Genomic DNA, 70206 nt, shown 5'->3' with positions numbered 1-70206 from the left:
GGGAACTTGGGGTTTCTTTTTATGATATTGTAAAGTCTTGAGCTTCCTCTGGGAAGTGGCCTCAGATGACTTCAGTTGTAAATTGGTGCTATGGAAACAAAACTGAGCTGAGTTGAGGTGAATTATTAGTCGCACTGTTCTGAGCCTCTAGTAATGGAAAATGTTTATTAGCCCACCACTCTGCACTTGAACTGATCTTGAATGGATATTGCCATGAAATTTGAGTTTGAAACCCACATACGATAATCATTTGACATTTCCTCTAGTGCCACCATTAGACTGATGCTTTCAATGAAATTTCTGGATAACTATTAGATGGTTGGGTATGTACATTAATGTCCCAAGAGCTGACTGAACACCAAAATTCCAGTTTATGACTGAATGCCTGCAATTGACACTATCACATTCCCATCAGCTACACTTTGTGTTTTGTGCTAATTCGCAAATGTTTGCACACAAGCTCGTTAAACTAGGAGGGTGAACACAGTAAACACTATACCTGCGACCATGTTAGCGTGCTTTTCGTCTTGGTTACACCTGAGTGCACAAACCAGCCATCACATGGTGGTGGAGAGGTGATACGTGAGCGACCCTGCTGCTCCCATCATTCTATCACACACAGATAATCATCATGGTTGCATTTGTACAGACCACAAAAAAAGCAATAAAAAATCCTGCACAGCTTTTGCCTGATTCTAGCACTAAGCCTTTCACCTTCGTGCCATTGCGGGTAAAAATCTAACTGAAATATCCCCTTTGTTGCGACAACCCCTCGCTCTGTGGCCTCTCGGGAAACGCACACCCACAGACAGACACCGTCTTATCACATACTGCTATCGTCTAATCTCCCAGGCTCCAGTAAGCAAACAGGCTAATCTTCTCTCTCCCTCATTAAGGACACACTGCGTGCCATTCAACATGAACCTGAGGCCTGCCCAAACTGCAGAGTCCCTCCCTGTCTCCTCTCAACTAAGACCTTGTGAAGGACGCGCTTCAGCGAATCTGCAGGCTGTACGCAAGATCTGAGTTAAGTCTCTGGTGAGACAATGTCAAACATTCATACAGTCAGATTTGGTGAAATCAGAAGAGATGCCAGTTGTAATTTATGCCACGGCTCCTTCCCAGTCCCACGACCACTTGCCTTTGTTTTGGGTATTTTGGACTAGCAGGCCTCCATGACTCCGCCCTCGCCTTCCTATATTTCTGCATGTATGTGTGTGCATCACGCTTTTTCTAAGCCCTTTACGAGTTTGTGTCTTTCACTCCCATAGAACACACAGATGTGGGCGTTGCAGTTAAATGGCCCAATAAACTGAGTGAAAAGATCCCTTCAGAAAGCAGTTACAGCCCCAAATGTCCCAGCAGCCAGAGCTCTCCCAGTCTGACAACTCTGCCCTTTCCTGTTCTTCCACTCTGAAAGCACTTTCAGTACAACATAATGCTGTATAGAAACGTCTACAATAAATATCTAGAGCTGAATGTACATCATATGTCTTGCACATGATCTTCCAGCAGATAGCTGGCAGAACTTTGCCTTTTCTTTCCCACTTAACAACACATCAGTAAGCAATAAAATGTAAAGACTGAGCAGCTGATGATTTTACAGCCTTACTGTTGGATTTCTAAGTATAAAACCAGCCTTTCTGGCCAAACTTTCAGCATAAAGTAAATATTTAATCTGACCCATTGATGGTCCAGCATCTCAGAGTGCAGGTGTTTAAATATTAAGTGAGGCACTGAGGTGGGAGGAAAAGAGTAAGATTTGGACTGTGTCCTCTTTGCAATCAGTGCTTGAGTGAATGTGTTTTTTGGCTGATTAACATGGCAATTTAGGCTTATTGTCAGGACTTTGACTAAGACAAAAAAAAAAAAAATCAAAACGCCATGACTGAAGAAGATTCATGAGCTTAAACCACCTCAGAGCAGTGAAGAGAAACACATGCCGGGTTTGTGTTGACTCACATCACCATAGAAACCTTTACTGTGGCAGCGACCTGTCACATGCAATACAAAGCCAAAGAAAAAGAAGAAACAGCAACAGAAGTGTATTATGGGTATCTACAATCCAGCTGTAGCCTTGAGACTCACTTTGCCAAACCAGGCCTTTGACATTTAATGTATGTTGGCAAGAATGCACAAACAGGCTGTGACTAAGCTTTTTAAATTGACATTCATGAAGATCAAAACGTCTACGCTTGCATAGCTGTTCACCACAGATCTCAGTTGCAAATCCTCGCAGCTGTAATGCGATTAAATAATGTTTTTACCATCTGATTCACAGTAAGGGCAATTTGAAAAGCGATCCAGCTCATGTAAAAGACTCGGCGCTGAACTAGTGCGGCAAAACCCTGTTATCATGTTCTGAAATGGGAAACACACCTGAGCAGGTGTTTAGCAGAGGACCAGGAAGCAGGTGAAGGTGGACAGGACTGCATTCTCTCACATAAAACCCAAAGCTTCTTCACACTTAATGGATCACATCCCAACATGTCTGTTTTGTGTCTGCCGTTTTTCACCTTTCTTTTTCTTCTTTGGCCATGCACATTTTTAACATTTCCGAATCATACCAGCCATTCCATGTGATACGTTTAAGGATAAAACTGAACATGTCATCCAGGGATCTGTGTTGCACTTCCATAGAAATACGGAAACTAGAGGATTGAAAAATTAATGGGTCTTTTTTTCCAGAGGCACCTACAGGGGTATTTTTCTAGACTTTGGAACGCTCATACACGGCCACAGAAAATATTACATTTTCAGGCGTTTTTTACAAAAACACAGCCAATAGGTGATTTGTTATTTTTTTAATAGGAGGGATGGCATTCCCCCTCATCTCCCCTCAAATCCCCTACTGAACATAGCTATAAATATTACTGTTGTGAAAATGACAGGACCCACAGCGGAGGTTACTAATGCCAAGTGTTAATCCAGCTGAACTTCCCATTCCAAAACTAACTAAATACTTGTAAGTGATCTTTATTAACCACTGCAGGGTGTCGTAGCAGAAGTGTACCGGTCTGAATTTAGGCTAAGAAAAAGAGACAAGATGGTTAAGATTAAAGACGTAGTTCAGATCTGTTTTATTGAGGACAAGATAAAGAGTGAGATCTTTGGTTAGATGATCTTCTGACCCATCTGACTGGTTTACCCTCAAATCAAAAATGCAAACTACAACTGCTGCTCGACAAAAATTAATTCTGTAAGGTAGTCATAAAATTAGGAAACAAAATGGCAGTTTCACACCATATGATAAATAATATTTCTACATCAGCCCTAAAAGACAAGGATGGCTTCTTATGTTCTAGCAGGAAATCCTGTCATATTCCTGAAAGACGTCCTGTCGGTAACCACCAGCCCTACTCTGAAATATCTTGTCAAAATTCTACAATGGCATGGACTGTAAGTGATCAACTCAATGTTTTTCTCTCCATGTGTTCTCTGTTTACTTCTAACAAGTCTGGCATTGGATCAAGACAAACATCTCAGTAACTAACTTATAATATAGTGCTGTGGTGGACAAAAAAAACAACACAACGCTGCTCTGTCTGCTGATCCTTTACCAATTGATTCAGTTACTGATTAACTGATGCTGTCCAGACTTTTCTGGCTCTTATCCAGCTACATGGCTGACTCCTATTAGTGTGAAAGATGTCCTGTACTCAGTATTTTTCATGTAAAACAAAAGGTGTCCCACAAGGTTCAACCTGAGGCCCCATCTTGTTCACTATTTAAACCCTTAGTAGACAACGTCACATTACATTTTTGTGCACTTTGAGTGATGATGAAACTAAACCATGTCTGGGCATTTCATTCTTATATTAAGGACTGAGCTCAGAAATAGGCAGTGGCCTTTACTTTCCCCAGTTCTCTTCTAAGAGATCCAGACATTTTTATCTTCCTCCTCAGACACTCCACCACCAAAACATATATACGCACAATCTAAGAGGGTTTCCAGCAAATCCATATCCATTAATCAAGTCTGATAGCAGTCATTGGTTACAGATGAAACACATTTCCTCCTGCTTAACTGGGCTTAAGGTGCAGCCGATTCCTGTGTTTATTATCCCAATATTTAGAATAGTGCTCCCGTCCAGTATCTGCCATATGATCTATCGCTTTTTAATGCTCTACAACTGGTCAGCGCACAGCTCCGCCGAAGTGCTCGAAAGTATCTTTCACTCTTGAAACAGAATAACACAGACCTCTGCTATCACAGAACCAATGTTAGCATACCTTTGCATTTATCAATGCTAAATGAAGCAAAGAAAACATCCTGTCAGGAAACTGAAGAGTAATAGTAATACCTAATTTAATGCAATATAGTCCGATTTCTGTGTCAACCCATTTGTCTGACCAGAGAGTGAATAAAGATAAGTCCCATGAGGGAAACCCAAGCAGCCGCTGACAGGGTGTATAAGCTGAGGGATAAAGAGGAAACTCCTCAGATGTTATTGTTGGCACCGGCCCACTCCGCCGCTATGGGTGAGCTTAGTGTTTGGGTCGATACAGAGGCCGATACGCCTGATTCACAACAGGGGTGAGCTTCCTGCTCAATGGGAAAGGATGTGGCTAACAAATGATTTGCTGAGAGACTTGCACGCACAGTTTCTTACACATGTGGAGGGTCACATCAGAGAATAAAGGTCAAGGTTTCATCATATCTCAACCGTAAGCGAAGTCTTCTTTTTTTTTTTTTTTTTACAAGTGCAGGGAAAAGGAAGAAGGACATTCTAGATAAATACAGGAATGTAACCTTGGCACTGGCACAGTAAAAGATAATAAGACACTTGTAAAAGACTCCAGACTAATTATCTTACACCAACTACGCAATTTGAAAAGCAATTTAAACCTTCAGCAAGCGGCGCATAAATCACAAAGGCTCCTTTTCTTTCCATCACATTAAGTCAAAATGTTATAATTGAATAAATCTCCACTCAACTTGCCCAAATGTATACGTATAAATAAAATAAGGTGCTCTTTCATCTACCAAAGCAACAAGAACCTTAACAGTGCTGGTGAAAAGCAGATTGGTGTATGGTTTCCTTTAAATACATTACACTTGTATTTCTGTGACAAAACAACCACTGTCCCCATATGGAGCTTGGGAAACAGCAGCATATGTTTTTTTGTAGCGGCTACATGTCATACAATTGGTGTCATGGGAGCTGGAGTGTCATTATTTTTAACCCGTGTTGTTTGGGGGCAGCTCAGATGATAGTTGAAACTGACTGGAGCAAATCTCACACAAATGTGCTTCTATGAGGGCTTCCCTTCATCTTTCTGACTTTAACCAGAAAAAAATTACAGACAAATACTCAGACAATTCATGAGGGTTCTGTCCTCAGCAAAGACATATGTGTGCGGCAAGAGGCTCCAGCAGTCGCCAAAGGGTGTGTGGGAAGCTCAGCAACTCAACACAAAACAGAAATTGCGACTTGATTGAAATATACTGAACTAAGGAGAAAAATAAGCAGCTTGTGATGTTGATTTTTACTAAGAAAATGTGTGAAACAGTAAGCTGATCCATGACAACTGTTCACAGGTCATGGTAGCTAAAAATATTGGAATGGCATGTTATGGAAATGGATGGGAACAGCTGAAATAGTTTAATGAATAAAAACTAAAAATAGTGAGCTAAAAGTAATGAAACAGTTCACCAAAAGTAAACAGTCCAAACTGCAAAATGTATTTTCTTTACAAAAATAGTAGTAACAGTGGTAAGGATGTAAACCGGCCAACGAATCCTGAACACAAACAATTCAGTACACTATAAAAACTACTGCAAGGGACCAAGATTGCAAGATTAAAAGCAAATGTAATTTACTGATTTAGATGGATAATTTAGTTTGTAAACACGATTTGATTGGTTGGGTGGACATAATAATGTTGGTAATTGTATTAACTTAATATTTAGTGTAATTTAAACTCAAATTTCTGCAAAAGTTGATTTAAAACTAAATTTAGGTTGAAGCAACTTCATGAAATTGGCTTGATAACTTGTTTTTTCTTAACTTTGAGTTAAGATTTCAAGTCACCAATTAAACTGTTAACTAAAAATACCTTTGATTAAAGTAGGAAAGTTAATTCAAACTCAGTGAAGTATGTTGGTTGAACATAATTTCATCACAAGTTGTCATCACTTGAAAAGACTAATGCAAGCGTTAATTTTTCTTCATTGAGTCCAAACATTATTTTTAGGATGCAGTGTGTCAACAATATTGAGCTGCAATTAATGTTTTTTTTTTTTTTCAGCAATTCATCTGTTGGTTAGTTTTTCAGTTCATCAGTTGGTTGTTTGGTCTACAACATGTCAGAAAATAGTGAAAAATATTGATAAGTAACTATGATGACCTTAAATGTCTTGTTTCCTCCGCAACACAAAGAGGTTTAGTTAGCTGTCACTGAGAAGTAAAGAAACTGGAAGATATTTCAGTTTAAGTAGCTAGAATCAGAGGATTTAGATTTCCTTTCTTAAAACAGTACCCAAACCAATAAGTTGATTATCAAAAGTATTGTTGAAGTACTAGTGTGCTTTCATCTGGTTTACGATCCTTTCCAAAGAGCATATTTGGAATACGGTGGATGAACACAAGCAGAAGTGCCCAGTGAGCACAGAACACCTGGATACTGTATTGATGTATGTTGCTCTGTTTAGCCCAAAGAAAAAAACCCTCTGAAGCTAAATGACCTCAAGGTGGTTTGTTAGCAAGAAGGCTGTAACCTTTGACCTGTGCTGCTTAGTTAGGACAGGGTGGGCCATTTAAAGCCGGTAGGGCCCTGCGAGGGGGTGTCATGGTTAATAAGCTAACATCTGGAAGAGTTATGACCATTAGTGGAGCGCTTTGAGACTCTGACAAAATACCCTCATGAAAGGAGACACCCCTTGTGTGAAAATACGACACTTTCAAGTGAAAAGTAAAGAGCAGAAATGAGGCTCGCTGGGCCGCTCGCTCAGGAAATGATCTCAAGAGTAAATGAAGCATTTCAGGAATGCCTCACCACCTCATGGTATGGCGAGCTAAATGAAACATACCATTTAAAAAGGAAACTTGGCTTAAAAAGCACAGCGCGGCCGTGCCCTAGTGCTCCAAAAACACACCGAGGGGAGGCGTACAGTGTGTCCTACAATGACCAAAGTAGTGTTTTCCACGGCGAAAGTGAGAAGACTCATTCATGTCCATGTTCAAAGAGGACCGGGGCGGTTTACGGAGGCTGGTTGTAAGAAGGACACAGGACACCTCATTACACCAGTGGCTGACTCCATATAAATGTTTCAACTGGTGGATTCGTGCTCATCCTGCTGCAGAGACAATTGTGACACTAAATAATGCAGAACCAGCTAACAGTCATTATAAGGCCTCTGGTTTCAGGAGAGTCTCCAAAAGGAATTTAAGCCTTTTTTGGGGGATTGTGAGGCTTTTTTTTTTTTAAAGACTGCAGACAAGAAGCAGTTGAAATCAGATTAAAGGAATAGTTTGGGAAATCTGCTTATTAACCTTCTTGCTGAGAGTTAGATGAGAATAATTGTCGACAGAGCAACAGTTGGGTGGAACTAGCCTGTTCTTGCCCAAGTAAAAAAAAAAAAATGCCTACAAGCACCAACAAATTTCACTCATTAATGTGTTTGTTTAATCGGAGTTTCTTCTCCTACTTCAAGTCTGTAAGTGAACTGAAAATACTCCACCTCTAGCTCCATAGTTAACACAGAGGTAGAAAAGCAGCATAAATCTCATCACCTAACTCTCTGCAATCAAGCAAACAAGAGCAATACCCAAAGTGTGCAACTATTTGTTTCAGGCAATACACCGATTTTTGCACATCTCCGGTCCGATCGAACTGGATTACCCATCAATTACAGCGTGCAGCCTGGTTTCTGTATATGCAGGAAAAAGAGCAGGAAATGAGCCGGATATAAAGTAACGAGTGGTGGAAAATTTAATTTAGGAGCATTTATTAGAGCAAAATCTACAAAAAGAGAACAACGCTCTTGAATTTCTGTCCTCATGTTGTGCGTTTCCTGTAAGATGCTGCGCGTTGATTATGTAAACCTGATCTACATGTGATTATTCACAGTGCAAAGAATGCTGCCAGCACGAATCACGTCGATTTTACGCACGCTGGTCACTACTGTAATGATTTTGCAGTGGCTGGATGAATTTCAGGGCAAAAGCAGAAGAATCATGAACACCCTGCAGATGTTCAGGAGTTGAAGCCGAGAGGTCGACCCCAGTACCAGCGGGGGCCGTTCCCACCAAGATAGTAGCAAAGCCTGTTCATCCTAACTCCTCACCCTCTCTGTTTACCTCAGCCTAACCTCACCACCATCCCCTTCCTCCATCGACCCTCCTCACCGCCTGCACACCTCCTGTCCTCCATATCTCCCTTCAGAGGAGGCGGCTGATGAGCCCACAGAAGAATCTGTCTACAGCTCTATCAGCTCTGATAACCAGACAGGAGGACCAATGAGGAGTTACCACTAAATATCTTGAGTGATTCTGTGCCGTCAACATCTCTTCTCAGTTACTCAACAGTGTTAACTAACTTTTATCCACATCTGGTTAGTGTCAGCTAAACATCCCCTAAATTAGCCCCTTAACTCTCCTTTAAAAAACCTCCTCGCAGCAATAAAGTCACGTCTCAACCTTGCTCTGACCTGAGAAAGGAAATAGGGCCGTTTGAAATTCACTGTAGCCCATAACTCATAACATTTCTGTTTTCTGGCTGACATATTTATATCGGGACAATGTCAAGGCCTTAAGTCCATGCCTGATATCAATCTAAGAGTCTGACTTCCACAGTCCCTCACTGGCCATGAAACGAACGCACATTAATCCTGGGTAACAGAAAAGCGGCTGTGGTCGGCCGCCAGTCGCTCGGTGATTCACTGCTGACCAATTCTCAGTGAGAAGGCAGTAAACCAGGCTCTGAACGCCTGCCAGTGCTGATTTCCATACAAATTGCTGCAGTCTGAGGTGACGGATTTGTTAAGGAGGAGACGGAGGTGACATGTCCACACATAAGCGTGTTTGCTTACAGGTTTGTGGTGCGAAGCTCCAACGTGAGGAGTCTGCTGAAATATAGATGCCTGCTTCACATCCGACTGTGTGCTCATGCATGTCTGTGTACACCTCTGGGCCAACGCAGCGAATAATAATAAGCTCAGCATCACCTTTGGCCCATATGGTGTCTGTTTGTGTGCTGACTCGGAGCTTAAGACCAGAAACTGTCTCACAGCGGGACGGCATGTCAGCCTCCACTTCCCCCCATCCTCCTCCTCCTCCGTCACTCCACGCCCTCCCGGGGTCTCCCTCTGTGTGGTCTCTTCCTCCCCTTCACATTCCTCCATTTACTTGTCTGTGCACCGCTCAATCGTGCGGAGCTGACGGACTGATACAAAGTCCACAGGTAGACTGCGGCGAGGCACACATCCAGACAAAACACACCATTGGACAGCAGCAAAAAGGCAACTTAGAGCACAAAGTGTGTGTTGCCGGGATACTGTTGGAAGAACTAACAAAAACCTGCCACTCCATGATCTGGAAAACACACCTCTTACTCTCTTGCATCCTGCTGTTTTTGAATTTTATGGATAATTGTGTACTTTTTGAGTAGAAGGTGGTGCTTTGTGGCATCAAAAAATCAGTTCCCACACGTGTATTTGCAGCAAACCACAGGTTTTAAAGTCAGAAAAAAATGCGAATAACCTGTTGTATCTGTTAAAAATACTGTCATTAGGTGTAAAACCCACACAAGGTTGTCATTTCCTGGAGCAGTTGGTGCTGTCAGACATTTACAGCCCATGAGATCATGCTATAGGAGGCTGCATAAAGGTTTCCATTTCCATTGTTTCTGTGCGGCTATGGACATAAAACACAGTCAGGGAAGGGGAGCAGTTACAAGTGCAAGGAGCTTTGTTAACAAGCATCGGTAAACATATCACTGTGTCGACAACAAAGAGAGACTGACTGCTGAAGCCAGACAACATTTGGAGAAGCAGGATCGTCAGGAACATCAGGCAGTAACTTTGGTGAAGCTGAAAACATTTCACTGCTTATGGAAACAAAATCTGGTCATTTTACAAATTACACAAGTAAGATTCTGCTAACCATTTAGGCATATGAAAAGATGTGGCCTATCACACCTCTGCACTTCACACATCCAAGAAATTAGGCTTTTCCCATGTTTTCCCAAACCTGCTGTTAGGGGGAAACGCCACATTGGAAATAAATGACTTCATATTCCACTTTTACTACAGATTTTGGTTAAAGATTAATGCCATAAGATTTAACTAAAGTCCAATGAAAATCCTCAAGAGAAGGAAAAGAGGTGCCAGTTCTGTGTTAGTCAGTTTATGGCTTTCACACATTTCTCTCAGTGTGGTAAACAAATGTTGTGTGACTCCACCACAGTGTCTCCTAAAAGAAAAAGACCAACACACCTTGTGCCCTCACATGACTGCAAACTGAACACTGAAAGCTGCTCTGCTCTTCATGTGTGGATTTCATTTGGAAAGTTGCATCACCACCATTAAATGCCTCATAATAATACTTTTTAAAGTCACAGGTGACTGAGGTTACATACCGACAGCTTTAATGATAAATCCTTTTGGAGACCTCAGAGCTCTGCGCATCCACGCTTCTCTCAGCACCTCCAAGTTGTTCGCGTTCCCTTGAATGAAAAGCACCGAGTTTTCCATCCATCCCTGGAAGTACACCTCAGCGATGGCCTTAACGAGTCTCTTATTCCAAAAACTGCGCGAGTTTTGCGCTTTGAAGTCCGCAAAAATCTCCTGACCGCTCGTAGTATTGGCGTTGAGTTTCCCTCCGCCGGCGCGTAAACTCTCCTCGTCCGGCCCGAAGACCACGGCAAGGGACGCCGCGGAGAGTTGGACGAGCCGCTGCTGCTGAGACATTTTCTTTACGCCTTTTACCGGCTCCAGGAGGGAACGATCATGCTCGATATGGGAATGCACGCGTTAAAGGACGGGTACTCCAAATAAACGATGGGTTTTGCCACGCATTCCTCCAGTGCGCGTCTGAATCCTGGGAGCGAGTGAGACGCAGAAGGACGTCCGACTGGTTTCTCTCCGCGTCCAGGGAAACAGTGACGGTGGCAGAGAGGAGGAGTCCTCATCAGGCTGCTGCTGCTGCTGCTGCTGCTGGGACACACAGGTGGACCTCCCACTGATTCCTCACAGGTGTGTGTGTTTCCTGGCAAGTGAAGTTTCTTTTTCAGCCTCTGAAAGGGAATCACAATAATATGACAGGATGCTCTGAAGGAGGAATGTATGTGCCATCCTGCAGAGAGATCAAAGCTCAGGATCTGCTACTGAACAGGATTTATGAGGGTGGCAGTGAGCCAGTGCTTTGCTCAAGGGCACTTCAGCAATGCCCTACTTGCATTAGATGCTCAACAGGCCTTCCAAATGGCCTTTGGCAAACAAGAAGGAGGTTTTGTTTTAATTATTAGGGGGTTTTTTCAGCAAACAATTTCTGAGGTTGCTAAAAGGATGATTTAATGATAAAATTAATTCAATAACACCAGAAAAGTGGCCATCAAGTTGCAACACAAGCACAAATCTTCTCCGGCAACACGGAGGCTTCATAAAAACACTTCCTGCAAAGAAAGTTATGTCTACACGAATGCCATTAAATGAGACTGATGTCAACAAACACGACAGCTCGAAAGTAGCTTTTATTGAGTGATTTAGAATTTGTTCATAAAACCTTGGTTTATTTCCACCCCTGTGCCACACATAAATCACTTAGGATGCCGGAGAGCGGCCTGGTTTCTGTGGCAAATGCCGATCTCATGAGAAAAATAAAATCTCCTGTGGATTTTTATTCACGTAACGCAAACTTGAGTTATTGCATTTCACAACAATGACTTTGCAAGAAGAATGCCGGTTCAATAAAAGTGCATGAGCCTCAGCCACAGGGAACACATTTGCCACTAAAATGAGAACCATACCCTCCTGTGCTCTCAGAAGAGGGACCCCATTAGGCCCGGCTTTTACTGACGCTCTAACAGGCAGAGTCCAGGGCACAGACAGACAGACACCTCATATATTACACTCTCAGAAGGCCTGTGGCTTTAGTTTCAGGAGCACTCAGGCCCCTGATAGGCCGGGGGCCAGTCTGCCTCAGTGTGGTATTAGGGCTCATGCGGGAACAGGATATTATGCTTCCTCTGTACATGAAAAGAACACATCACTTCAGCCTGCACAGGGTGAATTATGTGCCCTCTTGCAGGAAGGCAGTTTGAAGGTAGATGAGAAAACTTGCAGAGATTGTTTGTCAGATTAAAGTCTTTTATGAAGAAATAAATTGAAGGGACTGCATTGAAACTTTTGTTAATATTATGAAACATTACCAGGTCAGACCAACCTTCACAGACAATGCATGCTCTGCAGCCAACTTTGTTCAAGCCTGCAGGACATTATACAAATACCAGAGAAACAATCTACAAATACAAAATACATCAGGCTGAATTTTGGGAAAATTAGAATAAAAAGTTAGAAATTATGTCCATGTAATGGAAAGATTAAGACATGCAACTGATCAGCCACTGAATTCACTTTGACATGTACCACCAACCTAAACATTGCAGTCCAAATCCAACGCCCCATGGCAATGGTACTCCCTGCAGCCATGAAAAAGCATCCTGCTACACAACGAAATAAAGCCAGAAGTGGCTTGAGGAACTCGACCAAGAGACCAAGCTGTAGACCTGGCCTTTACACTCACAAGATTCCAGTTTCAGACACCACAGGACACCCCTAGAGGTCTTGCGTCTATGCCCAGGATAGGTCAAAAATGTCTTAGGAGCATGAGTAATACCTGCACAATAACAGAGAGATGGTTTCAATGTTGTTGCTGATTGGTGTAAAATCTTTGGTTTAGATATTCCGCTCAGTAAAAACACGATTCAATTAAAAATAGAAAAAGCGTATACAACATATATTCCAACCCTCTGGAGCTAAAAAAATAAATAAAGAAATGTTACATTTGCGTCTTTAATTTAAGATCTGTCCTTTCAGTGGCTTCAAACTGTTGCACAGGTGGTAACATATCAAGAAATGTAGCTCTTCGTGTACAAAAACAGGCTACAGGAAGATTGCTAGCAAGTAACGTTTCCCTTCAAAATCTTTTTCAGTTCACCACTAAATGGAACAAGCTGTGGTACAAATCTTGCAAAGTTAGGGGGCAAAGTCAAATGTTTAGTAAAGCGGCTGATTGAAAGTGAAACGGCTTTTAAAAGTTCATGCTCTCACGTGTTAGTCTCACACTGAGAAGGTTCAGAATTTGAGCAGGCCTATTGTGTGTGACAGTTTTAGGAGATACAATTATATGTTTTGGGGACTTTTTTTGCAGAGAGTTATATTGATACCACTGTCACATGTGTGCAGAAAATATACATGATAAAAATAGACCCAAACATCCATAAAACTGCAACATGGCATCTTTTATGCTTTGTTTTTTTGTAGAAAATAACTAAAAACGATATAATGTAGTTGGTAATATTCAATGAAGTGCTTTGTTTTCAGTCTTTGTGCTGAACTACCAGCTGCTGGTTGCAGCTTTACGTTTCCCTGATAGATGTAAGATATCAATGTTTTCATCAACTTTTGATAAATCTGATTTGGATGAGTGAATAAGCATTTTTTCCCCCCTAAATACTGAATAATTCTATTATTCCTTTCTGTTTTCATTAGCCTTGAAAGGCTTTTGTACTCTTCTACTAAAAATAAAGTAACCGGTCAGTACTCCCACAGCACTGAGCATGTATGATACTACACACATGTGAAAACACACAAAAACAGTCGTAGCACTGTTTGCATTACATGGAAGTCTGCAGAAATGTTATCATTGTTTGATACCGTTTACTTCCTCCAGATAAAAACTCTGGCACACACTTTGTTTAATCAGTGCGTAGACAATGGGACCTGACCCGACCAAGTCGGACCAGCATTTAAAATCTGAGGGTTCTTTCTTCCAAATGTTTAGTCTGCTGGTGGGACTGATTATCAAGAAGCAAAGTTAACCAAGTTACCATAATGACGCGAAATTCTGCTCTCCGACCTCTGATTTCCAATTAGCATACATATGCGTCCCTCTCGCTGTGCACCAAAGCAATTTCAAAGTAGTATCAGGTGTCTCTGAAGGGCCAACAACCTTGACGTGATCACAGTGTATATTTTCTATATGATAATTTCAATGAACCACAATCCTGAACCTGAAGTTTGTGTCTCTACATACAAACTGAAACATCTGGTCCTGCTGAAAGAGCTTGGCTCTCGGGACACTTTTTAACTAAAACAACCCCAGAAGGCTTCCCCTTTACCTCCGTGCCAAGAATAAATATAATCCAAATCGTCCTTAAACCTCAGCACAATCCCTGCACATGTGCCAATATGTATGCAGCATAACTCCGTCATCAATAAAACCTTCACTTCTGCAAATCTGACATGAGTTTCAGAGGGTGTGTCACCTCTTTGTTAGGGTTAGGATGGCAATGAGGCATTTAGTCGTAACAGAGTGAAAACAGAAAGGGTCACTCCTGCATCACATGGTGAAGGTCAAAGGTCAGGTGGAAACGATTTCTTTAGTTACCTGTCAGAATGGTATTTCAGAAAGGATATCAGGATTTAAGCAGTGAAGCGTAAGAAGGCTGCAGCTGGACGTGCTGCTTGTCATCAACACACTAGTTGGACTCACTGGATGTAGACTGAGGGCATAAGCCACAGTTTTTCCAGTGATAATGAGGTGCAGTCAGACTATTCAACATAAAGCTCTGTCAGTGTAGAGAACCGTCTGCCTATGTGAGACTATCAACACACAGTCTCTTAACTACCCTCCAGAGAATTTTTAAAAGAACTGATTCGCATTGTGGGAAATACGTGCGGTGTTGCTGAGAGTTAAAATATTGATGTCATTCTCAAATTTCTGGTGAATTTCAGGCAGCAGCACCTTAGCTCAGCATAATCCCTGGAAATAGTTGGAAACTAGTCTGGCTCAGTTCACAATCCACCTACATCACCAGTGAAACTGTAGATAAACCAGCTGTTTCACCCTGTATTTATGCTAACCTAAGCAAACTAGTAGCTTGCTGTACACATGGGGTACAGTTAACATTCTGTGAATGCTGAAAATAGGCTCAAACAGTTCATCTCTTTCCAGATAAAGCTACCAAGAAACATCCATCCATCCATTTTCTATACACCGCTTAATCCTCATTAGGGTCGTGGGGGGGGCTGGAGCCTATCCCAGCCGACTTAGGGCGAAGGCAGGGGTCTATCACAGGGCTACACTTAGAGACAGACAACCAACACAATACCAACACCTACGGACAATTTAGAATCACCAATTAACCTCAACATGTTTTTGGACTTTGTGGGAGGAAGCCGGAGAACCCGGAGAGAACCCACGCTGCACGGGGAGAACATGCAAACTCCACGCAGAAAGATTCCGGTGCCCCCACCGGGACGCGAACTGGCAACCTTCTTGCTGCGAGGCAACAGTGCTAACCAACTGCTCCACCCTGCAGTAACAATGCTTTAGTTAAATTTAAAGGTGCTGATAGGCAGACAAAGCTATTCCACTGCTTCCAGTCTTTATGCTAAGCTAAGCTAACCAACTCCTAGCTCTAGGTAAGACATGAGCGTTGTCTCGTTTCGGGGGCTGCATCTTTCCAAGGACGTAAAGGGTGAACCGATTGTTGGTAAATGAGACGGTTCAGCCTATGGAGAACTTCCAACTTGCATCACCAGCTGCTGCCCTGCATCACAACAGCCAACTCTTGTTGCCTAGCAACCTTGACAGCAGCAGGGGCATATTTTATACATGTGTTTATCGTTAGTTATTCAGCAGAGTTGAAACCCAGTACTTACTTTTAGATGCGTACTCGTGAACCGCTGCTTCATGTGCAAAATCAGCCAAATCCAGTCGTCACTGGTGCATAAGGAATCTTGTGACAGGGCAGTGAGAAATCCAACAGGTGGAAAGAAGGCTGCATTTCTTGGCCTTATTTAAAGAAGCCTTTGAAATAGAACAGCCTTATGGCATCGCTCTGATGGTCTTCAGATGAAGCCTTCCTAGGATGTCGCCCCTGAATCAAGCCACTGCTAAAGCATCAATCCTCTTATTAATTCTCTGCAAGAAATAAAATAACAATATTTTCCAAAAATGTCAAACAATTGTTCAAACAACATCCAGATGAAGCTCAAATAAGGAAGTTTGTATACATTCACAAACTTTTGGGATAAAAAAAATGTAATTCCTTCATCAATCCTGCTTGTTAAGATCTTTTTTTTTATTTTTTTTTTTTTTTTAAACTGTGTCTTTTAATCTTTACGCCTGAGTGAACATGTCCCGGCATCAGTCAGGGTACTCTGTTATTACAATTTCATTATTTCAGCACTCTGCCATCGCAGCAGAGATCAAAGGCAGACCAGGCTGGTTTGTGTTCAGTCTCAGCAGCCTGTATTGACATTTAAGACAGTAATGTATGGATGCTTCCATATGCTCGAGTGCTTCGAAGCACAAATCAGCTCACATCTTAAGTGAAACCTGCAGGATCAGCTCACTTCACAGACTCAGTAGGCACCCAGACAAACATAATGATAGTGGTTTTGCCATAAAACATGATTACTTAAGTCGAGACTATAATTGAGTCATGTTGTTTTAATAAGTCTACGACAGAAAGGGAATCCAGCAAAGCACTTAGTCTACAGAGGCCTTTGCAATGTTTTTAGAAGGTATTTTGCCAAAGGAGGGGGGAAAAAAAGGGAAAAGACAGATTTAAAGTTACTTTGAGTGCTGTGTGGTGTGTTAGAAGGTGGTGAGTGACGGTTTACACCCACATCCTTATGAACAACACTCACACAAAAACCCTGTGGACATGCTGGAGATCACAGCCATATGAGAGATGTCTACAGCTGCACTTTGAGGTTGTGTGCGAGCAAAGGAGGCTCTGTTGGTTTAGTCTCGTCTTTCTTCTGCAGTTTGTGAACTGAAGCAGCGCCATCCATGTACACACTGCTGAGTTCACAGGTGCAACGGACTCCCACCAAACACTGACCTCCATAAAGCCATAATGGTCCTTTTTTTTTTTTTTTTTAGTTACAAACTAGGTCTCTGTGTTCCCGTGTGACGGATTTCTAACATCTTAAAATGGTGGTGAGGAGACAAAATAGAACAGAGACAGAAGTGGGTTTATTCCTATCAATGAAACAACTGTTGTTTGGAAAATAACACGAAGACAACGAGTTATGCAATGGTTCACCACAGGCTTAAGATTAATGATCTGGCCATCATTATGGTCTGTGCAAAAACTTCATGGTAATACATCAAATACTCGGATGAGACATTTAATTTTGCACCAAAGTTGTGGACAAACAAACCAATACAATCATACTAAAATGCACTAAAATCCAAAACATTTACTGGTTTTAGCCTCTAAAATGCAAGAATTTGAAAATTTGCTCTCTTCTATGTCACTGACTGTTAGACTCTAGCACTTCTCTAGATTGTTTTCTCCTGACTAGATCCTTGCTTGTGTTGTTTCTGCTCTCAGATGTATGTTGCTTTGGATAAAGGCGTCTGATAAATGAAATTGTAGAATTGTAGACTCACAAAACTTGCAATCTGAAGACATTTCCTTGGAAATTCTGAAATGCATTTTCTGTCATTTTTCGACTGCATTGATTGATAAATCAATTTTTTTTAAATGCTAAACTTACAGCAAATGTAATCCTGTTGTGAGAATGAGACTATGCTATCAATGTGTGAGGGATCTTGTTCGTAGAATAGTTTATTGAAGCCATGTCTGTGTTGTCCACGTTGAACAATTCTGAACAACTAACTGGATCTTATGATGAGAGTTTGTGATTGTTTTTGCATCAAAATTGGCTTTCAATTTCATCACTATTGATTCAGTAACTTCACCAACTTCCCCAGGGTGACTTATTTTCATGAGGAATACCAGTACGACATATTTGGCTTGCTCATGGATTCATTTCATTTTTGTGTCTAATAAAAACGGCAGGTGTACCCATCATCAGTTTACATCCCCCCTTGACTGATGCTGCTTCAGCCTGTGAACTCATCCATAGTTCAGCTGCAAACATCCCACCCTCAGTCTCTGATCGTTATCTCAGGAGACTTTAATCACACATCGCTCTCTACCACTTTCCCCACATTCAGCCAGCATGCGGACTACCCAACGGGAGAAGGTGGGACCTTGGACCTGCTGTGTGAGGACACCGGTGATGTATATTACTTAATTATTGTTATTTTCTTGTACTTTCTTTCTGTGTTTTTGGATGCTGCTGTGGTGTGTACATTTCCCCCAATGGGGGATCAATAATAAAGTATTCTATTCTATTCTATTCTATTCTATTCTATCAAAGCATGGACTCCACAAAACCTGTGAAGGTGTCCTGTGGTATCAGGAACCAAGAAGTTAACAGCAGATCCTTCAAGTCCTGTAAGTTACAAGTTGGAACCTTATAACTGCAAGGTTAGAGTAGCAAGGCCCTTATTCTCTTAGTCCATTCTGCTGCCATCTCTTCCCCAGGTAAACCACACACACACACACACACACACACCTGGTTGTCCACATAACATTGAAGAAAATGATGTGATTCATCCAACCAGGCCACGATCTTCATTTCTGAACAGTCTAGCTCTGTAGGCTTTTTCGGCAGTGGACAGGGATCAGCATGAACACTGAGACTAGTCTGCAGATTTATGCAGCCCCATACGCAGCAAGGTGGGACGCATTGTGTCTTCTGACACCTTTTTATCATAGCAGCATTAAGGTTTTCAGCACTTTTTGCTATGAAGCTCTTCTGTTGGATCAGACCACATGGGCCAGCTTTTACTCATGCATCAGTAAGCCTTGGCTGATCTTGAACCTGTCACCATTTCACTGGTTGTCCTTCCTTTGACCTTTTTCTGCACAACTAACCACTGCTTTGTGGGAACACCCCACAAGATCTGACATTTTTGAGATGCCCAGACCCAGTCGTCTAGCCATCACAATTTAGCACTTATAGTCTTACACTGTCCATTTTCCTGCTTTCAACACATCAGTTTCAAGAACCAGCTGTTCACTTGCTGCTTAATCTATCCTACCACTTGACAGGTGCCACTGTAACAAGAAAATGAATATTATTCCCTCCACTTCTTCAGCGGTTTTAATGTTGTGGCTGCCTGTGTATAGCTTCTTGGCTTTAGACCTGCTCTTTAGATGTAGCTAAAATCAGGCGCCATCAGCAGATTGGTAGACTTCACCAACATCAAGGCTCATTCCGGCCTGTGATGTGTCACCTGTCACCAAATTAACATCCAGGCAGCCACAAAATGTATTAAACCAGGATCTTATTGACCGACGCTTTGAACTGAAGAAGCAGAGCCTGAAAGTCTCCATGGTAATGTGACATCAAAGACGTGTGCTGCATATGAGCTTCATTAGAGGAAGAAAATACCTACTGGTACTGAGCCAGAGGAGGATACATGAACCAACACATGCTCCTGTCATAACACGGTACATGCAAGAACTCACAGGGGACACTGTCGTTAGGAGGAGCGTGTTTCCACTGTTCCCAGCGACCCCTGCTTCAAGGTGATGTAAAATATGCAGGAAATGCCTTGTGGTGGCTTCCTGTCCTGTTTTAGAGCTCTGAGAGAGGAAGACGGGCCGGAAGGAGAGCTGAAGGATGTGCAAGGCTGAGAGGAGGTTCCTCAGAGGCAGTCACCTTGGCTGCAGTATTTAGGGTGTATAGATCTATAATCAATCATTTTATCTTGGTAATGAATCGCATTAGGGCTAACATCAATATTATAACTGATTTAGAGGTTTTTTATTCATGTCGCATTCACTAGTTCAGCCTCCCATTATGCATTTGCCAAAACAAATCATGGCTGATAGTTTGTGTAAGCCTTGGTTTGTTTCAGGCAAGTTAAGGCAACTCCAGAGCATTGAGGGCTGACTGCTCCTGTGAAAGAATGAATTTATCAAACACACCTCTTGAGTTAAAGTAGGTCAGTTACAAAGATATAAATCATAATTGCTACATTTAATTGCTCAGCCCTGGATCAGATTCTTACTTGAATGAGGAATGTGTTGCTCATGATGACAACTTCAAACTCGTCCACTTGTCTGACTCTGTCTAATTCCTGGCTGATCCAAAAAGAATAAAGACAATGAGGAGCTGAGATGGTCCATACAAACATCTCTTGCCTACGGACTGTCCTATGACACTGTCACTCGCAGCTACCATTGATTTTAACGATGCACAATTTTAAGACTTTATACAATTTACACGAGTGAGTTATATTACACACTGTACAGTTTTCAGCAATGGTAAAATTAACTGTAGAGACCAAAAACTAACTTTGTACCACGGTGTAAAAATGCTTATTTGTGCTGTAAATGTGGACATTTTAACATTGGTGTCTATGGGGACTGACTGACTTTTGGGGTCAGCCTCAAGTGGCCACTGGAGGAACTGCAGCTTTTGGCACGACCAGGTTGGTTTATTTGTCAGGCCCTGAAGGTGCCACTTGAAGTCTGCCAGTGTAAAGGTGTGGCTCACTGATTTGTTTTTGAACAAGTTTTTTATTTATTTACTTTTACATTAATGGAGCCCTGTGGCCAAGTTTTTGTTGGATTTGATGAAAAAAGAGTACTAAATATCACCACAATGATCCAGTACACAGCTGGAAATATCCCAATTCTATCATTTTGAGCACATATTGTAAATGTAGATGTCTGCATGCTCACCAGGCAAAGTTGTCTGATGTAGTGATAATTTTAAAAAAAAATTTAAAGTTATTTTTTGGGCCTTTTTGCCGTTATTAGATAGGACAGTCGAGAGAAAGAGAGACAGGAAAGTGGGGTAGAAGAATGGGGGAAGGACTTGCAGGAAAGGGCCATGAGCGAGACTCGAACCCATGGCCGCTGTGTTGGGGACTATAGCCTGTAAATGGGTCGCCAGCTCAACCAGTTGAGCTATCGCGGCGCCTGGTAGTGATAATTTTGATGCCATTGACCATGTCATCTCAGGGGCCTGCAGAGTAAATGGAATAAACTGGAACATGGACTTTAATTGGATTAGAAGATGTTGTCATGAGATAAAGTAACACTGATGCAAGACAAGGGAAAAAAGAATAGAAACACAAATTAAGTATGGACTCATATCTCTGCTGACCCTGCAGACCTGCAGCTTTTGAGTAGTTAATGTATCAGCTGATCTAATGGAACACACACACGCACACGTTGTTGCTCTGAGGATGTTTGAACAATCGTTTGCATTTGCCATCTCTAAGCCAACTATGCAATTTTACAATGGAAATGTTTGATTTTGCAGATTGCAAGCTGGTACTGGCAATCTTGGGTTCCCACTGTATGATTATCTTATTGAGTGACATACTTTCCTTCAGGGCACCATGCAGTGGCAATTAGAGAATATCTGCTTTTCCCCCCAAAGTGTAGATGCTGAGCGCGGATGAATGCTGCGCTTTGTGTAGCTATTGTTAACGGGTGAAACGTGAAACCTGCTTCAAATTGATGTGAAGTGGTGTACAGTTGCATTAAAGGGCCACCTGATTTTTTTACAGCCCTGTCATTCACGTCCCTGTCGTTCATACCGCCCGCTCTGCACTTGAGGGGGGGACACTGTGGGCTGTTGGACGCTCTGCTGGTCCTAATGGTGTTGTGACGGACATCCACGCAGCTCAGAGGTGGAGGTGTTCATGTGTTCCCGCCCGGAGACGCCCTCGAGACACGCTGTCAAAAACAACCGTGGAACTTTCTCACACTGTAACCCAGTATTCCCAGAGAAAGGCCTTTGAGAGGGGGATCGTTTCCTCAACAACTACACCACTTTGCTGGGCCGCTCCCGAGGAAGCCGGGTTCCTGCAGCTCCAGCTGAACAGGGGCCCCTCTCTCTCTCTTTCTGAGCTCCAGCCGAGGGCCCCTGCAGGCTGCCGGGGAGACAAGCAGAGCTGCTCAATGGAGCCTCTCATGTATCAATTACCTGAAATATCAAACAGCACGTAAGAGGGCGGTTGACTTGTTTGTTTGACTTTGGTGGTCAGAAAGATTTCTCAGAGATGTGAAAAGAGTGAGCGAAAGTTTATTTATCCCCGAGGATGTGTGAGGGAAGCTGGGTCATTTGTCGTCTGAAAGATTTATCTGTATCGCCCAGGAAATTCAATTCTCCGCCTCACAATGCCACTAGACAATAAGGGGCAAAGAATAAATCTTGTACAGTTTTTGAGGTGAAAGAAAGTTCAGCAAAAAACAGAGACAAGGTCAGGGTTTGGTTACTTAACATTCATTTGAATTCTGAAGTTAAAATGAGCCCTTTTTGGCAGAACAGACAATATTGTTTTACTGCTTTTGGGATGTTTTTTTTGTCTAATCAGCCTCCATCATAGGTGGGATTGTCCAGGAACAATACACAGAGCTAACAAACAGCGACTCCTGACAGGTTTTGAAAAGCCGACCCATTTCGACTATGCAGGCTGTGTGTGAGGCAGGGGAAGCTGCTTTTGTCATGGTAACTACGACTCTGAACTTTTGACATGCACATAGGATGGAGGGTGTTAATGGCAAAGAGGGATTTGCCAGAGTGCTCATGTGGATGTAGAGGGAATTTAAATAAATCTACAAGCGTATGGACAAGCAAGATTTAGTTCAACAAACAATGAGATCAGTGTAATGTCATACTACATCTGCACATGCTCCACAGCCGCACCCACGGACTTCAGAGGTCTGATTTACATGAAAAGCGAGGATCAGCGGAGGGGGTGAAAACAGCAACATGATCAGTTACTAAACCAAACTCCCTTTTTACCAATCCTGTCTGCCCCCCACCCCTGGAAACTCCGACCCTGCATTGAAACGGCCTGATTGTCAGCAGAGCGGCCTGCGAGTTCAGCAGCTCTTTGAAACCAGTGGGGGTTAAAGAGTAGGGGCGGGGAAGTGGCCACAAAAGCCTTCTGTTGCAGCCTCGGAGTGGGGTTACCTGCCCTGCTCTCTGCGGTGGGGTCTAATTTCACACATCACATGTGCATGCATACGCATAAGTATGCACATGCAAGTGCAAACCTCCCTGTCATACACACACACACACACACACAGCTGTGAGTGTGTGTGGTTCCTCGGGGGACAAATGCGGTTTGTTTGTCAAGCATTCAGAGCGCGACACCAGGACAAAAGCAGCCACGTATCCGAAGTACTGGGTGACAGATAGTTATTGTTCTCTAGGAAATGACATAGACATGCTGCTGGAAACAGACAGAGATGTTTCCTGCTATGTGAAGTTTTTTTTTATGTGAACTAGATCTCATTCTTGGTGGGAACAAATTTAGCTGTCAGGTTCACAGCTGCAGCTCCTCTCTGAAGCACTGTGGGACACTAGAGCGAAGGGATTAAATGGAAATGTGGGGTAAAAGCTCAATCACCAACACTGGCAATTAAATCCAAAATCTCTAAACGTGACACTGTGATTTAATGTGTAACAGATTAAATAAGACATCTAGATGGTGTGTGTATAACTGTTTTACCAGAACAGAAATCTATTAAATACAGAATTATTGTTGAATGAGTAATTACTGATAGCATGCCAATTAAAGACAGGAAAAAGTGTAACTGAAAGTGTGTGAAAAGGAGTGGTGGGAGAGGAAACAAGGCCAGCATTACACTGACAGGAGGCCAGAAAAGTCCAACGGCTCCAAGACACAAAAGACACATCTGAGGAAACAAAAGCTTCAAAGGTAAATGATCTACAAGAGGCTGAGCAGCAGGAACCACCCCTGCTCCTCAGACAAACGCAAAGACAATACGTCACATAATTAATGTTCCTCATCTGAAGTGTGTCTGGTCACACCCATGGCCTTCTCTCTTTCTCCAACTGCAGGGATACGATTCCTGATAAATGGTGTGAAGTAACCCTCTCGTAATGGGTTCATTGTGTTCCCCCACATGTTAGTGTGTAGATCTCTGCCTGCAGAAAACCTGGACGTGCTTCTCTGTACGCTTCCTTGATTTCTAGCCTCATCTGCTTATCAGAAAGCAAAAAGGTTTAGAGCGCCGTTCTCCGCCCAGATCCTACGTCTGACGGTGGAGCCACAGAAACAAGAAACTTAAAGTCACAAGAGATTCAAAAGAAAGTTGCTTCCTATGAAAACAATGTTTAAACAATGGGTTGTAGGAATAAATGCTGTTTCAGTGTCTTCAATTTAAATATACTCAGGATGTTCTTGCACAGAGGAATTTTTGGCACCACCAAAGAGGTTTAAGGCACGCCCCAGAGAGGTTTTGGCCAGTAGCAAAGGATAAATCACCAACACAAAAATGATAAGAACTGAGAATAAATTATCTATATCTTTTGAACCAGTTTTGTTACTTTAGTCAAGCACAACAGACATTTTTTTGCTGCTGTCACATTTTGAGTGTAATGTAAAAAGTGACGCTCATAGCAAGAACAATCCTCATAAACAGGCACAACGATTAAAAGGAAAGTCCTTGTATAGAAGTCTTGTCATTTGGCAGCCACCCTGGTAACCCTCTGGTATAGAATCATCAGTAAAATGTGACAGAAGAGCCTAAAACATTTTGTGATTTTACTGTTTTTCTCACAGCTTGAACTTTTACTACACACGACTGGACAGTTTAACTGAAGAAGGCTCTAGAATGAATGAAACATCCTCAAGAACCCAAAAGAGAGAAGTCCAGTTGCCTTCTACGACAGCTCTTTAGATCCGTCTATCACTGTTTATCTGTTCTGTTTACCTACCATCCTGCTCTTTCTCCCCGTTTCCCTCACCCCAACCGGTTGAGGCAGGTGGCGACACTCCCTGAGTCTGGTTCTGGTTTCTTCCTGTTAAGGCACAGTTTTATTCTTCCTGCTGTCACCAACAAGTTTGCTGAAAGGGAATCTCTGGATTTGTTGGGTTTCTTGGAACCATTTTGTAAGCTTACCATGAGAAGTACATTGGTGGTACAAAAAATAAAACTGAATTGTATGAGTGTCCATAGATAACCCTCCAACAAGGGCATTTAGGTAAGTTAGCAAAAGATTTGTTAATATTTGCCTAAACTAGCTGAGAAAAATGGCAGCTGTCTCGTGGCTGCATTAAGAACTCCACCTATACAAAGTAAAAATGTCTTCCCTTAGTTATTAAGTAGTATAAGCAGCAGTTGTTTTAGTCAACTCACTCAGAAAAAAGAAAATGCGAAAAGGAAAAGCACTTTGAATCAGTGAATCTTATACTGAGGAAGATGGTTCCTGCTTTTAAATACATAGTAGTTTACTACAGTCCTATGTTCAGCAGCTGTAGACTCTGCTGCCACCTGCTGGTGAGCAGTGCAGCTCTGCAAACAAAGTACCATCTGGATACTAACTCTGCTCCATTAAATAATTTAGCTTGATTCGCTTACGACAAACCTATTCTTAAGAAAATTTTTAATTTGTCTGTCTAAACAGTAAATGTTAAAATGAAAGTGAATATTGGCTGAACTCCAATTCGCTGCATCAGTTTCAGGGTCCTACTACAACCACAGTGTTCCTACAAGTCACAATGCCCACTGTGAAACAGACACACTGTTGTGTTAAAATGGACCACTTTAATCTTGCACAAGACATCAATAGAGTACATTTTGAATAGAAAAATAAAATTGCCTGCTTTGGAGCACATTTACAGGTAATTGTGCCTCTGTTTTTTGTTTTTTTTTCTTCTTCTTGAGAACAACCCAAACCAACGCACACCGTTCAGAGATGGATCTTGAAATGTTCATTCCTTCAGCAGAACACACATTCATTGAGCTTAACTTTTGGTTCATGTGTAGTTTCCTTTTTGGAAAACAAGACAAACGCTCGTCACAGTAAAACATGAAACACTGTAACTGGCAGCGCAGCAGTCGGTGGATACAGTCAGGAGGTGCAGACAGAAAAAAAGGTCAGAGAGAGGCAGGAACCATGCATAGCCATGTGTTCGAAAAAAGACAAAAACAAAACCTCAGAAACCTGTCAAACCAGCCAAATAGAAGAACTACAAACTGAATGTTGTGGTGATGATTTACGGAGACATTCTGTCTGAACCATATGAAAACCCTCCCATCTTTTTTCCATCCAAAATTAGTTTCTTTTAAATATAGTTTATGAATTCTCTCGCACATAAATAGCATCATTATTGCTCATTAGAAAAACAAAATCAACTCAAGTAAACCCTTAAACGTACTGGCATTAAAATCTACAATGTGGCACTTTATTGGCCATAACAAAGCTAAAGCGATGGCAAAAAAAAAATGTTAGCAACTGAAATTAATTTACTTTGAAAAAAAAGCACTTCAAAGCTTTGTCACTGTTAAAATTACTCTAGGTAAGAAAAATCACTCCTCATAAACAAAAAGGAGGTCAAATTAACACAAGAGGACTAATTCATGAATTAAATTATACATGTAGTTGGGAGACAACAGGTTCAAATAAAACATGTCAAATTACACTTGTTTAGTGAGTATTTACATTTTAAGATAATCAGTTTTACAGATTAGCTTCATCGATTTGAAAGGTGTCATTCATCAGCGCCGTTCGTCTGAGATGTCTGAATGTGATCACCTGTGACTTCATCACCAGACTCGTCTACTTCTTGATCCTAAAGAAGACAAACAGTAAAATTGAGCTCTGCCAAAAAGTAAAAATGAAATGGCTTGACTAGTTGTAAACATGGCGTACCTTCTTCAGCACTGCCAGTAGCCCTTTGACGGTCGACATCAACGAGGTGGCCGACCTGCTCATCTGCTCGTGATAGATGGTCTTCTGCTCCTCCGCAGCCTTCAGAGTCTGCTCTGTTTGGCTCAGAGTGCTTTTCACATCCTCCAGCTCCCTGGACAAGGCTTTGTTGGCTTGTTCCAGCTGTCCTTTAACCTTTGCATCTTCATCTGAAATGAGACGCAACACAAAGTCAGATGGAGGATCACGTTGAAGGTAGATTAACAATTAGACACACTGGGTGTCAAAAAGAAAATACAGGTCAAATTCCAATAACTTTCTTACAACGCAAATGAAAATATTAATCGCAACTGAGAACACTGGTTTGAACTCTTGCAGATTTCTGTATCTACTTGAAGTCTGTTGAAATCAGAAAAACATACTACATCTAAACTTGCGTATTGCTGGAAATTCTGATCTTATGAAGCAAAGGTTATGCCTTTTTGGAAAGTTATTACACATACTAATAATTTAGCTAGTTTAGCAGGAAAGCTAAACATTGGCTGTAGTATTTCCCTCATTTTATAAACAGTTTGCTTAAGCTGACAGTGAAAGCATCTGGGAACATGCAACAATCACACTGAATTGTAGCGTGTGACAGAATTCCTTGTAAAGACAACAAAAAGTTTTGGACTCTCTCAGTCTAACAGAGCGTCTTGCCTTCAACCTCTTAACCCGTTACGGTATAACTACAGCAAACAAACTGACTAGGGTGGTCAAAACAGCAGTGAAAATTGGAGATCACCACCTAAGATCACTGTGTGACACTGCTGTACTAAGGTAAGCACCATCTATAATTAACAGCATTCAACATCCCCTCTACTCTGAATTTGAGATGAGGCCTAGTTATGCAAATGCATCATTCCCTGCATGCCGGAATTTGCAAAGCAGCTTGGTCTCCTAATTTAAATTTCCTGAGAATGATGAGATGAAAAGACTGACTTGGTTAACAGCCACACTGACTGAGAGCTGAGGATCACCATCAACACTGCAGTGACCATTTTTGCACCATGTAGTTTTACAAATTCTCATCAGAGACAACTGGGATTCACGGATAATCCTCTACTGGTGAATGAGGCTGAACCGATTATCTCCCTCCCCGAGTTTCATCCTCCCATCCTGTTGACATCTGGTGCCACCGTTGGGGGTGTATGCCCACCAATGAGTGTAAGTTGTCCTTTGTGCTTATTTTAATATAGTCGGTAACTTAGCCCACAGGGCTGAGTGACAGAAATATTCACATCTGCAGTGCACGTTTGTGATTTCACAACCTGCTTGGTTTAGCTGCCTTCAGCACACACACCTCCAGCGTTTTAAAGCAGACAATGGTATTTATTTTTTTACAGTTTTGTAACCTAATCTTAGATATTTTACAATTTCATAAATAATTCAAATTCACCATAGCGGTCAATAGCATTGTTTTCTGTGCTAAAACAAACTCAGAACATGTTTTCTAACTGCTTTACACAGAGTTCAAGTCTGTCACTGCAGCCTTTTAGCTAGTTTCTACTCTGGGTGTACACAGTGATAAACAATATTGCTGAGCCCCATCTTACACTCTATGTGCCAGTCCATATTTCACCAGAAATCACTGAACCAAGACTCCTGAATGAAGTGAGACTGAGCATCTCTGTAGCAAAGCTCAAATTGAGCCAGATCATCGTCCTGAAGGACTACTGACACAGAGTGTAGCTTGCAGCATATGAGATCATTCCAGAGGGCAACGTGACAAGTAGAATACAATCCAAGTCGTACCCATTTTGGCATCCTGCAGCATGAGCTTCTGTTCTATCTCCTCTCTCGCTTTCTCGCTCTTCTCCAGTTTCTGCATCATGCTGCCGATGTCGACCATGGCTCCGTTATACACGATCAGATTACCACACTCACTGGCTTCAGACTGAGCCCGAGCTTTCGGAGCAGGAAGTAGTCCTCGGTTACCTGACAGAAAACCAGAAAGGAATTTCATGAAAGAACATTTGCTACCGCAGCTATCTGCCATGTGGTATCTGTAGATTATTTTATAATGTCATCATACAGTAGATTCAAACACTGCTTAAAAGATATTGTTAGCTCACCTATGAGGTTTTCTATCAGGGCTTCGTTAAAGGAAGGAAGGGGCTCATCCTTCCCTCTGTCTGTCAGTTTTCGGTAGTAACAAGACTCTCTGACAACCGGTTTGTTCAAAAGCTTCTTTATCTGAAACCAGATAAAATTCAACATGACAGTTTTACTGAGCTGCGGGCTGATGTACATGTCCTCAGGAAAAGTGACCTCCGTCAGTCGACAGGCAGCGAGTGAGTAAGCAAAGTGAATAAGACAGTGTGACAATGTAAGATGCAGAGAGGCACAGACCCAGAAACACACCATGAATACTATAAGGTGTGTGTGTGTGTGTGTGTGTGTGTGTTCACCTGAGCACGAGAAAGATGCAGTCCCAGTGTGTACAAGATCTCCTCCAGGTCTCTCTCCAGCAAATAGCCACAGTGACTCTGGTCAAAGTAGACAAATGCCATCAGCAGCTCCTTGTTGTGCGTGACCATCTGCTTCTTCTCCTGGTGTAACAACAGCAAATATATTTATACCAAGAATCACATTTAAACTACCATCACTACCTCAATATTATGTCTACAGCAATAAACATCTAACCTTGTCTTTAGAGGATCTCTCCTTTGATGACTTGCGGTCATCCTTGCGGTCTTTTCTGTCTCGATCATTGGAGTCTTCGTCATCTTTGTCTTAGAAAAAGCAGCACAAATATTAAGTTGGACGATGAGTATATATCTTCAATCGGTGTGCATACAGGAAATATTTCAATATCCCAAAAAGAAACATGTTTTTTTTTCCACTTAAGGTCTCAGAAACTGTGGAAATGTTATCCATCACTAGTTCAGCGTGGTGCATGGTTTCTCGTCATTGACCAAATTACACTGCGGGAAACTCAAGAGGTAATGATGTGGGCTGCATTTAAAGAGAAAGAGAGTGTGCACTACCATCATCCTCGTCATCATCTGCATCTTCAGCCTCCATGGGGTCATATTCTTCATTGTTGGTCATGCTGCTATCATCTTCATTCTCCTCCTCATCTCGAGACTCTTCTTTTTTCACGACTTTTTCATCGTACTGGGTAAAAACAAAAGTCACACAATCACATATGAAAACACACATCAGGTGTTGAACAAAGAACAGACTGAGAAACCAAAGGAAAGGTTTGAGAGGCTTGCCTTCTTCTTCTCCTCATCGTCCTCTTTGGTCTTCTTTGCTGCTGGCTCTTCATTCTCTTCTTCTTTTTCCTTCTTAATTTCACGCTTCTCCACCTCTTTCTTTTCTGCCTCTTTTTTGGCCTTTTTCTCCTTCTTCTCTTCCTTGGTAGGAAGAGCAGCGAGGGCTTTATATATGCGGTAGCCAAAATCTCTCTGTAGCATCTCATTAAAAAGCTCAGCAAACAGGGAAACCTGTACAGAAAGAAAACAGCATATGTCAGTATCAAACTGTGTAGACCAAAATGTCACACTTCACTGTAGGAGATGTGCGCTGTAGATGTTGTCTATATATATAATAATAATAATAATATGGCGTGAAACAAATACTGTGACTGTACATTCTCACCTCGAAAGAGTGCTCCTTGTTGTCTTCCAGTCTGTAATCCAGCAGCACACTCAGGGACATGACACTGCAGTCAAATTTGCCATTCTTGGCTGCCCAGTTGGGATGCACGAGGATGGTGGGCTCATCAGGGAGGACGTAGCGTCTTTCTCTCCGCTGGCGCTCAAGCTCCTCCTGCCTCTTCCGTTCCTCTTCCTAACAGAGAAGAACAATTCACGTGAGAATTAGGATAAACCACATTTTGAAAATACTGAAAAGACAACTAAAACTAACAACTTTCACTTTCAGCAACAACCGGATAGTTATTTTCCACATCCACATTTGTGCTGCAATTATAACATCGACACAATTACTTCTACTAAAACTCTAAAACTTTTTTTTTAATGTAATAATATTCTTCTGTACCTCTCTGTCATCTTCAGGGCGAGTTGGTTCCTCTTCCTCTGCAATTTTGCACTCTGGTTTCTCAGGCTCCTTGGACTCTTCCACCTGCTCCTCCACCTTCAGCTGCTTGGTGAGACGTGCTATTAGCTGGGATTTTAAACCCTTTGAGCTGAGAGAGCGACAATCAAGCTCCTTGCGCAGGTCATTTACCTGAAAAGGGAGAAAACTGCTTAGGAAAGGCTTTAGTTGTGACAGAAGCAGCACACACACACACACAGCAGCTGCACCCAATATCCAGGCTAAGACTTTCTGTATGTAACTGACTTTAACATTTCTCTACACAAAAAATACTCGGATTAAAATTATGCCCTTGCCTAGTTTCCTAACTCCACTGAGCCTGTTTTCTTGAACCTTACCTTCATTGATTTCGGGTCAAGTTTAGTCCAGTGAGTGGGAGTACTAACGTCCTTTGATTCATCGTCATCCTTTTCCTCTTCCTCCTTGACAGAAAATCATTAAAGACAGAGACAGGCAGAGGGAGAGAAAGAGGTGGGAAAGCAAACAGTCAGCACACCACTCATAGCCTTAGTGAGCTTCAAAGTTGATCCGTGCAAGAAGCAAGGTCTCATCTGTCTTTCATTGTCTTGTCCTAGTGAGCTCTCGACTGTGTTTAAGTCCACTGCTACTGAAGCGTACACAGGGAAGCTCTCTAGCTCTTATAAAAACCAACAGAAATGCCCCCCAGCTGCCAATCAATCAATCTGTGGAACACAAAAAAGGTAAAAATCAATGAGAGGTGTGTCCAAAAGGTGTGTAGGTACGTCAGGTGAACTGAAGCTGGTCTCCAAACGGAGTGAGGATAGGGTGGCCCTACCATGCTCTATGACTGGAGTATTGTCATTTATGGGTTTTATACACCTACATCAGATAGGAGCCATCTGTCCTTCTGTCCAACCAACTGCCCTGGAAAAACCAAATTCTACATATAGTCCAAATGAGAATGTAGAATCCAACAACAAGAACAGACAAGAAGCAGGACTTGGGGGAGGTTCTCTTTTCGAAGTCAGGCGATATCAAATTGATGTGAAAAATCATATAAAAATGCACATTTCTACAACAAAGACATTATTTTCACGCAACTGACTCCACAGATTCCAGCATGTTTACAAATGATGTGTTCCAGTGTTTAAAAAATGACCACTGGTTGAAATTGAGGTAACACTTTGCAAGCACCAAAATTAAAATCAGGTTAAGCCCGTGTTGTTTAAGATCATTCACAACAGAAGAAAAATTACACCAGATTAGCACCCAATTATGAGGTGTTTGAGAAACTGGAAGCTGTTTTGTCATTTGCAACTGGGGCCTACACAACACAACCTAGTCTCACTGCTTCCACTGTATGTGTCTGCTGGATGTGAGGGAAGGTGGGAGTGCTGATGGAGGAATGGAGGAGTTGGAGCAGAGGAGAAGGGGACAGGTGGAGTAAACAGAGGAAGCCTAGGTGAGGTTTGGTGGAACAATAATATGCCTGTGTTGGTATCTGTGTGCGTGAAGGGTGAAGTGTGCGTTGTGTCTGATGTGTATCTGGGGTTTGTTTTTTTTTGTAATTCCTGTGCCTTCCTGTGAGAAGCGGAAATGAGAAGAGAGGGATTAGCGGTTCAGTGCCTGTTCTCCATCTGCCTCCTTTCGCTCGGCCGACAGCTTCTCAGCCAGCTGCTCCCGGAGTCGCCGTGACAGCACCTCCCACTCTGAGCGGGTAGGAAGACAATGCCAAACATCCGGAAGAAACAAAACCACTGTCTCCACATGAGCAGGGACTGTCCGCCCCTTGTGTGTCTCCTCCGGCCGATGATAGCGAATCTCTGCAAAACGATACCTGTCGCAAAGGAAGAAGGTGCATTGGAAAGAAACATTCTGGTCAGGGCACAGTATAAAAGGCAAGCCTTGCTAGGGCGAGCCTTCTACAGCTACTCCCTCCCATTAGGTCACTGAATGAGCGTACACGTCATTGCAGTGACCCTTCTCCCGCACAACACACAGAATAGACAAATGGACCCAGTCTGCAGCTCTCCAACTGTTGGCACAGGTTACGGCAGCCATTTTGAGAAAGTTGACAGACAATCACAAAAAAAATGAATCACATCCCCAAATTCATCCCCATTATAGCTTCAGCCAATTATGGATGAGCGTTCTGCGTTTAACCTTGGATACACTTAGCGCACTACATTAGGGTTGTGCGAAGAGAGACAGAGTCAACAGGACAGTGAAAGCCAGTTAAATATGTAAGATATTTAACAGAGAGAATAGAAAAAAAATCAACAAAAAAACAAACAAAGTAATGGCAGTGTCTTCTGGTCCAGGCTACTGCTTCCAGCCACAAAGTCCATGCGTTTGGTTTTTCATCACAATGAAATGTGTGTGTATATGAATAGAGTGTGACAGAAAGAGAGAGCCAAGACTACAACACACAAAAGGCCAAAAAGAACATTGCACAACATAAGAAATAATAATAGTAAATAATAGATTGCAAATTAACAACACAATAATCATTAATATAAAAGGGGAAAACAAAAAATATCACCCAACATGTCCAGAAGAGATTTAGTATCGAGGTAGTATAAAAATGCAATATATCATAGATATTCAATTTGGGATTTTAGTAACAGAGTTAAAAGCATTTAAACAGAAATACAATCAGTAAGACAAATAACTATTGATGAGATTAGCAGCGCTTACCACTGAGTGCACAGACTAAGGTCTATGCCTGTGAGTGCCTTGCAACAGCGTATGGCTGTCTTAATAAGGACTGAGGGATCCTTCTCTGGGTCAGCTCCATCCAGAGAGGGAGACCAGTGGCCACCAATGGCCATGGCCTCATCTTTACCTCTCATGCCCACCAAAAACTGAAGGAGAAAGACAGACAGGTACAAGGGAGAGCCACAGAGTATAGGTTAGATGGAAATAGGGAGTGGCAGTGTGGACAGAGGAGTATGGGAGGGTGAAAAGAGTGAAAAATAAATAAAATAGAGACAAAAAAAGACAGAGAAGGATCAGCAGCATGTCCAAATAATCATAACTCAGAGGATCCACAACCAAAAGATTAAACAGCAAGTGTATCTACACAGAGCCAACATCAGTTTGGATTCTTCAACATTGTGATTATTCAGCAATGGAATAGGTTTATTACATCATTGTCGGCTCCTGTGCATCATATAAGCATGGAAAGGGTCTGACGTACCTTAATGAGTCTAGCAGGATGCTGGAAGGAGTCTCTCAGTTCCTGGGAGTCCTCTGCCAGAGCACAGGACTTGTGATAGAGCTCCTCTATGCTGGGATTAGCCAGCAGCATCACCTGAAACAACATGTGATTACTACAAGGTTATAATGCTTAAAATAAGAAGAAAATCAAACCCTATTTTTAACAACATTTTCTCACCAATAAGTACAGTTTTTACATTCAGCAATCATCTCTCTTCATAACAGTTTGGTGTTATTGCTGTAGATTCAGATTACCAAAATAAGAACAAGAACTAAAACACATGCATGTACTGTAGTTTAATTTTACCTCCTTGATGACAGCCTCACGGTTTACTGTTTACACTTTCACATGTATCAGAGGTGTACTAAGCTCTTGCTAATGCAAACTGAATATTTCCTACTGCAGCTGCTAACGTGGCTACAACACAAGACATGAATGTTTTTCGGCATTTGTCATCAGTAGTTTAGCTGCTACAGTGAGCTGTTAGATGTTGAGTTGTAGGAAACACGCTAAAGACCTCTAATTATTCCACAGAAAAACAAATTTTACTGTAATTTTGAGCTTTGTCCTCACAACATGGGCAGACTGAAATCAGATCACACTTGCTGGAGGATTTGTTGAATAAAACAAAATTAATTTGGCTGTAAATTTGGTTCTTCTGTTATATTTCTGGCTCATTTAACAGAGATTCTCAACAAATATATACTGTTACATAAAAGTACACTGATGCTACCATGGCAACTATAAATGTCTCCAAATCAAGCAGGACTGGCATCTTGGGGATTAGAACTTTAAGCTTAGTAACGCAAAGTAAGCTTTGTAGTAACAATAACTCAGATAAGTTCTAGTATGTACCACAAAGTTACACTACTTGTGGTTATCCATACTCTGTTGGAACATTTTCTGATTGACTTGAATTTTGGTGATTGCTGTTTAACTGCAGACTGAAATCTGATTACCACATCACCTCACCAACTCTAAAGATCATGTGGTACATAATTATTTAGATGGGGTCTATATAAACTACTGGTTTTGTCCCATTTTTGGATGAACACCATGAGTAGATTTAGTTTGAAATCTTCCTCCTACTTTAACTGTGAGAAATAAAAATTATTGTACTGTATCTTACTGAATGTGAAATTGTACAACGTATTTATCACTGACAGAAATACCTTAGCACTGTAGGTGTGGTTGGCATCAGGAGGGTCCAGAACAGCTGTGTTCTTGACTAGAGGATCCACCTCTTTGTGCAAGATGTGGAAGTTACAGGCGTTACTAAACTGAAATGGGCGTGTAAGAGGAAAGGCATCCACCCAAGTGAAGACAGCATCAAAGAAGTCGCTGGGAATGTAGAGGCTCTGATAGCGCCTTCTCAGCTCCATCATGTCACAGCTGGAGCTGGAGAACACAAAGAGAACAGCTACTACCTCAGCAACACATGCTTAACATACTGTTGGGTATTACACTTGAGTCTAGACATATCTCTCTACTATGATTTACTTCCAACTTTAAAGCATGAAACAATGAAAAGATTATATGTACCCGTCTAGGCTGAACTTAGAAAACTGGACAGTGTAGCGAGGAACCACCCTGCGAGGCCGTCTCGGAGAGCGATCTCGCCTCGGTGAGCGGTCTCTGGAGCGTTTGCGCGTGGGCGAGCGTTCTCTTGATCGCCTGCGCTCACGGTCCCTGTCTCTGCTAAGGAATGAAATAAGAAAATTACTTCCAACAAACAAGGGGATGAAATTTTTGGGAAAGGGACACAGACAGCAGCTAAATGCATATAGGAGTAGTAACTATGAAATTCTCACACATGATCAGCATCTCACCTGCGTTCTTCTTTAGACCTGAGAATGAGCTCTGGGCCTCGATCATTGCGAGTGGGGAAACGAGGTGGAGGTTCAATTCGCCGGACAGGCTGTGGCTGTGGCATCATTCTTACTGGGGGCTGAAGCAGACCACCGGGAAACACATCTAGAAACAAGGGAAATAACACCTAACTATTTAACATGCCACACAGCCAGCATTTTTTGCATGAAATGTGTCAAAACAGCTGCCAAAACAGTGGTAATCACCCTATACCAGACAAATGCACTCCTACTGGCAAGATCTTTACCTTTGGGTGGAGGCTGTGGCAGCAGGGGCTGAGGAGGGTTTTGGAGAAGGGGAGCCAAAGAAGCAGCAGACAACTGGGCCTGCAGGAGGGAAGGAGGTGGAGCCTGGGCAGGAACACTGAAAGTGGTTGGGGGAGGTAGCGACTGCAGCATGGTGGGGGCTGCCTTCATCATGTTCGGAGCTTGAGGCTGATTCTAGAGAAAAAGGTAAAATAAAAAAAATTAAAAAAAAGGAAAGATTTGTAAATGTTCAAAGGTTGATCTGAAACAACCGCTCAAATGCCAATAATTGCACAACAATAAAGTTAATTCGGATAGTGGCTGCTTGAAAGAAAGTAGATGGAAGAGGGTCTGAAGATCTGTTTGAACTGAAAGAAACTACGGAAATCCCATCAGAGGGGCCTTGACACCTTGTTAACTAATGAAAGAAAAACTTGTCTTGTTATAGCACTTGCCATGTGTTTTGTGACATGTGTTGCTTGATCGGGAAAAATACTTCACTACAGCCTTAATTTCAGTTACTTCAGGTGAATGTGCTAAAAGCAATATTCCAGGTTTTCACCTATTTGAAGTAACAAACTCCTACAATTTCTATTTGTTTTGAAGAGCTGTCTGTAAACTGTTGCTAGGAATTGTATAAGAATTTTCTACACAACTTAGTGCTGTCTTTCATACTTTGTCATACATGAAATTATCTTAATACAAGCCAAATACAAATTTCAATATGCTGATTAGGGCTGAACAATAATAAGAGCCTAAATTCATACTGAAGTAGAATTTGCAATTTTTAGTTTAATGTCTGACATACAGCCTGCAATCAGGATGGAAACAAAGCACTATCAGTTAGCTGTATCAGTCACATGCTGAATGTAAGAACATGGATGACTGAGCAGCATATTCTGAGAATACTTTCTGCATTTTGTGAGCAGACAGATGTGGCATTTTGTTCAGCACTTTCACAAGAAAAGATTTGGTCAAGATTAAATCTGAGCCTCAGGCTGAAGTAGAGTGAACTTATAATAAAAGACCCACACTGCTGTCACATCTGAGAAATATGAGCTCAACTATAAATACCATTATGAAAACTGTGCATCTCACTTTTTGTTAAGGCACTGATGGACTTGGTAAGATAATTCAATTAAATCTTAAAACCAAAAATTGCTGCACTGCATTTCCAAGAACTTCTTTCACACGACACACTATTTCTGGTGTTACTGAAAACATGTTAATTATCATGGTATTTATCACATCTTTTCTTAAAGTCCCTGTTATTTGCAATGTCACCTGTAGAGAGACTTACTGATTTAAACGTTAGTGTGAAAAGACCTCTGAAACAAAGGTAACTGCTTTTCCAACAAAAATCTTTACATGAACATATACATCTACAAGAAGAGCCATATTCAGAACGTATAATGAAGCAACAGTAGAAAAATAGTCTTTTTGTAAAACAAATTATTGAAAATAAAGAAACATGTAGTGACGACATAAATGTGGTTCTATTTGGCAACAACAGAAAACTAAAAGAAGAAGCAAAAACTCAAGTTAAGAAAGATGAAATTGTGTTAGTTCACCATGAAAAGGTTAACCAAGTAAGTCAGGAGACAAAGAAAGAACATCCAAGAAAGAAACTAAGAAAGGAGGAAGAGGACCAAAAAAAGGGTGTGAAGGTTTACATTTTGCCTGTTGTCCGCAGTGGAGTGCATGTCTGAGTAGCGCAGCTGCATCCCGGGCTCATTGTAAAGGCTGCCGAGCTGTGGGGAAGCTTGAGGTAAAGGCTGAGGCTGCTGCTGATGCTAGGAGGGATTGAAAACACAGCAATCAATAAAAGACATCAGGACAATGGATAAGATCAAATTTGAAAAAGAGAAGAAATAAACACTAAATTACTCCAGTACTCTCCTTAGACTGGGGGAATTGTGCAGGGTTTAAAATGAACTTGTGGATCCCACTTTTTGGTACTTAAAAGTCTGATAAACATGTTGTCATTTTTACCGCATAGCTTTTATCACTTTCCATGTTTACTCAGATCAATAAAGGCAATGAACTGAAACAAGCAGACACACGTTCAGTACAAAGTAACCAAACCGGTTTCAAATTATGAGAAGTTGCTTCCTGTGTTTCAAACATGACAAAGTTACAATGTGGATACTATTATGTAGTAAACAAGGATGATTAAAATCCTTTTTAAGTACTAAAGGCAGAGTAAAAAGCCAAGTCGTCACCTTTTTGTAGTGGATAAGTCCATTTTAACACATTGAATAAAAGCAGCGAAATCGCTAAGGCAGACCTTATTGTAATTATAAATTATAACATCAAAAACATAAAGTCAACTATATTTTCAAGAGAAATCCCTAAACTGTATTATTATACTCAAAAATATTATTCTTGAGTGCAAATCAATGTTCTCACCGACTGATTTGCGAGCTGAGGTAAGGTCTGGATGCGCTGGGCGTTCCACTTGAAGGGCATATTCGGGTTGTACACAGCTTCCACTAGGACACGGTCACCCACCTGGGGAGTCTTCCCCTTCACAGCACTAGAAAATGTATTTTTTAAAAAAGCATTCAGACATGTCCAGAAATCTCTGTATATTATGAAACATCAGATTCAAATTGATAAAAGCATGCATTTATCCTTATGAAGCAAGGGCAGGTTAACACTGGCATAAGAAATAACACAGTGTTCGCATAATGCATGTGAAGGTATTTAACTTAGCATGTGAAGGTATTTAACTTAGCATTCCATGAAAAAATACAGGCTGAGATATGCCAAGGACCATAGCCCCTCACCTTAGCTGAAAGAAGACATCTTCATCTACAAAGCCAAACGTGTCATGCAGCTTGTTGACGACACCAGTGAAGACTCGCTGCTTCTGTGGCTGTGTCTGCTGTTGGTGGCTTGAGCGTGGTGTTGGGTAGGACACAGTAATCTGGGCTGTTTGCTGAGGGTTGGACAGGCTCAGGCTGGTGGGCAAGGCGACAGGGGGCTGAGGGTCCAAAAAAAACCATTTAGTTGCACTCTTAAACCCATTCAGTAAATACTACAGTCACTTATACACGGCAAGAATGCTAAGGGAGGCATCTTTGTCCTTTTATCCTATAAATAAACTAAACACAAAGTCAAAGTGAAATCTTGAAAAACATCAGGAAACAACAGACAAAATTGCCTTCATGTAGTCAGCTGTGGACACATTTGGCCTGAATTTTTGTTTGAAACCCCAAGATATAAACAGATAAGGCTGATATTGGTGTGTATGTCTTATTTTAAGCTTGTGTAAGAGTGTTTTTTGCACATTACCTGAGAAAGCAGTGCCTGCTGAGGCTGCGGAAGCTGTGACATGAGAAGAAAAACAAATAATTCCAAAAGTGAACATTTTGCTGATTTATGCAAAGGCACAACATATGTTCTCATGAAGATTTTCTACAGCCGATGGTGGTATATTCACTAACAGATTCTGCTTGTGAAACAAGATCTATTCCGTGCTACATACAAACATGCCGTTGCTTGAGTAGTTGTGTCAAATTACCCCTATGGCATATTCACATGATCTGTCATGCTGCCAAGTTGTGAAGAAACATGGAGGACTAAAGCAGCACGAACAAATGTATAAGCACAAAACTCCAGGAGTGAATTTAATCTTAACATAAAGGTGCAAAGTGATTACTTGGACAGTCATAGCTTTGAGCTGTATGAGCTGACCTACGCTCATCTTCCAAACAACACCTATGTTCAGTTTTGCTGATACCACGACAGAAATCTAAATATAAACCACAAAGCTAATGAGAGTCTAAACCAACCAATATACAATTCGAGGTTAGTATATGTACAGGTTTATTCAAAATAAAGTGTTACACAAAATTAAAAAAACAAACAAACATGTGCTTCACCTGATGAGGTACATTGTACAGTTGCTGTTGAGGGGGTTGCTGGGGTGGTTGCTGCTGTTGCTGCTGTTGCTGTTGTTGTTGTTGCTGCTGCTGTTGTTGTTGTTGATACTGCTGGAGCGCAGTATTAATCTGAGACTACACACATTAAAGGGAACAACAGAGAGATAGTAACTGATCTAAAATGTTACACGGGACCAGGGCAAGATGCACACATTTCTGACTGAGTTTAAGGCTACTTCATTGTGACTGACCTGCTGTAGTGCTGCAGCAGCAGCTGCTGCAGCTTGCTGCTGCAAAGCAGCAGTTTGCTGAGACAGCTGATAGTTTGCAGCAGACTGGTTGCTGAGAGAGGCTGCCGCCAAGGCTGACTGCTGAGAGTAAACAGAGGGAGATGCTCCCAGAAGAGACGGCTGCTGCACTCCAAGAGCTATGGAAGGTATAAAAAAAATGAGGCACCAGATTTAGAGAGATGTGGAAAAAAAACACTGAATGGGGAATGTTGGTGTAGAAGAGGACAGGGAAGAGATGGCAAGTGTAAGAGTCAGAGAGATTAGGGCCAATTCATGTTTTCTGTGTAGACGCACATTGTGACTTTGCACTTTCACAAGATACAGCAGCTGATAGCAAACTGGGTCGTAGCACTGTGTTACCAATATTCGTAAGATGTGCTGAGCACAGTGGGTAGACATACCACAGGATTTCTGGAGAATTAAGACTTCCTATTGTGCTAGGCCTCCATTAATGGAAATCATGCACAAGTCAAAATTCCTCCCAAGTCAACAGTAATTACTTCTAACTCTTTTATGATAAATTATAAAGGTGTGGATGACAAAGAATTTCTATGTATAGTCTGCAATATTAACAAGCATTTCTCTTAAGCGCCAATTGTTTTCCTGTTGCATGTGCAGTTGACATGCCTGAAGTGTGTACAATCCACACAGTCCCAAATTTGAAGGGTCCACACAGACCCTCAAAGACTTAGGTGGGTGGTGAAATTTACCCTTGCATATGCAGAAAGCATGAATTAGCCTAAGGAGTAAATAAAGAGTACAATAAGAAAGAGAGTGTAACTGAGCACCCAGTAAAATGGGAGATTAAAAAACACAAACCCTCTGGTTTACTATACTCACAGTGCAGGCTGTTGAGGTCAAGAGACTGTCCTGAGTGGCCTGGTTGGGACACCGCTGTGGCAGCAAATTGAGTCGCCCACGGCGGATTCTTTTGTCCCCCGAATTGGGCCATGACTCATTCAGGTTAAGAGCAGTCTCTGATCACCAGGCCAATGCTGTTGCTAAAAACATAAACAATCCAAAGCAAACATGAGGTATGTTGGTAGGACTTGGATAATTTGAACACACAAATGTCTGTAACAACAAATTATAGATTCATTCAACCATAAAGTAAGCTTGGGGTATCAAAGATAGCGTAGTACGATATTTAACTTATCCATGTCCCACAGTACATAATTAAAACATTATGAATCACAAGCAGCCAATCCAGATTGCAGCAGGTTACAAAACGTGTGTCTTTGCAACCAAAGACTGCTGGTAAAAAAAAAAAAAACCCAATGAGGATTAAACTACGTCCAATGTAGGATTACAACCGTATTATAAATTGTGCGAAGGAGACTAAATCATAATTATTATGGTGTGAATGCCATAACTTGCTTTCTCAAATATTGATATGCACCAAACTGATCGAGAACACAACCACCTTTTCAAAGGAAGATTTCACATTAATGTTATTTACAATAATTGCAAAAGCCTTAGCAACCTTAACAATATGTTCATATGGTTATATGACAATACATTTACGCCATTGCGTCAACATAAACAGATGACATAAACAGCTGAAGCAAGTAGTTGGAGGAAAGAAATACCACTTCAGACGCATGAACTCGATTTCATCCTTGGCATGTGCAGGGTTCCATAGGTTAACAAGTGCTGACACAGCAACGGGCTGTACGGCAGTCTGGCTAACGTTAGCTACTTACTGACAGTAGGCTAGCGAAAGCAGCTAAGCTAGGTAACATTTAACGTTTGTCTAGCAAGCTAATGCTGTTTTTGTTGTAGTTTACAGTCGCTGATTCAAGCTTTTCACGCTACGTTATTATGGCATCGTCATCATTAAGAAAATTGACCTTATTTGGCTATAAACACACAAAAACGCAGCGCAGCTGCTGTAAGACAGATACTGTAGCTACACACATATAGCTAACACTTAGCATTTTTACGCCGTTAGCTTTGTTGCCAGATTAGCCTCGTGCTAGGTTTGTTATCGACAGCGAGGCCTCAATAAACGTCCGTTGGCCCTGGCACTTGGCAGTGAATGACCAACGTTTCAAAAACATAAAAACAGACAAGAAAACACTTGCATGCAATTAGTAAATGCACTATAAATTTACACGGAAAATTCACCATTACCAACGGAGTAAGGTTTAGATTAAAACATTGTCAACACAGCTTACCGCTGTCCCTCTGCACCGGCCGAATAAGGACATCAACTGCGCATGCGCGGAATGGAAAACCCGATCCATGCTCCAGGCGACCGAGGTTCAGTATTCAGACTGTATATTGTGTAAACACATTTACTTTTCATATTATTTGAATGAGATTGAGCAAAACAGATTAAAAATATATATTCTAATCAGCCGTTATATAAAGATTTAGTCAAAGATCACCATCCTTTTATATCCGTTGAACACCTACATATCGAACGCAGTCAGAGTTCAAACAAACAGCCACACCAAATCAATTACAAAGACTCCCATTTTATCAACTTAAAATCCAGTGTCTATTGTTGTAATTTGTATTTTGACGTTTTATTGCATCATAGTACTTTGATGTTTTTTGTGTGTGTCAGTAAACTTAATATCTTTGGGTTGTGGATGAAAGAAGATACTTGAGGACGTTATCTTGGGCTTTGTGATCAGCCTTTTCTGAAATGTTATCAACCAAACAACCAATTAATCGAGAAAATAATCAAGAATCAAATAATCTTTAGCTGCAGCCCTAAAAATTAGTACACAAACTGTCTCAGCAACAAAGATTAGTTTTCAAACCGTGAACTTTAATGTGATACAGTAAATGTTTGGAGTGAAGCACAAAGAAGAGTAATACAGTGAACATATTTCTAGGATGTAACAGTGTAAGCCTATTTATGATAAATAAATTGCAGCCTCAATAACACTAATATACATCATGTCACTTGTTAATGATGCATTAAAAAGCAAAAACCGTTCAGTTCTGTTTCATTAGGAATGGCAGCAACAACTGCAATACTTATCAAAACTTCCGTCTGCAAGACCGGACCAATGTCATCAACGTTCCAAGTATCTTCATCTTAAGAAAATATTCTTTCAAAATATAAAACATTCATAAGAAATAAATACAACACAACATTTACAGCGATTACAGCCAAACATTTTCGTTTAGACAAGAAAATGACTTCACTGTCTGCATACAGGTATACAGTATGTTGTCCTTCTTTGGAAGCAGGTCAATACAGTATGTACATATCAATTACTGCTTGAATTTATAACAGTATGCGCACAAAACAGCAGGAAATCTTATTTTTATCTTCATACGATATAGAATGGTAATTTCTTAGAATAATGCATGGCTGAGTTGTCCACAGTGAAGCATTTTCCTCTAACAGAGTTCAAGAGTGAGTTGGATAAAGAAGTTCTTATTCCTTTAGTTTGCGTTCTAGTTCAGTGAAAACCTTTGCGTTGATTTCATCCACTTCATCTTCAACCTGGATGCACACACACACACACACACAGACAAACACAAAAAAGACATATTATATTTTTGATAAAAAAAAAAAAAAAGAAGAAGAAAGAAAATCAACTCAGTGTAGGAGCAAACATTGCAAATGAAATCTGAAAAAAAAAAAAAACATGTTTATTTCTCTTTTTCTTCATTTCATTTCGACTCGGTGTCCAAAGCTGCAAAACTGCACCCACAGATTAATAATCACTGTCTGGTCTCACTGCATCAAGAGCAGTTAGACCACAATTTTAACGTAGAATTTAATTGTCTCTATAGCAGGTTCTAAAACAAACACTAGAACAGCATCAAGTGAAACTTAATCTCAAGGAAACGCCACATCTACAAGAACGCCCATCTTGATATTCACCTGCTCCACGTTGTCTACTTCAGGGATATAAAACTGCATCATGTTCTGAATGCCGTTCTTGAGGGTGACTGTGGAGCTGGGACATCCTGTGCAGGAACCGACCAGCTTCAATTTGACTGTGCCGTTCTCAAAACCCTTGAAGATGACATCGCCTCCATCCTCCTGCACTGTAGGTCTTGTGAGTGAAAGAGGCCATGTCAGTTTGTACAGAACAAGGCAGCACAAAGGACACACAGATAAAGACTTATATCTTATCTCTTACAACACTGTCAAACTCATTTTGTGAGTGCTAAGAAAAAAAAGAACAGAATACTGACTGAATTCATTTTAAAATGCCTAACCTCTCAAAATGTGAGTTATCTAATAGCAACACAATGTAAATGTAAATTAAAGTTATCACCTAAAATGCTCTCAAAATGAGGAGTTTTGTACCTGATTCTGGTGTCCAGGAGCTCTTTTATCATAGACACAATGTCATCATCATCTTCAGAAAGACCTACAATAAAGGAAATGTAAAGTATGAAAATATTTACTCAATGTTAAGTCAGGCACTTGCATATTTCCACATTGTACACTCACTGCTTTCATGGTGCACTGCTCCTGTTGTTATTGGGTCTCCACTCTCGAAAAACTTAGCAATGGCCTCTAAAGCATTGCGCTTTATGTCTGTCCACTCTACATCCTCATCCGTCTGAAAAAAAAGAAGAAAGCATCTCAAACCAACCTCTCCTCAAAGATTCAATGTTAGTAAAATCAGAGAAACAAGCTGTCAGAACACATTCGATACTTACTTTAGTGACTGTGATAAAGTCTGGCCCAAAGAACACACTTTTTACGCCTTCAATTTCAAACAGGTCCCTGAAAGAAACATGTTATCATGTTATTGTTCAACAAGAATTAAAAAAAACATCATGGCATCATGAAGTTGTTTTGGTATATTTAGTGATTACAACATAGACTTGAGATAAGACCAAATGTATCAGCAAACAAAACATCCCATCTACACAATGCTTTAACGTCGTCGATTGCTTTTGTCAGAAAACCCTGCAGGACCACAGTGTAATTTTCAAAGGGTACATCTGTTACTTTGACTGTATGTACTCTTCAACCAAGTAACCCCCTCACAGTCACAATGATGAAGACACAATCATAATAATGGCAAATGGGAAAGCCACAGACGCATATATTAAACTGTGTCGTGAAATATAAAAGTGTATTCTTCATTTTCCCAAACAGTTTTCATAAGCTGACATAAACTTATTAGAGTGCTCATCTTTTCCATTCTCTTCTTTTTTGTCTGTTTGTGAGCAATCACCTTATATTCAGTGGTCCCACAAATTCCACTAGCCTGCTTCACAAAAAGCAAAAACATGAAGCAACCTGCTGTTGGAGCACCCAGTCTGCTCGTTTGGACTGGCAACATCTTTAGTGTAATTTAAAACATCCTTTCATTGGAAAGCTTTCATGAATGTTTGATATGTTACTTCCCCGCTTTTGCTCGTTTAGAGTCTTTTTTGAAAAACCCTATTTTATTCCCTTCTGGTTATTTCTTTTGTTTTTAGTAACTGTTTAATTAAGTCATGTAGTTCATGATTTCCATCAAGCACTTTGTATAGAAATGTATGGTTACTCTAAGAAGTAAACGAGACATGTCATCAGTGTGAAAACACATTAATGTACACACACACACACACACACACACACACACACACACACACACACACATTATTTTGTCCTGGTGTTAGTCCAAAACACTTTTTTTGATTTCTGGATCACAAGGCCTGGAAACACTGGAAAAGTTTCCCTTAAACAGCACAAGTACAACAGTAAACCTGACACCCTACCTGGCTAAAGATGAAGATCCAGCTGAGTTCGGAGAAGGAAAGTCAAGTGTCCCACTTCCTAGGACAGGTTTACCGGGGAGAAACTTCAAGCTTCTGGGATTTGGAGTGTCTTGAGTCTGGATGGACAGTTGTCTTACTGGAAGACATTATTAAACCTCATTACGATTAAATGCGTTATTCTTTGCTGTTTGTCATTGACATATGTGTTCGAACAAGATGACAGCTTATAAGTGAATGAAGTAAGGCGTCCAAACAATGTTTTCTCACTTGAGGAGTGTGTGATTCCTGTCCTGGGCTGAAGCTGAGCTCTTCTGAAGCTCTGGGTCGCGGACTGTGAGTGGTATGACCTTCTGTTCTTGGTTGGAAACCTTACAGAGAGTAAAGCGTATCAGACCGTGTCTCTGCGTCCTCTAGGGACTTTAACTCATTCATTTTTCAAGGCAGGGTTAAATATTCAGGCAGAGTTGATAAATGAAAGCAAAGTCAGACGTTTAAATTAACCGCTAGCTCGGTTTTAAAGTACAAACGTGGAAAGCAGCAATGGGATCCCGAAGCTCAATCTGAGAATAAAGTTTGTAATCAGCGCTAGCTAACGACTAGCGGCTAAGCTACATACTTGACATGAGGAATACACACACATGACATTAAGGACGACAAAATATGAAGTAATAACGAATAGAATAGAAATTTTCCGATATCTCTACCCATATCCAGTTGGAAGGGATTAAGTTAGAAACACGAACCGATACTTGTGTCGCAGTTTCCTGGCTAGCTACCTAGCTGGCTAAAAGTATAATCTCCAACACACGTCGAAATACCGAGTTTATACTTTACACAAACATTACAACTTGTTGTATGAGTAGTCAAAAACGCGAACACAACGATATGTCACAACTGCAAAGGTTCAAACCTAAAATGAGCCGTATTTCTTGCACGTAACAACTGGTAAAGACCCCATCTCATGTGCGCCGCCATTTTGTTTGTTTTGAAAATGGGGACCTCGTGTGGTGGAGACGCACACTCCCGATCGGGACTGGATTTAGCCTTGATTCCTCATACTACCTTTTTTTTTGTTTCTTTTCTGAGTGAAACACTGGAAACATTTTTTTTTGGGGGGGGGGGATTTTGGATTTCTTTTTTTTTTATTTTTTAAGATTATACACAGAACTGTTTTGTTTATAAGATTAAAATAGTTAATTATTGTGTAGCTAAAAAAAAGTATGTCACCAGACTAGGAGCACTAATTAATTAATTTTCAGAATCAGAAAGGTACAAGGAATTTGACTCCATTTTTTTTTCTTTGCTGTCAAAGCACTTAGACAAAAACACACATACATTTAAACAAAACGAGTGTTATGTATTTAAGAGCATGTTTAAAGAGAACAAAGATTTAGTAAAAACTGCAGCTTCTGACGATACAGGAATAAATACAGTTGTTAACATTAAATACAGAGTTAGCAGCTTTTTTTGTGAGGAAGGTGCACTTTGTGCAGAAAGCAGCATGGCTGGAATTAAATATTAACAGCCATTTATTCTGTGGCTGTCTCTCTTCCTGATTGTTTTTCCTCAAAATATTAACAGTTCAGACAAAACCAGTTGTGAAAAACAGATTCATGTCATTTATTTAGAGGTGTCAGTCCGCTTGTGTAATCATGCTACAATTTAATTACAGTCAGACACAAATAAAAGTAAAATACAATATTCCCACCAAAGTGTAGACTGAAGTAAATTTATCTTTAAATAGTACTTTTTGAAATAAATGTACTTTCCGCCACTGAATGACAAAAACAACAAAAAAAAACTAGGCATATCAGACAAAGAATTCAAAGCATGTCTTTTGTAACAGCCCGACCACCTCTCCAACCTCATGAGTATTCTCAAAATCCCAGTCTGTGCACATATACAAACATTTACTTTACAGAGTTCATATTTACATCCACTGTCAGCTGGTAGTATATAAGAAACTCCACAGTAGTTGGCTTCAGATGGAGCATATAAAGGTGAGTTTGTTTGGAATAAAACAAACAATGTGACAGTTTCAAGAAGGCCAAACCCACGTTTCCCAACACTGAGGTGGTGCTCTGAAGGAGTGGCGGAGACACACTGAGACTCTCCCTTATAAGCAGGACTCTGGATAGAGGAAGAACTACATCAGTGTGATTGTTTGCTCAAAGGACCTGGAACACATTTCTATCCTACTGGGTGAAGACTTTATTTTTTGTTCTAGTACTAATCCTGCTATGTGGGTATGAGGCTGACTCCATGAGGGATCTACAACAACAACTTGAAGAGATCTACTGCTGAGACACCTGGATTTAGGATATCTTTGTTTTAAATTTATACTTGTCTTCCTCGCTACAGAGACATGGTGCTCTGGATTATCTTCCCTATCACCCTCTCCCTGGTGTCCCTCATCGGAACATGGACCGTGTAAGTTTACCCGAAACTCACACTTTCTCTTTTGTTTTTACACCCCTGTGAAACTACTACAGCAATTCATTATTTCATGACAGCTTTCATGTTGCCTCTACGTGTGTGCTGTCACACAAATAACTTCACATGAGTTAATTTTTTACCTTGTGAACCATCTTAATGGATACAGCTTTTCATCATTTACATAACTCCTGATAAGAACTACTGATGGCAACACATCAGACTCACTTTATGATTATCATGACTAATATTGAATGGTACAATCTTGCCTGAGGGCAGTTAGATTCTACTGATAATACTGAAACTTGGCCATGAGCAGGAAACTATGACACTTCATCGTATCATTTTTGTCTCACATGCTTCTTTTATTTCTTTTACTTTTATATTTAAGCTCTACATATGTTCAACTGAATCTAAATACATATCATTCATAGAGATCCTGAATCTAAAAACTTAATTTACAAACATGAGCGAATTCAGCTTTCACCTATGTTATGGAACAGCACCCTTGAAATATGTGATCTGGCCAGTTTTTTTCTGCTGCGGGGTGTGCGCACCGGACTGTCAAGAAATGCCAAAAGACAATATTGTGGAACAAATTTGTGAACCTACTTGTTTTTCTACATTAAATGTTAAGTAGATTTAGTCATCAACAGTCATGAGTGAACACATGCACATCTGTTTTGTTATAGTGTTTGACTGAGATCTTAACATACAGTATAGTTTTTTTAATCATGAATATTGATTCATGCAATCAAGTGGGGTTTTTTTTTCCCCCAGATTCATTCTTCAGACTGCGTATTTGTACATAGACTGAAGATATTCCAAGTCAGGTCACCAATATTTATACAGCACGTTTAAAACAACACATGTTGACCCAAAGTGTTTTCCAATAGAGAAAAAAGAAGATTGTTACAAATTCCATTTACAAGTAGAAAGATTAGGGTTAAGATATTATGAAATTATATAATATTATCTAATATCCAGTTTTACCTGACTAATTACCCGACTAAACACTCTTCAGTAATATACACCGTACCAAATTGTCCGACTAATTAAAGGGTGAGGTTAAGAGCCTACAAAATTTTATAGAGAAAGCTACTAAACCCTATGATTCCCTTTGAGCAAGTACATTATGGACATTATGGTGGTTTATTGAGGAATCAACATGACTTGTGTTGTGATGAATGTACATTAGACATTTGTCAAAATATCAGGTTCAACAAAATCAGGATAGCGGGCAGTCATCCTCCCACCTAGCTGTGGTGGTTTATTACTTCATAGGCTTCACAGAAAATATATATTTATCATTCAGAGTGAAATTGCTGTTAACTATCTACTTTATTCTGAATCACTAGAAGATAATGATTTTTTTTAAAAATCTGTATTACAACATTTCAACAAGACAAAACTAACAGACAGTAGTTTGATGCTAATTCAAATGAAATCAACTCATAATATTGAAACAGTTTTGTCACTATCGTTTTTCTTTTGTCATGTATTTCCAGATATGGCCTGGCCTTCTCCAACAATCATGTCTGTTCCCTCAGTGACTGGTGAGTTGTGTCTCATTATTCCATTGTTTTAACCACTAAAATGAGAATACAGACAGATCCTTCAAAATGTTGGTAATTCATTCTCAGGGGTAGTGACAACTTCTGCAAAGGGAATCAGACCACTGAATGCTGCCGGGTTCCCACCATCAGGTAAAACTACAGCACACTTCAGTTCACCTTTCATTTGTCCTCTTCCCTACAATCAAACAATGAGACATAATTAAAAAAATAACCGAATCAATTCTGTGATTCCAGCACAAGTGGAACAAACTCACCTGAGAATTCCCTTTTTACAGCCACAATCAACGCAGGATCCTTTCTGTGTGAGTTCACCTGCTAGATGTCTAATGTACTGTACATGATACGAGGGAACTGTATTACATTAACTGTGTTCTCCTCTTTAGTTCTAGTGTTCTGTATATTCCACCATGCCCATATTATGGAGAAGCATGCATGCAATTCCATGCTTAGCAAGGTTGCGCTGGTGTTTGGTGTGGTGGCAGCCATGGGGGCTTTTGCAGCCGGAAACTGTAACGTAAGTATTGCGTCTGCCACTGTCCACACTTGAATTTGGTTTAATTCGCAGCCTTGAATTTAGGTAATCATTTCAGATGGGACAAAGGGGATACATCCCCCTCAATATTTATGGACTTGCTTATATAGAAACGTTTTCACCGTAAATTGATATGGAAAAGGCTGTCAGTGTTTGACATTTACCATTTCCTGGAGAAATTCCTGCCTTATGTTTCCTCCTCGTTATTTAAATAAAACCTACATCCATGGGCCTGTAAGACTGTGAGAGGTCCTTATCTCCTAAAGCAGTAACTTCTGAGAAACCTTGAACGTATCATAAAATTGAACGGCTTCGATTTGCACCTGTGCGGAAAAGCAAACAAAGGAGGGTTACTATTTGTTTTATGTCATCTGAATGGATGTACAGCACGGGCAAAGTTCTTATACCTCTTCCTCAGTCTGTAACATTACACAGTAGTTCAAGTTCTACTTCAGTAATATTAATAACAAGCATATTAGAGACCTAATACCAACATCAGCACTGCATAATCTTCTATTTTGTACTATATATACCTCTCAAGCAGCTGTTTTCTGCATGAAAACCCAAATAAGATTATTTTTTTTCTATTTACTGACATTATAATACCAAAAACAGTGAGTTAAAGAGAAATGAATGGGAACCAGTTATCATTATTAGTGATAATGCAAAGGTAAAACAATGTGACTAAGGATATTCACCATCCAAGCTCTTGTCTCGAAATAGCAAATCTGTCAGTTGATAGTTCACTAATAGGGTTTACAACAATCGCTGGCTTGATTTTAACTGTCATTTCCTGTTTTGACACTGGAAACTGCTGACTGTCCTCCGCAGCCGGGATACCTGGCCCTCCTTCACTACCTCGGAGCTGCCGTCAGCTTCATGTGCATCTGCTTCTACACCATCCTGCTCACCGTTCTAACAGGAAAGTGTGTGCTGACAGGATATGAAAAGGTTCTCTACCCACTGCGCATCATCTCCACCATAGTGCAAACCATCGTGACCATCTGCTGTATCCTTTCAGAAATCACTTGTGTTTTTATGTGGTGTAAATATATTCCACATTCTGTTGATGCACAATTAATGTCTACAGATGTTGGGTGAGTTTGTGGCAGCAAAGGGTCCATTTGCTGTGGTTTCAAACAGGACAATTAGACCTCAGCAGTGATGCCTGAGTTATCCTCTCCAGCTTCTCCACGGCGCTGCGGTGCCGCTGTGCCATATTTGGATCTGGCATGCTGCTGCTCTGTTTACAAAGTGGGACCGGCCGCACACCAGTCAACATCGCAGAAGCAGACGTGTATTAATGACACTTGCAGCCGCATTAATCTTTAACCATTGTTTTCCTGAAACAATCAACTTCACATTTCTCTTCACTGTAAGTAGAAGCTGCAACATCAGTCTTCTACTAGAGCAATGTAGAGTTTAATGACATGTTTAAAAGCACTTTGGATGAGGTATTGAAGCACAGCTCAAAGTTTGGGGGACTTCTCTGGGCCCCTGTATGACGTGAAACAAGGGAATACATACTGTATATACACACTAGCCTGTATCTAAGAACATGAGGTCCTGCTCTCCTGGATGATAAGAGTTGGCCCTCAGAGAACATAACATCACAAATGTGCACATATTGATAATACATTTTCCTTGTATCCAAAAGACTTTTTAAAACTAGAAACAAGTCCTGTTACTTTTGGTCTATTTTGCCTCGATAAACTTCCATTTGGTTGTGAGAAACTGATTTAGTCTGTATGTCTTTAGTGAACCTAATGTGATCTCCCCTACTACAGGAACATTAGACAATGACATAGAATAGAAGAATATAGAACTTTATTGATCCCTTTGGTACAAACGTCAGGGAAATTGTTTACATGCTCCTCAAGTGATCATTCTCACTGCTGCTAACAGTTTCAAACATCCTTAACTTGAAAACCTTTAGACACGATTTTATTCGCCCAGGACGAGTACTATTACCTCCACGTGTCTGCTGTATTTGAGTGGATGCTGAGCGTCAACCTGGAGCTGTTTGAGCTCAGCTACGCCGTGGAGTTTTGCTTCTTCTCGTCCTACATGCTTTCGAACCTGCTGAGCAAACGAGAGGAAGAAAAGCCCTTGATGATGAGGATGTCCTGATATAAGGCGGCCAGGGTCCAGCTGAAACACACGGGCACTGAGGATGGACTGAGTAAAGCGTCTGTAAATACAGTGGCTGGATCGTGGCTGAAGGACTAATAGTGGTTTTTATTTCAGTCTCTGCTGGGATGGATTTACACCCGTTAATGGACGATGACCACTTTAATTCCACCCTCTTGGGACTGGTTCTTAAAATTGTAAGACTTTATGTACTGGACATTTCTTTACCAAAAGGTAGAACATTCTATATTTATTGAAACAAACCACCTTGTACAGCAAATGAACAAAACATACCAGTTGGGTGTTGTGCACGTTGTGTAGACACTTTGCCAACAGAACAATTCATCTGAGGTGTCAAACTCTGAAACTGATCTTTTATTTATATTTGTAAATTAGTTGGATAATCAAATCTAAACTAAGAACGTCTCCAAAATCACACATTTATTTAAACAAAATCTACATCTAAGGTCCTGCTTATAGCTTTGGCACTTTAATAAAACTTTGACAACCTTACTCTGACAGTCCTGTTGTTGTGCTGAGACACAGACATGACTCTGAGGCTCCGTCAGAAGGGCGGAGGACTTTGTGATACAAGCATTCAGGTACGTCAAGTCCCCATGACGCCACAAGATCCTGTTTGACTGGATGAGTGACGTTCAGACGTTTTGACAGTTTAATCAGTCAAAGGAGACGCCGTCACCTTTATGCGCCCAGTGGCAGATCCAGAAACATGATGTACCATAGTTGTTAAACAGAGTTCATACAATGCTGTCAGTTTACTTTCCAGGACAAAGATTTTTGTATGTGGTTTGTTTAACATGCACAGAAGACACACGGGAGTAATGATATGTGAACCTAATTCACTTTGAGACCCTAAAAACAGATTTTCATCAAGTGTCTTGACTATAATATTTTGACATCTTTTATTGTTCACCAGGTTTTGTATCTACAGCCTATTTTGTTTTTCTCCGTGGTTTTGAAGCGGTGTGTCATCAAAACAACACCAACCAGTGTTTAAGTAACATTTGAATAACCACAGAATAGCTGAGTTTTTCCATTGTGAAACTCAGGATGTTTTTCTGAGGTTAAACATGGAGTGTTGCTTTTATAATCAATATTTAATGTTATAGAGAAAGGCCTTTAAAATGGCTATAAGGTCTACTGTGTGCAAACAATGAAACTATGTGAAACTCGCTATTCATGATAATACAGCTACTGAGAATTAATAGTGAATTAATAGCTTGTCTTAATAAAAATGCTCTAAATATCCCACTCTACACTAGATTGTTAGCATCAGGCAGAGTTAATGGGTATCTGGTGAACACAGTGGAGCATTTAGCAGCTAAAGAGCCAGAAATGTTCCCCAGGAGTCGGTAGAGACTAACAACAGCTACAAGAGCTAATAGCAGATTTAGAATTTGTGGTAATGACTCCAAATGAATGTTGTTCCACGCAGGCTTCACGTGTAAGTAAGTGTTTGCTAACAAGCTTTTAAAGCAAAAAGTCAGTGTAATTTTCTCATGTTATAAAAGAAAATCCTCTTTTTCACAATTCAGCGCCACACTTCACTGTGAAACGATAACAAAATTAGACAACCTGGTTCTGGTTTTAATGCAAAGCACTTAACCTTTACTTGAAAGAAGGTAATATACATCCTGGAATTACAGATAATAAAGATACATTATGAGCAAAATCATTTCACAATGAATATCATCTTTCTTTTCGCATCAACCGAGAGAGGAGTGCGACAATATCTACAGTTTTTGTTAGGAAGAAAACAGTGAAAAGCACACCTAATTCTGTCAGCATCTTTACTGTATGGTACACTGTAAAAAATGTCATCTATATGCAGTAGTCCACATTATTAACCTTCATAACAAAAAAGAAAAAAAAAAAACAATTTGAAAAAACACAAGTTCCATGGTTGTCTTTCAACTAAGTAACTGCAATGCATACATTATAAATAAATGTAAGGGGAAGAAAAAAAAACAAAAATCAAAAAGTTCTACAAGCAATATCCCACAATTCCAGCATGGCTGAAACAATAAGTGGCCTAAATCCAAACCCTACACTTTGGAGTGTGACCACAGCTTTTACAAACCTTTAAGATACTGTAGATTCTTTAAGCTGGTGCATCAGAAAGCCCAACTCATGCGTAACACTTTTGGATAAATCAAGTTAAAATTGCCCTTAAAATTTGTTCTGTGTAAGATTAAGTTGCCCACTATCTTTTCCAGTGAGGTGAGAAACACTCTAAGGAGTGAGAACTCGGCGTAAGAAAAACACAAGGCCTTATAGTTAAGGATTCTTTTTTTTTTTTTTCTTTTTTTTTTCTTTTTGCAACTCAAGCTAAGGGAGGGTTACTGGCATTAATCACAGAACTCTTCAACTCTAAAAGGAAATCATTTGTGTTCTCTTGCTCTCCTATGACATCTCGAGCCAGAAACTCTTCTCCTTTCCAGCCTCCTCCCTATTTATAACTATCGCTCTGCTGAAATCTTGTGTCGGGGGAAGTTCCAGCTGTACACACTATGAACAATTCTCTTCGCAATAAAAGGAAAGGACACTACAGTAGTTGACAAACTCAAAAATTAATGTGATGATGCAGATTGGTAATTGTTTAAATCTACAGCAAGTTGAAATGAGGGCGAAGATTTTCAAACGGAGTACATGTTCTTGGTGGTGGATCCGCTCTTACTGGACGTGTCGTCATGTGACTGGTAGCCAATCATGGCTTTGATGGGGAGGTTCAGACGCTCTTTGTAAAGTTGCCTGTGGAAAGACGAGATGTAAACTGAATGCTATGTGAAAACTAATGCTAACTTAGTGTCACCACCTAGTGGTGCGCTACAGCTAGCAAACTGGTAATCTTTCCATTACTGGTGTATGTATTGCATATTTTGAGCAATGTGACTTTACAACTTACCCTATCGTCATGATGGCTTCCCTGTTTTGGCAGTTGCTCGTCCAGATGGCTATTTTGTCACCCTTGGGTCTGACGTTGACCACAGCTCCACACACATCTTCGCTTGCCTCATCAAATGACTCACCGACTAAACACAAGAGCTGCAAATAACACAAAACGTGACGCCTCATATGATTCACATTGTGCTTTTTAACAAAAATGATAAAAATTCACAGTCATCAGGAGAAGTGTATGAAACTGCTGATTCATTTTGAACAGAAGCAGAGTAAAAGCGGTCGTCTTACCGTCTCCATCCAGTAGCGGTCAAGGTCATTGTGTCTCTGTTGTTTATTGAGGGTCATCAGCCATCGACCCCCGAGTTTGTTCCTGTCATCCTCCCACATCGGCTTGATCCCATCCTGGCAAACATAATGAACAGCTTTAATTTAAAAAAAAAAAAAAAAAGACAGCTACCCATTTTCAGGGAAACATTTAACCCTGCTGGCTAAATGAATGCAATTTAAATACAGCAAAGGAAACAAATTTTTTAAATAAAACTGATGTCATTGTGTAAAAAAATAAGCAACAAACAAACAAAAATCAAACCAAAACTCACCTTAAATAAGCAATAATCGCAGCCAAAGCCGAGTTTGCTTGGTTGCTGTATGTGGTTATATAATCTGTACGAAACACAGGACAGTTTCACATAATTCACAAAGATCCTTATTATGAATATGCAAACAAAATGATATCTAATAATGTCATCACCATATAGCGACAAATCATATTTACATTACAGAGACGGTACGGAAAACTTACGCCCAAAAGTCTTCCACTGTGTCAAACTTAGAAATCAGACGCAGATTCTCTGTCCAGCTTTTGCTCTTGTCGTTTTTGAAATACCACAGGGCCCATCTGAAAAGGGGAAAGACAAGAATTAAAACTCAGTATTCACAGGAGGGAGGGTAAATAACAACGACAGTGAACATTGATTTATTTCATTTACAAAAAAAAAGTCTCATTATTTCTTAGAACTAACAACAAAAGTGTCAGTAGGATTAGTGTGTGTCTAAAAAGGCTTTAACTGTATGTCGCTCCTGTAAATAGAGGAAACATAACCCAGTCCTAGTACAGATATACACCCTGTTCCACCACAGAACACAACAGCTAGTTACAAAAGCATGCATGTCAATGCAAAGAACAGAGAAGGCCGGCCATCACCAGCACTACAAATGCAGCCTTTGTTTACGATGGGTGGTGTTATTCTTTCATCGGAGGGACGGGGCTAGCAGGGGAGGGATGAAGGCACGGAGAGGACATCGGCTGAACTCTGTGCCCCCCCCCTACACACCACTGTAACATCAATCCCACCATGTGCCATAAAAATGAAGCTAACAAAGCCAAGGCAGACGACGAAACCGCGTTTGTGCCATGTAGCAACTGCTCTGACACACTTTATTACACAACACTTAGGTAGACGAGACAGTGCTGCTCCTGTGGTGAACCCAGAGGAGTCGCATGAAATGACTACATGCTCAGTCGGGACATGTAAACAAAAATGGTGGACAGTACGTCAACGCAGGTGGTGCATTTGATTGCCAAACATTGAAACTATTGTGGTTAACTGTAGCCTCCTGTTTTGAAATAAAGGCAACACAAATAGAGAGACTAAACATGGGTAAACAGGAGTTGCTCAAAGAGGTAGTTACTGTGGGTTTTTAATATAGGTTATACAACGTTTAATTTACCAGGAATGCTAGGCGATCATGTCTTACCAAAAACATGACACACGCAAACAGATGAAACAAAATAGATGTAAAAACGAGCACCTCTGTTCACGAGTATAATTCAAGCAAACATTTATCTAAAAATCCAATATTCTTAATACCGTAAGAGGGTTAATGTTAATTTTTAAATGATTGTTGGTGGTTGAGAGTCTCCATTTAAGTTAAAATTGTAATTTTAGGCCAGATGTTAGCGACACTTATGTCTTAATCTATGCTATTGAATGTTACCCAAGTAGCAAGACATTGCAGAACAGTAACTGTAGAAGAGTCAAACTACTTAAATGACAGAAACACAGTCGCACCTCATTTCAAATAGTTAGTCCACCACAAATGCAGATAAAGTTGATTTTTCAAATAGAAAATGTTAAATTCAGTACATCTTAGCCACGAAACAAACCAAAAAGAAAATATCCTAACATGTGATGTGGAAAAAAAAAGATTTGGCGAATAATCACTGGACTTTTATACTATAAAAGTTAGAATTAGCTAACTATACTATACGGTATCAGCATTAGCTCATAAAATCAGGTAGGCTATGCTCTTATTTTTTTTTTTTAGCTATAACTGGAGGTTCTTCTTATACCAGATCTTGGCACATATGATTTCCAAACCACTTTCAACACGGCACAGGTCTGAACCGCATGCTGTCTTGCTAACAGATATGTTTTCAAATTCAACTAGAAACATGGTGCTGGAGGAACAAGAAGAACCCGTCCATCTGTCTTTGAGGAAGCACTATTGCAACCATTCAACATATGAGTGCTTGCTAAGTAGTACACATGTTTGCTAGTACTACTTTCGAGCTATCCAGTTATTTGGACAGTGCGATAAGCTTGCTATCAGTTTAGGTTTAGCCGTTTGTTTCTTCGAAGCTCCTTCAACCTTGATGTACTGTCCACTCTTGCATGAACTGCAAATCTCACACATGTACAGTGGCTCTATCTGGAGCGTCTGATGTAACTGCGAGGAAGATTAGTGTGAAGACGAGTTGTGTCTACATGACAGAATGCTGTCACTTTAACAGATTGATGAAGCTCCCAATTTTGTGAAATCCCACGTCAGCAAATGGCTCTATTCTCAAAGTCTTATTTGTACAGTGTCTACATTCATTCATGTTTCGAGAGAATAGATCATCCATGTATGGAAATAAATTAATAGAAGCCTTAATAATACTGATGTTGTTCATTTTTAGGCCTACTAACATAATACATTGTAAATTCATTAATTTTCCCCAGCAGACTACAAGTTGTTTGAAACTGAATGTGTTTTTTGGTTCCTTCCGGTTCCTGCTGGTTTCCCCTAATGTCAGTGCCACATGAAAATCATGTTGCCTGACTTGAAACTTGAAAGTGATCGTCATGTCTACTTATGTTACAGTTAAGTAACAGAGCTGTGCAGCCTGTCCAAATCCATCTGTGGATGCACCTCCATGGACTACAGAAAGAACCAAACTCTTTACAAAATGAAAGCAGATATAATAAAAGTGCTGCGCTGCCAAACTCAAGCAGGTTTGTCGTGACTTCCGCTCAAGTGTCTAGACAACTCTGACTGAACCTGCAGGCTAAATTTTTATTCTTGCTGAAAGATATGAAAGCTTAAACAATACCACATTTATTCAAATCACCTCACTACAGAAAAGGTCCAATCCTACTTACTGCAGTAGGGGGTTACAACAGTAACACAAGACAAGCTACAACACATATCTGGAAAGGATAATTAACCACAAATTTCAAATAATTTAACAGGCCACAACTGCTTACAATGAAAAACAGTTTGAAAGGAGACAGAGGTGACGACACCCCACCCTCTACCTGAGACATCTACTGCTAAAGGTGTTAGAGTAGAAAACAAAACCTAACCACAGATTGTTCCTACATAATCTGAACACCTAAAACCGGAATGACAGGACAATGTGAGCCAGGCTAAAGCAGCAGATTTGGACCAACTTTACCTGTGAGGCTGGGCTGAACAGGCAGAAAGGCCTAGAAGTGACTTACTAAGTGAACTACTCAGCATTTCCCAAACCGGCCGTACAATGCTCCTGAATAGGTCGTCACCACCACAGAACTATGATAACATTTCTAAAAAGACAATAGTGAACAATTGCAACACTAACACGGAGAGTAGGAAGCAGAATCCTCCAATCTGCACCTCTGGTTTAAACCTAGAACGGCCTCCAACTATATCTACCACGTACCTGTAAATTATTTGAAAGTATAATGTTCTTTGCCGTGGCACACCGAAACAAAACACAAATATCTACCAGTTGACACACACATTTTTTAAAAGCATTTCAGCTCAGTATGCTGCTCAGAATCAATGTGTTAAATACAAAAGTTCTGAAACAGAATAACAGACAATATAGGTCGATGAGGAAATCGTCAGAAGACACACATCTTAAGTGTGACTAGGAAAGCAATTTGATTAAGTCGACTAAGCAGGGAGTAGCGACACAAGCAGCATCCCCCACCCAATGACTGTGAGGAGTAAGGCTAAGACTAACAATGCAAGATCAGTACTTATGTGTGAGGCCAAAGAGCAAGAGTCAAAGTGGTGACCTTTCCCCCAAAAGAAACATGGATGAAATGTGCTTTTCTTTAAATGGATGAGAGAAGGGATACAACTGGTATACCAGGTTGGTCAAATGTAAATTAAGCGTGTTAAAGTGGGCAGCAATTTACTATCTTTCTCTAAAAGGGGAATATTTCTTTGTACATTTACCTGTATAATAGTATAATCATTGAGCTGGGCTACTTTGACATGTCCCACAACACAGTCTGTATTAGACTGGAGGCCCCTTTAAAGTGTTAACACCCTCCTAAATAATTAACCTCGCTAACTAGTGTTATATTCGTGCCATGGTTAGAATTTTTCATAAATACATTTTTAGAGTTTAGATGCAGCAAAATAACACGTTTTCAAAGAGCTGCAATGCAGTATTAGTTGGAAGGTGTTACAAATTATATCTCAATCATTTCTGATGATCTGAAAATGCTGTTTGGTATCAAAATATAACAATTTGTGGAAGCACAAAACGTTTCTTCTCACCTGTTTTGTAAAGGGTGTTTGATATACTGCTCAGGATTCGCAACAACCTGACTGTCAGTCTGCTGTTCTTCAGTTTCAGCTGCTTTCTGAGGAGACAGACACACGAGCACACCTTCTTTGAATACAAAAGTCATTCAATTAAAAATATCTCTGCATCTCATCCCCTGAAATCCAGTGATCGGCATCATAAAAGTGCAGAGTTAGTTCATTTGTCATGCAGGTGGGAGGTGTATAAATATTTTACAACCGTGATGTGGCATTCTGGTGTAGGTTTATGTCATAATGCAGCCTAAATTTAAATTTACACGTAGGTGACAGCTTTCTACACCCATGTAGCTGGTCAACCTGGCTAAAAAAAGTACCAGCAAAATGGTGGACCTTAGAGGCTATCACGTCTACATTACGGGTATTGGTGTTTCTTGGGGATCACAGCTATCTCTCACACCATTCAACAGACCGTTCACTTTCATACCATCGACATGTAATGCAAATATTCATTTTGGAGTCGAATATCAGCGTCCAGCTTTACAACGTCGACATGATTAACTACTACATGTAATAAGTCACAGAAAACATATGGGTAAAGGTTAGTGAAAAAATATTCAAGTACGTAAAACCTAGGCCAACTTTACAGTGAACGTTTGCTAGCATTAGTTTTAGCAGACGTGCTAAGCTAGCTACCAGCTAGATACACACGTGTGCAGATTGTCAAAAAATAAACCAATAATATAATCTGAAGGACGTGTGAGGGTGTGTGTGGTTGGTTAAAACCACCACAAGACACTGACTCTAATATCGAAGTGGATTAAAACAATTCATTGATTTGAGTTTGAATGAACGACGTCCAGTCAGTCACTCCCTCCCTGCCAACAAAGTCAGGCTTATCCATCACATTGCTGTGCATGCTAACGCTAATCCACGCGAACATCTGTGAGCTGAAACGCAACAATTTCGCCTGAACGTTAACGCCGTTTCAAAGAGGCGACGTTACGTCGTAAAGTCACTCGATAAAGTGAAGATGTAGCTCGCCTTTCCGAGCACATTAGTCGAATTTTTCAGCTATCTCTTGTCTCTCTTACCGGCTCCGATGTCGCCATCTTGACTGTAGAAATGATCTGCCCGTTCGGCGCTTCTGCGTCACTCCATCCACTCACACTCCTACGGAAGCCGCCGCAGCCCATGTTCAGGCGAATGACCTGAAACCAAGAAGTCTATATTTAAAGATGTATGTCTCACAGAGTGCAGTGTCTTTCCTAGAGATTTCTTCAGATAAATATCCATCAAACGGTGTTCATGCAGAAAACAAAAAATGCAAATAATAAATTTTTTTTAATAAACAACAGGGCTACTTAATAAATATCTCCTACACAACTGAATTATTCTTTTCTCTTGTGTGTAGTACGTTGTTGCTTAGCTATTTCTCTACATTTAAAGCTTTTATCTATATGAGCATCCTTGCCGCATGAAGATTTAAACAAGGTGGGTGAAATACAACAAAAAATGTAAATGCAGCTGGTAATGTATTATTAAATTCTATCCATTCTGTTTGACATTAGAGAATAAATGTTTGTTCCGGTACATGGCATCTCAAACAATTCTGCACTATAATGGAAATGATAGTGAGTGGGTAAAGAGTGAGGTCATAGACTCACAACTCTGTAAGGAGTCACATGTCTGTCACACGTCTGAGGTTATTGATGCAGCTTGAGTAGTGTTGCTCAACTCTTTTTGAAGGGTCTGGAGAAGTTGACGGACATTTCGGGGAACAGAATCTCATTGTCAGACTCATTGTATCCAGAGCATCATGTGGCAGATTGTCTGTTGCACCATGCCGTCTGAAACAACTTCTTTGATGACGAATGTTAGAGTTTTGGACATTAAAGTGCCTGACCACAGCCCTGACTGACATGTCAGCATCTGGCCCACCAACAGTCCGTTTACATCTATCACTTGTCATCTGTGTCATTTGATTAAAGCTGAATTTTATGACGGCCAATAGCAACGAGATTTTTACATTTTCTCCAAATCAGAAAAGAGGAGCATTTGCATTTATATTTCTCCTCAGTGTAGATAAAATCCTCTCTCCTGAAGCATTAAGTAATTTTATTTTGTAGCAATGCAATGATGTAATTGAGCAGTTAGTTACGAGCAGGCAAGTCTTTTGTGACTCAGCCAGTAAATGAAATAATTGGAAATTCACAGCACTTAATGACATTTATGCAACATCACTGCTGATCTAATATCATCATGAAGTGTTGCTTATTACTACCAAAGACTATTCTTCCTGCTCTTGCAAAGTGCTGCTTAAAGGTAATTATTGGGTTTCTCTCTATAATACAGTAAGGTGTGAACTTACTCTACTATGTAAAGTGCAGTGAGATGACATAATGTGGCACTGTGTAAATATCACTGAATATGTCTGTGTCATTATAAATCTCATGCTTTTGCTGTCAGTCGTGGAAAATAAAAGAACTTAAGAACAAATTTCAGGTATTAGGACTTTGTAAAACTGTACTTTGTATTCCAATACATATATGTGTTAACCAGTTACTTAAGAGGTACTTAAAAATCAACCACTAAATTATTATGATCTATAGAACAATGTAAGACTTTCTGGATCTACAGAATTGAATTCACAAGGTACCCAGCCGTGAGTATTAAGTGTGTAAAATGAGCTTCACCTTTACTGTCTACAACATTACATGTATATGCACACAAAAAGTATAGACAACTTAAATCAATAATATCATTATTCAAAAATGGTCCTTTATGTATAATAAATACTTGTGGTACTTAATTTTGATGGTTGAGTTTTACGCCGTAGTAACTGAGTACTTCTAGCCCTGCAGACTGCCTTCTCTGTTTTTATTGCTATAGTGATACTCGAGTCTGCTTCAGGCTACCGAAGATCCATCCATCCATCATCTATGCACTGCTTAATCCTCATTAGGGTGGTGGGGGGGCTGGAGCCTATCCCAGCTGACTTAGGGCGAAGGCAGGGGACACCCTGGACAGGTCACCAGTCTAGAAGATGAATATTTTCAAACAAAAAAACATGAGCTGAATGACTGGAGCTTGATTACATTTAAAAATTATGGACAAAATACACTGAATTGCTGTAAGGTTAAAAAACAAAACAGCAGCTGCAGTGCGGTCCTGTAAACAACTTTTCTGATTCAGCAGCAAAGTATTAACAGTGGATCTCAGCAGGTTTATTCACATCTTAAAACTAATGTTGTGGTATACTGATTCATGTTATTTTTGGATTTGAGCAAACTCCTACAACATTCTTGCATTTATTGAAGGCATTAAGTTAGATCTCACTGAGGAATTGCTTTTCTTTTTACATGCTTAATGTGATTTGCCAGAAAAAAACAACATACTGTCAGCTCAGGAGACAAATTGTGCTAAAACAAGTGTTTTACTCCCAGATATTAAAGGTTAAAGTCTCGATTTCTAAACTGGAATTCCTCAGCAGTGAGTCATACAGTCATACAGCAACTGTGGGAAACTCAGAAAGAGAGAGAAAAAAAAGGAGGAAATCATGATCAGGTCCAAAATATAAATATGACTTTATTTCACAATCCCGAAAGAGATCAGCCATCCATAAAAGGAATGCTAAATTTAGTCTCTTCTCAAGTCTAAACTGGATATATTTGCAGCAACATACAGTAATTCAGTTTCAAAATAAGCAAGATCACCCATTGTCTAAACACCATTAACAATACAGTAAAAACAATGTGGTTCACATACATATTTACACATTTTCTACTAATAAAAGTTTTTTTTTGTTTTTTTTTCAGTTTTTTGAATGCTGGTGCTCTTTGTTAGTTCCTTATTGATACAAACATGTTCAACGTGGACTGAAAAAGTCAGCCACAGTAAATCGAAAGAAACATTTACAACAGTAATTTTGTCATGTGATGTTTGAAAATATTCTTTCTAAATCAACAGATTTAAAAATTGTTTACATTCATTTCTCTTGCATGTATGTTGTGATTTTTGAGAACTATTGGAGAGCTGGGTTATCCGTGGAAGACATCTGAACTCTACATGGACATCTGCACAGTAATTTGCCTGTTTTTTTTCTTTTTTTTTTCCTGTACTCGCGCTCGACAAACATCGCAGCTAATGCATCTCAGTCTGTTGTCAAGTAAGTAACGTTCCAGAGAAATGATAAAAACTACCTTTGCATTGAATCCTACAACAGATCAGTGAGTGCTGAGTTTGAAAAAGCACCATGCCATCACTGTTATGTAAGTAAATAAGCAGGTTAAGTCAATGTGTGTACCTTGACATCTTGTCCTATTAGCACCAAAAGCAAGTCAAAGAATGTGTTTAAAAAAAAAAAAAAAAAAAAAAAGGCAAACATGTTTATGCCATCAGCGTTAGTGTGAATATCAGTGAAAGGTCTTTACCGGTTGTGCTAAAAATTTTATTAATGTGTTCTTAAAAATGAAGAGCTTTTCTTTCATGGGTAACAAAAAAACAGACTAAAAATCCTGATTCACCAGGAGTTGACAGCAACCCCTTTATTCAGACCCTGTAAGAAAGTTCTGTAAACAAAGTCTTCACGAGGGTCGAGCACCCGAAATCGTCTTAGGCAATTGTCTGAGTGGGATCTGATGTTTGAGTGGTTTTACAACAAGAGGAAAGAGGAGGAGGAGGCAGCAGAGGAAATAGTTTGACTATTCAGCAGTGGCTAACACAGTTTTTTTTTTTTTTTATATTCAAATCCAGAGTATGGACATCAAAGCTGGCAATATTCTGTTTGACATAATGTGACACTTTGTGGTTTCTGTAAAAAACAAACAGAGGTTTCGTTAGCACCATTAAAATGTACAGTAAGTTTTTGAATTCCTATGATCACACTTGTTCCCTCTGAAAGACTTTTGAATTTCTTTTCCAGAAGCTGAACAAAAGTTAAGTGCCACTAATGACAAGCACTTCACTAATGCAGCATTTCATGATTCCTCATTAAGTTTCATTTGATATGTATGCCGTTTTCGATCAAATGAGTGAAAAGCAAACAAATGCAGAAATACTGTAAAAATAAAACAGGGTTCATGTTAAACTGTCATATATATCTCTGTCTGTACATACATATTTAGGCCTATGGACTGGGACCTTTTTCAAGTTAGGTTTAGGAAAATAAAAAAAAGTGCTTCTTAATATGCCATACATATCTGTGAATAAAAGACAAACCATCCAGATGTAGAGAAAAAAAACAAAACAAGAAACCAAAGACGTACAGTTCTTTCATCAACCACCAACGGAAGTCAGAGGCAGCAGAAGGAAAAGCACAATGCTACATGTGACAATCTGTAGTAAATATACGCACAATATTAGTCTTGTATTCTACATTATGTGATGTAATGAGTTAACAAAGATTACAGTGAGAATGGCACCAATGTAAAAGCCAATCAGATTCATCTCATGAAAAGAGAACTATTGGCTGAAATTAAAAAAAAAAAAAAAAAAGTATAGTCCTACTGTACAACATAAATTCTGAGCGTCAACACATAATGCAGGTTATCATAGAAATCTTGCAGTAAACAGGCTTACACCAGAAATTAAATAGAAATCGTTATGATCAGAATAAATAATCACATCTTTTTTGTTCGTTATCATGTATATAAAACCAGTTTAAAAACGTCTTTAAATGCTTCAAAGCACCATCTCTATACAATAAAAACCAACACCGAAACTCACAGTTAAAAAGCCAACAAACTTTGGTCTTCCCCATCACTTCGAAGGCAGAGACGAAGAAGGACAAAGTTAACAGATATTAGAAAAGCACAATGAAAACGACATAAAAATGAGAGTAGCAGTTTGAAGTTGATTGAGGTAAGGCAGAAGCACAGGGTGTAGGAGTTTCTGTGGGTGTGTGTGTGTGTGTGTGTTCGTGTGTGTTTAGGTGTAAAACATGCTGACTAAGTCCAGCGGTTGTAAGGGCCCGTCACTTGGGTAAGAGCATAAGGGGACACGGTGATGACGCCATCCCTCGGGAGAGTCCATGCCTGACGTGTGGGGACATTCATATTCCTCCTCGTCTCTTCTGCGTCCTCACCTGCATCCTCCTCTCCCTCCGCCCCTCCAGCATTTTTCCCCAGGCTGCCCTCCATCCTTAACCTCTCGGCCTCCTCCTCCCGATCCCGTTCCCGCTTGGCCATTTTGGCGTCCCACATAGCCATTCCGTGGCCTGGCTCATTCAGGGACTTGTGCTGGTAGAAGACCAGGGAGATGCGGGTGGGGTGGCTGCGGTTGGGCCTGAGGATCGGGGTGGTGGCGTGGAGCTCCCGCCGCGCGCACTCGATTAGGATGGAGCCATGCGATGGTGCCACGGCGACTCCGCCTATTTCGTGGTCCAGAAAGTTGTGCTCGCTGTCCGACCACACCTCTTCCTGCTTAACTTCCTCCGGTTCAATTGGGGGAGCTTGTAGGGGAAGAGCGAGAGATGCGACCGGAGGGAGGCCATGATCCCTGACCTCTGCTGCGACATCTTCTGCAGCCCTGTGGAGTCCGTTGAGCCTGCTGAAGAGGCCCTCAGAGGTAGGTCTGGGGGAGAAAGAGGAGGGAGGAGGAGCACTGGGGGAGAGTCTGCGCAGAGGAGAGCAGTGCACCTCGTTGGGCTCAGTTTTAAAAGGACTGGGGTAGTCTCTAAGGGTGTTGTGTGGAGGTATATGTTCTGACAGAATGCTCTGGTTACCAGATGCTGGAGAATAACCATTCATGGTGTCACTCATTGTCTTATAAGTGAGAGCTGAGCCATTCTGTCCAAACTGGAGGCCCGGCAGGCCGTGGTGGTTGGGCGAGATGACCTCCCTCTGTGGGGCGACCCCTGCACCTGGAGTGGGGTAGTTGCTGGTGCTCTGGCTGTAAGTGCTGGGTTGATTCCTTTCAGGTGGGTACCTTCCAACACTGGCAGGTCTGGGTGGTAGTCTGTAAGCGCTGTAGTAGCCTTGTGGCTCTTTTTCGAAAGCAGAAAACAAACATATTTTTGTTGTGAAAATCTGAGGTGACACCCCAACAGCATTACACAATTTGACCCAAATAGCCGTGTTTCTATAACATTTTGAAATATCACATTAGAAAAAATTAATAGAAATGGCAAAATAAAATAAATAATAACATTTTTAATTTCACGAAACAGTTTTTAAGTTTGCTTTAGGTAATTTTTTTCCACTTTTTGAAAAAAGAGTTAATCAAAATAATGGAAAATGGAATCACCTTTTCTCTTTTTTCTCTCTTTTAGATGGGCAAAGTTTAATTTGTTTGTTCTTCTTTTAAGGTTTCTTAGCGGTTAGAAAACAACTGAGGCCTGTACTATGAAGCAGGATTTGAGGTTAGTGAGTAACTTCTGGTTTAACTTGGGGTTTTTTAGAACTACGACAGTGGTATATCACCACGGTAACTTATGCTGAACACCTAACCTGCTCCGGAGCAGGTAATGTTCAAGACAACGGAATAATGTGTATTAAAATCTATGCTACTGACCGAACAATGCTTTTGGAAAAAAGTCTCACCATTTGTACAAGATTTCATGGAGCTCAGTGCACAGATAGTGAGAGGAGTTGTTTGAGCTGCAAGTGATTTCAAGAGCCTTTTGTTGTTCTAAATTCCCTTGTGAAGCGATATAATCCTAAAACAGAAACTGATTAAAACACTAAAACCTTATAGCCTACTTGTTGACCTTATAAGATGTGCAGTAAGCTTACTTACCAGTTTGAATAGTGTTTTTATATTTGTTCTTCAGTTGCTCCCAAAAGTGTTCAAGAGGTTACAGCAGTGGCATAAGGCTAAAACTGTCGTACACGTCACAGGAATGTAATTCAATGTGAGAATATGAAATTTATCCTCCACATCATTATAAAAATATGTTTATTTTTGCAATGTGGTAAGTCATTCTTTGTCTAATTTGTGTTTTTGTGAGGAGCGATGATAATTAAAGAGAATCTTAAATTCTAAAGCTACATCTAGGCAATTTATGTACAATGTAGCAATGATATTGAGAAGCTTGTTAACTTTACACATTCTGCATTCAACTTTTTTTCCTACTTTGGCTGATGTAGCCATGTGTCTATTAGCATTTTTATTCTCCTCATTTTGGTTTAGGTGTAGAGTTTGTTCTTCCTATAAAAACAACACGATTCTACACCTATCCATGCTTGTGATTGGTCATCTAGTGCCAATTCCACACCTTTCATGTGAATGTGATCATTGCTAGATTCAGGAATCCTGGGTTGACTTACTGAGTTGAAAGTGGTTGTTAGGTCTAGCGAAGTCAGTTAACAAAAAGATGCCCTGGGTGCGTTGCTTCGTGGTACAGGCCTCTGGTTTTGCTTCTTGCTTCTTCTACTGTTTATTACAGTCATGCATAATGTAGCGTACACCACCACCTTCTGATTACATTACACAGCTGAGTTTATTAGTTCCAAAGCATTAATGGACACGAGCCTAATTTACATTTTCTTTTCAGAAAAGTTTTTTTCTTTTGACATTTCAAAAAATCCGATATGGAAACACGGCTAATTTATAAAACTTTGAAAAACCATAAACTTTGATGTAATACCTTTGTTGGGGGTTTCAACTTTTACTTTCCCTGGAGTGAGAGGAGTCAGGCCGAGCTTCTTCTCCATCCGTTCTGCTTGAGCCTTCTGACGAGCTTCTTGCCTAATCTTACGGGCTGATTTCACCGGTTCAGCCAGCAGACGAACCTGATACACAACAAAATCAATGATGTAAAACGTGATACATGTTAATAAAATAGTTTTACCTTTTTGCAGCAGCATACTATTGAATAACAAAAGCTAATTTCATGTTCAATCACCTCTCGGGGAAAGGCAGACAGAACTTGCAGTGCACCACTTTGGATCTTGGCCCACTGGCCCTCAACCTGACCAAACTCATCTCTGTCGGAGATCTTGTAAAGTGGCAGCACGTGGAGCTGCTCATCTTCTGGTATGTTACGCACTGCACGGTTATCTTCCTTGGTTAAAGTGCAAACCTTAAAAAAGAAAAAAAAGAAACGAGACAAGTGGAAAATGGTTCAACCAAACAGTATCTGATCAATACAGGAAACACTGATTCAAAACTAGAACCATCGACCTTTGAATATGAAAGTCAAGTGCATGGTGTCACACTTTCAGACTGCTTACCACGGTGCTGCCATTGTTCATGTTGCTAGTGTCCTTGTGAGCGTGAGCACAGAAGTCCACACAGGCTGTGACCCCAGAAAAAGGACGTCCCTCCCTCCTGCCCAGCCGACAGTCCTCCCCTGATGCCTCATTCTCCACCTGTGAGAGGGGAAAGGTGCAGACGCAGGAAGAGTTTGGTTTGTGGTGAAGACAGTAACAGACTCGTGGTAACTTATCTTGTATGAGAAGTGCACATTCTCTGCTGCTTCAGCATATCAACTAAACGAAGCTTCACAAAGCAATGAATGTTTAGCAAGTAAGAGTCAGCAGAATCCATACATCTGGACCATAAACTGTGAGGAGATCATTGAAGCAATATAGAGTGGAGCTGTAATTTGAGAGCGAAGAGAAGAAATATGAAATCAATTCTGTTGAAATGTCACTAACAAGAGCCAAAGACAGCTGAGGATCATCAGAGATTTGGCTGTTTAACCCTCTAAAATTACATCATTTATCGAGACTATAAAATGTAAAACAGAAGGAATATTCAGACTTTCTGATCGTCCCTGAACTACACGTCTGTGTTGTACAATTTTTATGCAAAATAAGCAAAATCTAAGCTTAAAATTGTGACAGTTTATTGA

At 40.5% G+C, this 70206-nt stretch overlaps 6 protein-coding genes across 9 annotated transcripts in view; 1 reads left to right on the top strand and 5 right to left on the bottom strand.

The window, feature by feature from the left end:
- stox1 (storkhead box 1) overlaps positions 1–11188 on the bottom strand; it is a 22461-nt gene extending 11273 nt beyond the window's left edge. The window contains exon 1 of the mRNA XM_008304520.1: positions 10582–11188. Coding sequence (XP_008302742.1) covers positions 10582–10912 — 331 coding nt within the window. The 5' untranslated portion in view covers positions 10913–11188. The remainder of the gene's footprint in view (positions 1–10581) is intronic.
- A 14430-nt stretch (positions 11189–25618) lies between these two features.
- Positions 25619–42540, bottom strand: ccar1 (cell division cycle and apoptosis regulator 1). Of its 3 annotated transcripts, none has more exons than XM_008304517.1 (26): positions 42497–42540; positions 41160–41320; positions 40281–40456; positions 40030–40164; positions 39440–39472; positions 38932–39128; positions 38552–38678; positions 37816–37935; positions 36145–36337; positions 35858–36002; positions 35571–35726; positions 35201–35426; positions 34008–34121; positions 33506–33672; positions 32435–32645; positions 31186–31269; positions 30791–30979; positions 30389–30580; positions 30004–30234; positions 29773–29902; positions 29429–29517; positions 29194–29334; positions 28858–28978; positions 28538–28720; positions 26747–26952; positions 25619–26666 (listed from the first exon to the last, which is right to left on the bottom strand). In XM_008304517.1, exons 2-26 carry the CDS (start codon positions 41269–41271, stop codon positions 26586–26588), a joined length of 3759 nt encoding a protein of 1252 aa, XP_008302739.1. In that variant the 5' UTR covers positions 41272–41320; positions 42497–42540; the 3' UTR covers positions 25619–26585. The 3 variants fall into 3 exon arrangements, with proteins under 3 accessions (XP_008302739.1, XP_008302741.1, XP_008302740.1); XM_008304519.1 differs by having other exon boundaries at positions 30791–30892; XM_008304518.1 differs by lacking the exon at positions 42497–42540 and adding an exon at positions 41909–42066.
- Positions 42541–43077: 537 nt separating this feature from the next.
- On the bottom strand, positions 43078–47007 carry LOC103374428 (NFU1 iron-sulfur cluster scaffold homolog, mitochondrial). Its single transcript, XM_008304516.1, has 8 exons — positions 46924–47007; positions 46281–46381; positions 46014–46149; positions 44961–45027; positions 44749–44860; positions 44602–44665; positions 44170–44344; positions 43078–43785 (listed from the first exon to the last, which is right to left on the bottom strand). Exons 1-8 carry the CDS (start codon positions 46986–46988, stop codon positions 43717–43719), a joined length of 789 nt encoding a protein of 262 aa, XP_008302738.1. The 5' UTR covers positions 46989–47007; the 3' UTR covers positions 43078–43716.
- Positions 47008–48158: 1151 nt separating this feature from the next.
- LOC103374426 (transmembrane protein 150A) lies at positions 48159–54582 on the top strand. 2 transcript variants are annotated; one of them, XR_521127.1, is made up of 8 exons: positions 48159–48443; positions 49955–50002; positions 50090–50152; positions 50258–50325; positions 50407–50537; positions 51387–51564; positions 52492–53622; positions 53705–54582. XR_521127.1 is itself a non-coding variant. In XM_008304513.1 (7 exons), exons 1-7 carry the CDS (start codon positions 48379–48381, stop codon positions 52683–52685), a joined length of 747 nt encoding a protein of 248 aa, XP_008302735.1. In that variant the 5' UTR covers positions 48159–48378; the 3' UTR covers positions 52686–54582. The 2 variants fall into 2 exon arrangements, 1 of the variants encoding a protein (XP_008302735.1); XM_008304513.1 differs by having other exon boundaries at positions 52492–54582.
- On the bottom strand, positions 54292–61575 carry eif4e1c (eukaryotic translation initiation factor 4E family member 1c). Its single transcript, XM_008304515.1, has 7 exons — positions 61505–61575; positions 60426–60511; positions 56410–56505; positions 56207–56270; positions 55896–56009; positions 55612–55751; positions 54292–55457 (listed from the first exon to the last, which is right to left on the bottom strand). The coding sequence occupies exons 1-7, from the start codon at positions 61520–61522 to the stop codon at positions 55343–55345; spliced, it is 633 nt and encodes a 210-aa protein (XP_008302737.1). The 5' UTR covers positions 61523–61575; the 3' UTR covers positions 54292–55342.
- Positions 61576–63973: 2398 nt separating this feature from the next.
- On the bottom strand, positions 63974–69743 carry LOC103374425 (methylcytosine dioxygenase TET3-like). The gene is made up of 4 exons (XM_008304512.1): positions 69584–69743; positions 69256–69432; positions 68998–69142; positions 63974–67395 (listed from the first exon to the last, which is right to left on the bottom strand). Exons 1-4 carry the CDS (start codon positions 69602–69604, stop codon positions 66359–66361), a joined length of 1380 nt encoding a protein of 459 aa, XP_008302734.1. The 5' UTR covers positions 69605–69743; the 3' UTR covers positions 63974–66358.
- Between the last annotated feature and the right edge of the window lie 463 nt (positions 69744–70206).

Source organism: Stegastes partitus, unplaced genomic scaffold, assembly GCF_000690725.1.
Source record: "Stegastes partitus isolate 25-593 unplaced genomic scaffold, Stegastes_partitus-1.0.2 Scaffold2245, whole genome shotgun sequence".
Lineage (NCBI taxonomy): Eukaryota > Metazoa > Chordata > Actinopteri > Pomacentridae > Stegastes > Stegastes partitus.
The sequence above is the reverse complement of the archived record's forward strand: the minus strand, read 5'-3'. Positions and strand labels throughout refer to the sequence as shown.

Excerpts from the sequence above, each read along its gene's own strand:
- eif4e1c (XM_008304515.1), bottom strand. Across the intron at positions 56,506-60,425 it reads AAACACCCTTTACAAAACAG|ATGGGCCCTGTGGTATTTCA; the intron begins GTGAGAAGAAAC and ends TCCCCTTTTCAG. Across the intron at positions 56,010-56,206 it reads GCGATTATTGCTTATTTAAG|GATGGGATCAAGCCGATGTG; the intron begins GTGAGTTTTGGT and ends TATGTTTGCCAG.
- ccar1 (XM_008304517.1), bottom strand. The coding sequence starts at position 41,271 with ATGGCCCAATTCGGGGGACAAAAGAATCCGCCGTGGGCGACTCAATTT. Across the intron at positions 32,646-33,505 it reads CTTAGTCTGTGCACTCAGTG|GTATCGTTTTGCAGAGATTC; the intron begins GTAAGCGCTGCT and ends CCTTTGCGACAG. Across the intron at positions 31,270-32,434 it reads AGGAGGCAGATGGAGAACAG|GAGGAAGAGGAAAAGGATGA; the intron begins GCACTGAACCGC and ends TTTTCTGTCAAG.
- LOC103374428 (XM_008304516.1), bottom strand. The coding sequence starts at position 46,988 with ATGGCGGCGCACATGAGATGGGGTCTTTACCAGTTGTTACGTGCAAGA. Across the intron at positions 46,382-46,923 it reads AGAAATACGGCTCATTTTAG|GTTTCCAACCAAGAACAGAA; the intron begins GTTTGAACCTTT and ends ACTCTCTGTAAG. Across the intron at positions 44,345-44,601 it reads CTCCTGGACACCAGAATCAG|ACCTACAGTGCAGGAGGATG; the intron begins GTACAAAACTCC and ends TTCACTCACAAG.
- LOC103374426 (XM_008304513.1), top strand. The coding sequence starts at position 48,379 with ATGGTGCTCTGGATTATCTTCCCTATCACCCTCTCCCTGGTGTCCCTC. Across the intron at positions 50,003-50,089 it reads GTCTGTTCCCTCAGTGACTG|GGGTAGTGACAACTTCTGCA; the intron begins GTGAGTTGTGTC and ends ATTCATTCTCAG. Across the intron at positions 51,565-52,491 it reads AACCATCGTGACCATCTGCT|ACACGATTTTATTCGCCCAG; the intron begins GTATCCTTTCAG and ends GAAAACCTTTAG.
- LOC103374425 (XM_008304512.1), bottom strand. The coding sequence starts at position 69,604 with ATGAACAATGGCAGCACCGTG. Across the intron at positions 69,433-69,583 it reads TGAACAATGGCAGCACCGTG|GTTTGCACTTTAACCAAGGA; the intron begins GTAAGCAGTCTG and ends TTCTTTTTTAAG. Across the intron at positions 69,143-69,255 it reads TGTCTGCCTTTCCCCGAGAG|GTTCGTCTGCTGGCTGAACC; the intron begins GTGATTGAACAT and ends GTTGTGTATCAG.